This window comes from Triticum urartu, chromosome 1A (assembly GCF_056163025.1).
Source record: "Triticum urartu cultivar PI428250 chromosome 1A, HENAU_Tu73, whole genome shotgun sequence".
Taxonomy (NCBI): domain Eukaryota; kingdom Viridiplantae; phylum Streptophyta; class Magnoliopsida; order Poales; family Poaceae; genus Triticum; species Triticum urartu.
In genome coordinates this window covers 220,219,978-220,292,066 of record NC_141873.1, presented here as the reverse complement: position 1 = coordinate 220,292,066, position 72,089 = coordinate 220,219,978, and positions in this window count along the sequence as shown.

Sequence of the window (72,089 nt, the reverse complement as noted above, 5' to 3'; positions counted from 1 at the left end):
AACTGATGGACAAACTGAAGTAGTCAATAGAACATTGTCTACTATGCTTAGGGCTGTTTTGAAGAATAACAAGACCATGTGGGAAGAATGCTTGCCTCATATTGAATTTGCTTATAATCGTTCATTGCATTCTACTACTAAGATGTGCCCTTTTGAAATTGTGTATGGTTTCCTACCTCATGCACCTATTGATTTGTTGCCTCTTCCATCTTCGGAGAAGGTTAATTTTGATGCTAAAGAACGTTCTAAATTGATTTTAAAAATGCATGAGTTAACTAAGGAAAACATTGAGCATATGAATGCTAAATATAAACTTGCTGGAGATAAGGGTAGAAAACATGTTGTGTTTGCACCTGGAGATCTTGTTTGGTTACATTTGCGTAAGGATAGATTTCCTAATCTGCGCAAATCAAAGCTAATGCCACGTGCTGATGGTCCTTTTAAGGTTTTAGAGAAAATAAATGATAATGCATATAAACTTGAGCTACCTGCAGATTTTGGGGTTAGTCCCACTTTTAATATTGCAGATTTGAAGCCTTATTTGGGTGAGGAAGATGAGCTTCCGTCGAGGACGACTTCATTTCAAGAAGGGGAGGATGATGAGGACATCAATACCATTGTTACACCCACAGCCCCTACTGTTACATATACTGGACCAATTACTAGAGCTCGCGCACGCCAATTAAATTACCAGGTACTTTCGTTTCTTGGTAATGATTCTAAGGTTCATGAGATTATGATGCTGCCTAAATTGGATACATTTGTTTTGCTTTCAAATGAAGGGCCTAGCTTGGAGAAGGATGAACATTGCAGCAAGAACACGCATGAAGTTGATGGCATGCGTAAGGGGATCAATAGCGGAGTTACAAGTGATGATTTCAGGACTTTGAAGCCGCCATAAGGAGTGCATGAAGCCATGGACGTAATATACAAGATGCCACTTCATAATATTCGTCCATAGGCTATTCTAGGTGCTGCGTCACCTTATTAATGGGCCAGGCCCATGTAATTTCGAAATACTTAAGTATAGGCTATTTTTAGAGTCCGTATGTGTGGGGAAACAAGAGTTAGGGTTGGTTTCGGACCCCACCCTCAAGGGCCACGAAATTCCCCTCTCTTCCTCCATATATACAGCCCTTAGGGCGTCGTTTAGACTTGGGTTTTGTTTAGATTAAAAGTTCGCCATAGCTGCAACTTCGCGTACTTCGTTTGTGTCCAACGACCAGACCAGGACGTCACAGAACCCCACCTTGATCAATAAAGCTTTCATCTTATATTCGCAATATCCAGATTGCAATCTCAGTTTCTTGCTTGTTCTTCGTTTGCTCGCAGGAAACAGACCCTCGTGGTCAGGTTGATCGTGCTCCGGCGTGGTCAATAACCCTCGGAAGTTGGTTTAGCGATTGCTAAGGCGTGACGTCTCGCACGTTCGTAGTCGGATCGTCAAGGTCAACTCCCACAGAAAACGATAGCCACCATCTCATCGAAACATCGGGACACCTTAGCCTCTATCAGATTGTTTCTACCATGGTGTACAGAATTTTTATCAAATTGCCATGGTCTACCAAGTAATAAGGAACATGCTTGCATAGGTACCACATCACAATCAACATAATCAGCATATGTAGAGATACTAAAATGCACACGAACAGTACGTGTTACCTTAACCTTGCCGCTGTTGTTGAACCATTGGATGTAGTAAGGATGTGGATGTGGTCTTGTGGTGAGAGATAGCTTCTCCACCATCTCAATGCTAGCCAAGTTATTGCAGCTCCCTCCATCTATGATCACGCGAACAGAACGTTCGTTCACAACTCCCTTTGTATGGAACAAATTATGCCTCTGATTTTGCTCAGCTTGTGTAACCTGCACACTCAAAACACGTTGAGCAACTAAACATTCATACCTGTCAGCATCTTCAGGAGCCATGTATTGTGTCTCATGATCAGAATCGTCTCCACCGTGTTCGTCACGTGTAATAAGAGCCAAAGTCTCCTCATCATAGTCACTAGCGGACTCATACCCACCATCCTCAGTAACAATCATCACACGCTTAGATGGGCATTCTCTCGCATAATGACCTCCACCCTTGCAACGTCGACAAATAAGATCATGTGTTTGCCCTGTTGATGCCATGGATGAAGAAGAGCTCTTTGCAGGCCCAGAAGGTGTGCTCTTGGCAGATAGTGGTGATTGTGCCTGCTTTATTGTATCACGGTTGGAGGTGGCAGCCGACGGAGGCGCCGATGTAGCAGAACGTGTGGAAGTAGATGATGCACGTGGTGTCCATGATGAAGGTCGACCTGCAGAAAAGTTAGTCCGCGCCAATGCCTGTCGATCCTGCACTTCACGTTCAGCTTTACAAGCAAGATGGAATAAACGAGTGATATTAGTATACTCCTTATACTCTAGAATCGTCTGAATCTCTCTATTTAATCCACCCATAAAACGTGCAAGCATAGCTTCATTCTCCTCAGCAATACCACATCTAATCATGCCAGTTTGTAATTCCTGATAATATTCTTCTACAGAATTTTTTCCCTGTCTTAAGCGCTGCAATTTTTGAAGTAATTCACGTTGATAATATGGTGGAACCCAACGAGTACGCATAGCAGTTTTCAAAGCAGCCCAAGTAGCCGGAATAGGATATAATCTACAATGCTCAGACCACCAAACACATGCAAAACTAGTGAAAGCACAAACAGCAGCAGGAACACGTCTCTCCTCGGGATATTGTAAACATGTAAATCGTTGTTCAGTTTCTAACTCCCAAGTAAGATATATATCAGGAACATATCTACTCTCAAATGGTGGAATATTCAATTTTAGTTTAGGGAGATGGTCATGATCTCGTACCTGAGGGTGAGCCCTACCATTGCCATTATTTGCATGTGGACGACCTGGTGGTTGCTGTGCTGGTGGTGGCACGTAGTTCTGATTTTGATCAACCTCATCCTCATAATCTCCCACATAATCAACCTCCTCCACATCAGCAGTAGGAGCCACAAAAGTATCAACAGCAGCACCAGCAGTTTGGCCCGACTGAAGAGGGACACAGCTCGCTCGGCGGAGGGCTGTTTCCCGACGTGGAGGTAGTCGGTGTTGTTGCTGTTGTTGCAGAGGTGCGGCAGGAGCAGCCGGTGGTGGTGGTGGAAAACGCGAAAGCAATTCAGCAAACTTGTTATCGAGCTTTGTTTCAAACGTCTTCTCCATGCCATCTATCTTCTCCATGGCCTCTTCAAATCTGTTTATCACATCTTGCACCTGTCCACTCATCATTTGCTGAAACGTATCATGAAGCTCCTTGTTCGTCAAGTTCTCCCAGTCAGTCTCGTCGGCTTGTGATCCTGGCATGGTTAGCAGGAATAGAAACACACAAGAATATGATCCTACAGACTACTAACAAGTGGTGGTGGTGGCGGGTGTCACAAATCCGTCAAGCAAATCTTAAATTCTTACCAGTTCTTACCCAGTAGCAGGCGGTGATCGGCAACCGTTGTAGTCAAAACTCTCAAAAGCTTGGATAGAGCGATTGCCAGGGAGAGTCAAACGCACGACGTAGATGTATGTGGAGCTGGGAAGGCTTATAGTATGGTAGCAAAAAGGGTCAGCAATAATCAATTCAGAGATGCAAAGTTGAATAAACGCTCAACGACGGTACTGTGCTGGTCCTAGGCTAGACCGTGCTAGAGACGCGAGCCTAGAACACTAACAAAATCACGACGCTGCACGTAAATAAGGGAATAGCACACTCTGGAACTCTCTTTTTTTTCGCTCTTTTTTTTGCGCTCCTTTTTTTTGCGCTCCTTTTTTTTGTGAAAAATCACTATAATGGCGAGTGTCTCAAAACTCTTCCCTCGTCAAACTGATAGGATGGGCACGAAATTTGTTTTCACTTTTTTTCGGAAATCAGGGCAGCGACGACGAAAAAGTGCGACAAAAAATCACTATGATGGCACGTGGCTCAAAAGACTCAGAAAAGCCTAAAAATAGGATAGGGAAAAAAATTTGCCCGTGAAAATTTTGGCCTAAAAATTGCCCGGGGGTCTCCAGACTCTTTTTTTTTCCGAGACCTACGCAGGCAAGGAAACACAAATCGGAATTTAGATTGATCTCAAGAACAAACCTAATATGAGAAGAACTCGGATTGGTGGTGGATATATGGTTGTGGTATATGGCAGCGGTGGTGGTATATGGTAGCGGTGGTGGTATATGGATACAGATTGGTGGTGCTATATGGATACGGATTGGTGGTGGTATATGGCTACGGATTCAGAGCGGTGGCGGATAAGCAATGGTGGTAGATAGCAAGGCGATGATGATGGTGCGGCGGCGGCGTGACAACTTATGACCAGAACTCGAAACTCTAAAAGACTAGACTCTAAGACCAGCAACTTGACACGACAATGCAACCGCAAATTCAACAAATCAAAAACCCTAAAAAGATTATGCAAAGGCTCAGATTGGTTCGGATATGATGAACTAACCCTAATTTTTTTGTGTGGCTTTTTCGTGGACTGTAGGTATAAAGAACAGACTCGATCTAATCTACGAAAAACTGTAAAATCTCACCAAGCAACCTGGAAATCTGATACCACTTGATAGAGGCTAAGGTGTCCCGATGTTTCGATGAGATGGTGGCTATCGTTTTCTGTGGGAGTCGACCTCGACGATCCGACTACGAACGTGCGAGACGTCGCGCCTTAGTGATGAGGACATGACTACCTTGGATACGACCAAAAATATTGCATACATGCATATTTGTCAGGTGATTTCTAATGCAAACTATTCAATAATCTATTTATGTTATCCAGAACAAAAATACTTCACACACTTTTGTGTTTTGTCTAAGTGCAGGTGTATGGGACATTTGTACAATCCATATATGAAGACAAGGGAAAAGGAGAAGTTTAGGTTGTGTTCAAAAAGTCCTCTCACGTCACTTTTGGGCCAAGAGAAGATAGAGTCCAAGTCTCTCACGTTCTGGATTCAGATTCGGACTGCACAGACATACCTGACTCAAAACGCCAACAACTTTTTCATACAGACTCCGAATTGGGTGATTCTTTTTTTGTTGGAAACTAGATTTCGTGCTCTTTCCAACCCAATTGGATTCACCTTCAAATTAGTCCGGAGCGTTGAGTTACGGACGAAACAATCTGACGTTGCAGCAGAATCCGAGTCAAACTACAAGCCCAAAGGTGTTGCATCACCTCCATTTGGGCCCATGAGCCTTGTACGACCTAGGGTTAGTTTTAGGCTGCCTTGGGACGTCCTCCCACCTCCTTGGCCGCCACCCCTTGCTCCTATATAAGTAGATCCATCTAGTAGCTTTTTCCTTGGGATTTGTTTAGTTAAAAGTTAGCCATTGCAACTTCGTGTACTTCGTTTGTGTCCAACGACCAGACCAAGACCGCTTACGGATCCCCACCATTATCAATACCTCATATATATTTGCAATATTCAGATTGCTTTATCATATTCTTGCTCGTTCTTCGATTGCTTGCAGGAATAGACCTTCGTGGTCAGGCTGACCGTGCTTCCGGCATCGTCAGTAACCTCAGGAGATTGGTTTAGCGATTGCTAAGGCGCAACGTCGTGCACGTTTGTAGTCGGATCATCAAAGTCGTCTCCACCAAATCGATAGTTATCATCTCATCGAAAGATCGGGACCCTCTCCTCTATCAAGTGGTATCAGTTTTCAGGTTGCTCGGTGAGAATTTCCAGTTTTCCTAGATTAGATTTATTTTCTTACCTATTGTCCAAGAAAAAGCCACAAAAAAGAGTTAGATCTATTCATCCTTGGTCCAAGCCAGCCTGAGCCTTTGCAATTTTCTTTTCATTGCTTGCATAGTTGAATTATCGGTTGCATCGTCGTGTCGAGTTGCTGGTCTTAGTGTCTAGTTCGTTTAGAGTTTCGAGTTCTGTTCACATTAGTCACGCCACCGCTGCATCATTATCTCTTCCGCTGTCCACCACCCATCCATCAATTTCCACCACGTGCTACCCACCATTCATTGTCATAATAATAGTTGAGATCGTTCACATCTTCACTTGATCCAATCTGCATCTTATCTAATTTGTGTTGGAAAGAGGGAGAAAAAAAAGAGAGAAAAAAAAACGAGAGAAAAAAAGAGAAAAAAGTCAGAGAAAAAAAGGAGAGAAAGAAAAAAAAGTGCGAGAAAAAAAAAGAGAAAAAAAAACAAAATTCGGATCTTTTTAGACTCAATCTCGTAGTTGAATTCGGATTGGAATCTGTTTTGTGCACTGTTCAGTAAAACAGCTTGGCTGTTGTTTCACATCATTATCTTTACTGCCGTTGTGATCTTCACTTATATCTTGCTGTCCAGAGCTACTTAGTATCCTTCATTGATGCTGGTTGTGCTACGACGTGACCTCATTAGTGTTCTAGGCTCGCGTCTCTAGTTCGGTCTAGCCTAGGACCAGCACAGTACCGTCGTTGAGCGTTTATTCAACATTGCATCTCTGAATTGATTATTGCTAATCGTTTGCTACCATATATAGCCAACCCAGCTCCACATATTTCTACACCGTGTATACGCACGTTCCCCTGGCAATCGCTTTACACAATCTTCGGAGTTATTTGACACCGCTGGTTGCCTGTCACCACCTGCCGCATGGTAAGAACTTGTAAGATATTGATATTTGCTTTACTGTGAGCACTTTACAACCACATCCTAGTAGTTCATAGGAACATTATTCTCGAATTTTGGTTCTTGTTTCTACTAATCATGACAGGTTCCAGAGATAGAAGTTCTTGGACAACGGACACATCTTCACCATCACGAGAGTTGGGACAACACACACAAGCATATGGTCAGGTTATCTCTTTACCATCATTTGAGGGTAGATTTAATCCTGCTATTTATCTAGCTTGGGAGCTTGAAGTAGAACAAGTTTTTAGTCACCATGATTTTTCTGAACTTGAGAGAGTACGAGCTACCATTAGAGCATTTACTGATTTTGCTTCTGTTTGGTGGAGTGTACATTGTAAGAAAAACATTGATAACCAACCCACAACTTGGAAAGTTTTGAAAGCTGTAATGAGACAACAATTTTTTCCTCCTTACTATCGTCGTGAATTGCGTTGCAAATTGGAGCAATTAAAACAAGGCAGTAACAATGTTCATGCTTACTACCAAGAGTTCAAATCTTATATGCATCATTGTGACATAGAAGAATCTGAGGATGATACAATGAATAGATTTTTTGGTGGTTTGAACCATGATATTCAGGCAAGATTTCGGTATATTCCTCGTTGCATTACTGGTATGTATGTCCGTGCTTGTACCTTTGAGAGACAGATACAGGAGGATGCATTGGGTGACTACAACAACTACTATTCCAGTTCATGCTCACCATCGCCGGTTGGTTACTCCACTATTGCACCTACTAGAGCAGCCCCACCTCGGATTGTGAGCGCAATATCATCTCAAGAGTATGGTACATTGTCAACGTCCGTACCTACATCAGCTACATCTCTGCGAGGTAACAGTATAGGTATTGATGATATAACTTCACATGAGAATGAAGCATGCCTAGTTAACTTGAATGCATCATGTGTTGAGTTACCTGTTGATTTGAGCACACCACCTATTTTAGAGACTCTTGTTACTGTCATGAATGCGTCATGTGATCAAACAATTGAAATATCAACAATTTTGAGTGCACCCATTGAATTAACTGTTGATGCAAAAGAACCAATGTTTAATCATTTTGATATGACCTCTAATCTTGACGATGATTCTGTGTCCAATGACTTATTGCATGTTTGCTTATTTAAGCATGTTGTAGCATGTAAATTTGATGCAAGTAAGGTTTATTCATCGAAGTTAGGATGGTTTAATGATGAACATTGCCAATCTTTTGAAGAGAATAAGAGCTTCACTTATATGTGCAAACTGAGTTCCAATATTTTCATGCCTTCTACTTCCTGTGATAATTTTTTGGCTTTAGTTTTTATGAACTATGAAAGTTACTCATGTATACATGTGTCATACGTGCGAAAATCAAGGGAAATTAAACTGGATGACATATACATATACAACATGTACACCTTGTCTCTTTTGTTAGCCACATTTCAGATTAAGCAACGCCGAGGACGGCTTTATTTTCAAAAAGGGGAGGATGATGAGGACATGACTACCTTGGATACGACCAAAAATATTGCATACATGCATATTTGTCAGGTGATTTCTAATGCAAACTATTCAATAATCTATTTATGTTATCCAGAACAAAAATACTTCACACACTTTTGTGTTTTGTCTAAGTGCAGGTGTATGGGACATTTGTACAATCCACATATGAAGACAAGGGAAAAGGAGAAGTTTAGGTTGTGTTCAAAAAGTCCTCTCACGTCACTTTTGGGCCAAGAGAAGATAGAGTCCAAGTCTCTCACGTTCTGGATTCAGATTCGGAGTGCACAGACATACCTGACTCAAAACGCCAACAACTTTTTCATACAGACTCCGAATGATGAGGACATGACTACCTTGGATACGACCAAAAATATTGCATACATGCATATTTGTCAGGTGATTTCTAATGCAAACTATTCAATAATCTATTTATGTTATCCGGAACAAAAATACTTCACACACTTTTGTGTTTTGTCTAATTGCAGGTGTATGGGACATTTGTATAATCCACATATGAAGATAAGGGAAAAGGAGAAGTTTATGTTGTGTTCAAAAAGTCCTCTCACGTCACTTTTGGGCCAAGAGAAGATAGAGTCCAAGTCTTTCATGTTCTGAATTCAGATTCGGACTGCACAGACATACCTGACTCAAAACGCCAACAACTTTTTCATACGGACTCCGAATTGGGTGATTCTTTTTTTGTTGGAAACTAGATTTCGTGATCTTTCCAACCCAATTGGATTCACCTTCAAATTCATCCGGAGCGTTGATTTACGGACGAAACAATCTGACGTTGCAGCAGAATCCGAGTCAAACTACAAGCCCAAAGGTGTTGCATCACCTCCACTTGGGCCCATGAGCCTTGTACGACCTAGGGTTAGTTTTAGGCTGCCTTGGGACGTCCTCCCACCTCCTTGACCGCCACCCCTTGCTCCTATATAAGTAGATCCATCTAGTAGCTTTTTCCTGGGGATTTGTTTAGTTAAAAGTTAGCCATTGCAACTTCATGTACTTCGTTTGTGTCCAACGACCAGACCAAGACCGCTTCCGGATCCCCACCATTATCAATACTTCATATTTATTTGCAATATTCAGATTGCTTTATCATATTCTTGCTCGTTCTTCGATTGCTTGTAGGAATAGACCTTCGTGGTCAGGCTGACCGTGCTTCCAGCATCGTCAGTAACCTCAGGAGATTGGTTTAGCGATTGCTAAGGCGCAACGTCGTGCACGTTTGTAGTCGGATCGTCAAAGTCGTCTCCACCAAATTGATAGTTATCATCTCATCGAAAGATCGAGACACCCTCGCCTCTATCAAGTGGTATCAGTTTTCAGGTTGCTCAGTGAGAATTTCCAGTTTTCCTAGGTTAGATTTATTTTCTTACCTATTGTCCAAGAAAAAGCCACAAAAAAGAGTTAGATCTATTCATCCTTGGTCCAAGCCAGTCTGAGCCTTTGCAATTTTCTTTTCATTGCTTGCATAGTTGAATTATCGGTTGCATCGTCGTGTCGAGTTGCTGGTCTTAGTGTCTAGTTCGTTTAGAGTTTCGAGTTCTGTTCACATTAGTCACGCCACCGCTGCATCATTATCTCTTTCGCTGTCCACCACCCATCCATCAATTTCCACCACGTGCTACCCACCATTTGATGAGGACATCAATACCATTGTTACGCCCACAGCCCCTACTGTTACATATACTGGACCAATTACTAGAGCTCGCGCACGCCAATTAAATTACCAGGTACTTTCGTTTCTTGGTAATGATTCTAATGTTCATGAGATTATGATGCTGCCTAAATTGGATACATTTGTTTTGCTTACAAATGAAGGTCCTAGCTTGGAGAAGGATGAACATTGGAGCAAGAACACGAATGGAGTTGATGGCATGCGCAAGGGGATCAAGAGCGGAGTTACAAGTGATGATTTCAGGACTTTGAAGCCGCCATAAGGAGTGCATGAAGCCTTGGACGAAATATACAAGATGCCACTTCATAATATTCGTCCATAGGCTATTCTAGGTGCTGCGTCACCTTATTAATGGGCCAGGCCCATGTAATTTCGAAATACTTAAGTATAGGCTATTTTTAGAGTCCGTATGTGTGGGGAAACAAGAGTTAGGGTTGGTTTCGGACCCCACCCTCAAGGGCCACGAAATTCCCCTCTCTTCCTCCATATATACAGCCCTTAGGGCGTCGTTTAGACTTGGGTTTTGTTTAGATTAAAAGTTCGCCATAGCTGCAACTTCGCGTACTTCGTTTGTGTCCAACGACCAGACCAAGACGTCACAGAACCCCACCTTGATCAATAAAGCTTTCATCTTATATTCGCAATATCCAGATTGCAATCTCAGTTTCTTGCTTGTTCTTCGTTTGCTCGCAGGAAACAGGCCCTCGTGGTCAGGTTGATCGTGCTTCGGCGTGGTCAATAACCCCTCGGAAGTTGGTTTAGCGATTGCTAAGGCGCGACGTCTCGCACGTTCGTAGTCGGATCGTCAAGGTCGACTCCCACAGAAAACGATAGCCACCATCTCATCGAAACATCGGGACACCTTTGCCTCTATCAAGTGGTATCAGATTTCCAGGTTGCTCGGTGAGATTTTACAGTTTTTCGTAGATTAGATTGAGTCTGTTCTTCATACCTACAGTCCACGAAAAAGCCACACAAAAAAAATTAGGGTTAGTTCATCATATCCGAACCAATCTGAGCCTTTGCATAATCTTTTTAGGGTTTTTGCTTTGTTGAATTTGCGGTTGCATCGTCGTGTCAAGTTGCTGGTCTTAGAGTCTAGTCTTTTAGAGTTTCGAGTTCTGGTCATAAGTTGTCACGCCGCCGCCGCACCATCATCATCGCCCATCTACCACTTTTGCTTATCCGCCACCGCTCTGAATCCTTATCCATATACCACTACCAATCCGTATCCATATACCACCATCAATCTCTATCCATATAGCACCACCGCTACCATATACCACCACTGCTGCCATATACCACAACCATATATCCACCACCAATCCGAGTTCTTCTCATATTAGGTTTGTTCTTGAGGTCAATCTCAATTCCGATTCGTGTTTCCTTGCCTGCGTAGGTCTCGGAAAAAAAAAAAAAAAAAAAAAGAGTCTGGAGACCCCCGGGCAGTTTTTAGGCCAAAATTTTCTCGGGCAAAATTTTTTTTCCCTATCCTATTTTTAGGCTTTTCTGAGTCTTTTGAGCCACGTGCCATCATAGTGATTTTTTGTCGCACTTTTTCGTCGTCGCTGCCCTGATTTCCGAAAAAAAAAAAAGTGGAAAAAAAATTTTCGTGCCCATACTATCAGTTTGACGAGGGAAGAGTTTTGAGACACTCGCCGTTATAGTAATTTTTCGCAAAAAAAAAAAAAAAAAAGAGGAGCGCAAAAAAAAAAAAGAGGAGCGCAAAAAAAAAAAAAAGAGGAGCGCAAAAAAAAAGGAGCGCAAAAAAAAAAAAAGCGAAAAAAAAAAAGTTCCAGAGTGTGCTTTTCCCTTATTTACGTGCAGCGCCGTGATTTTGTTAGTGTTCTAGGCTCGCGTCTCTAGCACGGTCTAGCCTAGGACCAGCACAGTACCGTCGTTGAGCGTTTTTTCAACTTTGCATCTCTGAATTGATTATTGCTGACCCTTTTTGCTACCATACTATAAGCCTTCCCAGCTCCACATACCTCTACGTCGTGCGTTTGACTCTCCCTGGCAATCGCTCTATCCAAGCTTTTGAGAGTTTTGACTACAACGGTTGCCGATCACCGCCTGCTGCTGGGTAAGAACTGGTAAGAATTTGAGATTTGATTGACGGATTTGTGACACCCGCCACCACCACCTCTTGTTAGTATTCTGTAGGATCATATTCTTGTGTGTTTTCTATTGTTGCTAACCATGGCAGGATCACAAGCCGACGAGACTGACTGGGAGAACATGACGAATCAGGAGTTGCATGATAAATTTCAGCAAATGATGAATGGACAGGTGCAGGATGTGCTAAACAGATTTGAAGAGGCCATGGAGAAGATAGATGACATGGAGAAGACGTTCGAAACAAAGCTCGATGACAGGTTTAATGAATTGCTCGCGCGTCTTCCACCACCACCACCGGCTGCACCTAACGCACCTCTACAACAACAACAACGACGACTACCTACACATCGTGAAACAGCCCTCCGCCGAGCGAGCCGTCTCCCTCTTGCACCTGGCCAAACTGTTGGTGCTGCTGTTGCTACTTCTGTGGCTCCTGCTGCTGATGCGGAGGAGGGTGATTTTGCTGGCGATTACGAGGATGAGGTTGATCAAAATCAGAACTACGTGCCACCACCAGCACAGCAACCATCAGGTCGTCCACATGCAAATAATGGCAATGGTAGGGCTCACCCTCAGGTACGAGATCATGACCATCTCCCTAAACTAAAATTGAATATTCCACCATTTGAGGGTAGATATGTTCCTGATATATATCTTACTTGGGAGTTAGAAACTGAACAACGATTTACATGTTTACAATATCCCGAGGAGAGACGTGTTCCTGCTGCTGTTTGTGCATTCACTAGTTTTGCATGTGTTTGGTGGTCTGAGCATTGTAGATTATATCCCATTCCTGCTACTTGGGCTGCTTTGAAAACTGCTATGCGTACTCGTTGGGTTCCACCATATTATCAACGTGAATTACTTCAAAAATTGCAGCGCTTAAGACAGGGAAAAAATTCTGTAGAAGAATATTATCAGGAATTACAAACTGGCATGATTAGATGTGGTATTGTTGAGGAGAATGAAGCTATGCTTGCACGTTTTATGGGTGGATTAAATAGAGAGATTCAGACGATTCTAGAGTATAAGGAGTATACTAATATCACTCGTTTATTCCATCTTGCTTGTAAAGCTGAACGTGAAGTGCAGGATCGACAGGCATTGGCGCGGACTAACTTTTCTGCAGGTCGACCTTCTTCATGGACACCACGTGCATCATCTACTTCCACACGTTCTGCTTCACCGGCGCCTCCGTCGGCTGCCACCTCCAACCGTGATACAATTAAGCAGGCACAATCACCACTATCTGCCAAGAGCACACCTTCTGGGCCTGCAAAGAGCTCTTCTTCATCCATGGCATCAACAGGGCAGACACATGATATTATTTGTCGACGTTGCAAGGGTGGAGGTCATTATGCGAGAGAATGCCCATCTAAGCGTGTGATGATTGTTACCGAGGATGGTGGGTATGAGTCCGCTAGTGACTATGATGAGGAGACTTTGGCTCTTATTACACGTGACGAACACGGTGGAGACGATTCTGATCATGAGACGCAATACATGGCTCCTGAAGATGCTGACAGGTATGAATGTTTAGTTGCTCAACGTGTTTTGAGTGTGCAGGTTACACAAGCTGAGCAAAATCAGAGGCATAATTTGTTCCATACAAAGGGAGTTGTGAAGGAACATTCTGTTCGCGTGATCATAGATGGAGGGAGTTGCAACAACTTGGCTAGCATCGAGATGGTGGAGAAGCTATCTCTCACCACAAGACCACATCCACATCCTTACTACATCCAATGGTTCAACAACAGCGGCAAGGTTAAGGTAACACGTACTGTTCGTGTGCATTTTAGTATCTCTACATATGCTGATTATGTTGATTGTGATGTGGTACCTATGCAAGCATGTTCCTTATTACTTGGTAGACCATGGCAATTTGATAAAAATTCTATTCACCATGGTAGAAACAATCAGTATACTCTTGTTCATAAGGATAAAAATATTACTTTGCTTCCTATGACTCCTGATTCCATTTTGAAAGATGATATTAATAGAGCTAATAAAGCAAAACAGGAGAAAACTAAGAGTGAAAATCAGATTGTGGCAAAAGAATTTGAGCAACAAATGCAGCCTAATAATAATAAACAATCTAGTGTTGCTTCTGAAATTAAATTGAAAAGTGCATGTTTACTTGCCACCAAATCTGATATTGATGATCTAGATTTTAGCAAATCTGTTTGCTATGCTTTTGTGTGCAAAGAGGCATTATTTTCATTCGAGGACGCGCCTTCCTCTTTGCCTCCTGCTGTCACTAACATTTTGCAGGAGTTCGCCGACGTCTTTCCACAAGACGTGCCACCGGGATTACCACCTATTCGCGGGATTGAGCATCAAATTGACTTAATTCCCGGTGCATCATTACCCAACCGTGCACCATACCGTACCAATCCAGAGGAGACGAAGGAGATTATGCGTCAAGTACAAGAACTGCTCGACAAAGGTTATATACGCGAATCCCTTAGTCCTTGTGCTGTTCCTATCATTTTAGTGCCGAAAAAGGATGGTACGTCGCGTATGTGCGTTGATTGTAGAGGCATTAATAATATTACTATTCGTTATCGTCATCCTATTCCTAGGCTAGATGATATGCTTGATGAATTGAGTGGCTCTACAATATTCTCCAAAGTTGATTTGCGTAGTGGTTACCATCAAATTCGTATGAAATTGGGAGATGAATGGAAAACAGCATTTAAAACTAAGTTTGGATTATATGAGTGGTTAGTCATGCCTTTTGGGTTAACTAATGCACCTAGTACTTTCATGAGGTTAATGAACGAAGTTTTACGTGCCTTCATTGGACGTTTTGTGGTAGTTTACTTTGATGACATATTGATTTATAGCAAATCTTTGGAGGACCATTTGGAACATTTACGTGCTGTTTTTATTGCTCTACGTGATGCACGTTTGTTTGGTAACCTTGGAAAGTGCACCTTTTGCACCGACCGAGTATCTTTTCTTGGCTATGTTGTTACTCCACAGGGAATTGAAGTTGATAAAGCCAAGATTGAAGCTATTGAGAGTTGGCCGCAGCCCAAAACGGTCACACAAGTGAGGAGTTTCCTTGGCCTCGCTGGTTTCTATAGGCGTTTTGTGAGAGATTTCAGCACCATTGCTGCACCTCTCAACGAGCTTACAAAGAAGGATGTACCTTTTGTTTGGGGTACCGCACAGGAAGAAGCCTTCACGGTATTGAAAGATAAGTTAACACATGCTCCTTTACTCCAACTTCCTAATTTCAATAAGACTTTTGAGCTTGAATGTGATGCTAGTGGAATTGGATTAGGAGGTGTGTTATTACAAGATGGAAAACCTGTTGCATACTTTTCTGAAAAATTGAGTGGGCCTAGTCTGAACTATTCTACTTATGATAAAGAATTATATGCTCTTGTTCGGACCTTAGAAACATGGCAACATTATTTATGGCCCAAGGAATTTGTTATACATTCTGATCATGAATCTTTGAAACACATTAAAAGTCAAGCAAAACTAAACCGTAGACATGCTAAATGGGTTGAATTCATTGAGACTTTTCCTTATGTCATTAAACACAAGAAGGGTAAAGAAAATGTTATTGCTGATGCCTTGTCTCGTCGTTATACTATGCTTTCACAACTTGACTTTAAAATATTTGGTTTGGAGACCATCAAGGATCAATATGTTAATGATGCTGAATTTAAAGATGTATTGCAGAATTGTAAGGAAGGGAGAACTTGGAACAAGTTCGTTCTTAACGATGGATTTGTGTTTCGTGCTAACAAGCTATGCATTCCAGCTAGCTCCGTTCGTCTTTTGTTATTGCAGGAGGCGCATGGAGGAGGATTAATGGGACATTTTGGCGTCAAGAAGACGGAGGATATACTTGCTACACATTTCTTTTGGCCAAAGATGAGACGGGATGTTGAGCGTTTTGTTGCTCGCTGCACTACCTGTCAAAGAGCTAAGTCACGACTCAATCCTCATGGTTTATATATGCCTTTGCCTGTACCTAGTGTTCCTTGGGAGGATATATCTATGGACTTTGTTTTAGGTTTACCTCGAACAAAGAAGGGGAGGGATAGCATATTTGTTGTCGTGGATAGGTTCTCGAAAATGGCACACTTTATACCATGTCATAAAAGCGATGATGCTGTTAATGTTGCTGATTTGTTCTTTCGTGAAATTATTCGCTTACATGGTGTGCCAAATACTATTGTTTCAGATCGTGATACTAAATTTCTTAGCCACTTTTGGAGATGTTTATGGGCTAAGTTGGGGACTAAGCTGCTTTTTAGTACTACTTGTCACCCCCAAACTGATGGACAAACTGAAGTAGTCAATAGAACATTGTCTACTATGCTTAGGGCTGTTTTGAAGAATAACAAGAAAATGTGGGAAGAATGCTTGCCTCATATTGAATTTGCTTATAATCGTTCATTGCATTCTACTACTAAGATGTGCCCTTTTGAAATTGTGTATGGTTTCCTACCTCGTGCACCTATTGATTTGTTGCCTCTTCCATCTTCGGAGAAGGTTAATTTTGATGCTAAAGAACGTTCTGAATTGATTTTAAAAATGCATGAGTTAACTAAGGAAAACATTGAGCGTATGAATGCTAAATATAAACTTGCTGGAGATAAGGGTAGAAAACATGTTGTGTTTGCACCTGGAGATCTTGTTTGGTTACATTTGCGTAAAGATAGATTTCCTAATCTGCGCAAATCAAAGCTAATGCCACGTGCTGATGGTCCTTTTAAGGTTTTAGAGAAAATAAATGATAATGCATATAAACTTGAGCTACCTGCAGATTTTGGGGTTAGTCCCACTTTTAACATTGCAGATTTGAAGCCTTATTTGGGTGAGGAAGATGAGCTTCCGTCGAGGACGACTTCATTTCAAGAAGGGGAGGATGATGAGGACATCAATACCATTGTTACGCCCACAGCCCCTACTGTTACATATACTGGACCAATTACTAGAGCTCGCGCACGCCAATTAAATTACCAGGTACTTTCGTTTCTTGGTAATGATTCTAATGTTCATGAGATTATGATGCTGCCTAAATTGGATACATTTGTTTTGCTTACAAATGAAGGTCCTAGCTTGGAGAAGGATGAATATTGGAGCAAGAACACGAATGGAGTTGATGGCATGCGCAAGGGGATCAAGAGCGGAGTTACAAGTGATGATTTCAGGACTTTGAAGCCGCCATAAGGAGTGCATGAAGCCTTGGACGAAATATACAAGATGCCACTTCATAATATTCGTCCATAGGCTATTCTAGGTGCTGCGTCACCTTATTAATGGGCCAGGCCCATGTAATTTCGAAATACTTAAGTATAGGCTATTTTTAGAGTCCGTATGTGTGGGGAAACAAGAGTTAGGGTTGGTTTCGGACCCCACCCTCAAGGGCCACGAAATTCCCCTCTCTTCCTCCATATATACAGCCCTTAGGGCGTCGTTTAGACTTGGGTTTTGTTTAGATTAAAAGTTCGCCATAGCTGCAACTTCGCGTACTTCGTTTGTGTCCAACGACCAGACCAAGACGTCACAGAACCCCACCTTGATCAATAAAGCTTTCATCTTATATTCGCAATATCCAGATTGCAATCTCAGTTTCTTGCTTGTTCTTCGTTTGCTCGCAGGAAACAGGCCCTCGTGGTCAGGTTGATCGTGCTCCGGCGTGGTCAATAACCCCTCGGAAGTTGGTTTAGCGATTGCTAAGGCGCGACGTCTCGCACGTTCGTAGTCGGATCGTCAAGGTCGACTCCCACAGAAAACGATAGCCACCATCTCATCGAAACATCGGGACACCTTTGCCTCTATCACCATTCATTGTCATAATAATAGTTGAGATCGTTCACATCTTCACTTGATCCAATCTGCATCTTATCTAGTTTGTTTTGGAAAGAGGGAGAAAAAAAGAGAGAAAAAAAGAGAGAAAAAAAGAGAAAAAAAAAGTCAGAGAAAAAAAGGAGAGAAAGAAAAAAAAAGTGTGAGGAAAAAAAAAGAGAAAAAAAGACAAAATTCGGATCTTTTTAGACTCAATCTCGTAGTTGAATTCGGATTGGAATCTGTTTTGTGCACTGTTCAGTAAAACAGCTTGGTTGTTGTTTCACATCATTATCTTTACTGCCATTGTGATCTTCACTTATATCTTGCTGTCCAGAGCTACTTAGTATCCTTCATTGATGCTGGTTGTGCTACGACGTGACCTCAATAGTGTTCTAGGCTCGCGTCTCTAGTTCGGTCTAGCCTAGGACCAGCACAGTACCGTCGTTGAGCGTTTATTCAACATTGCATCTCTGAATTGATTATTGCTAATCTTTTGCTACCATATATAGCCAACCCAGCTCCACATATTTCTACACCGTGTACACGCACGCTCCCCTGGCAATCGCTTTACACAATCTTCGGAGTTATTTGACACCGCTGGTTGCCTGTCACCACCTGCCGCATGGTAAGAACTTGTAAGATATTGATATTTGCTTTACTGTGAGCACTTTACAACCACATCCTAGTAGTTCATAGGAACATTATTCTCGAATTTTGGTTCTTGTTTCTACTAATCATGACAGGTTCCAGAGATAGAAGTTCTTGGACGACGGACACATCTTCACCATCACGAGAGTTGGGACAACACACACAAGCATATGGTCAGGTTATCTCTTTACCATCATTTGAGGGTAGATTTAATCCTGCTATTTATCTAGCTTGGGAGCTTGAAGTAGAACAATTTTTTAGTCACCATGATTTTTCTGAACTTGAGAGAGTACGAGCTACCATTAGAGCATTTACTGGTTTTGCTTCTGTTTGGTGGAGTGTACATTGTAAGAAAAACATTGATAACCAACCCACAACTTGGAAAGTTTTGAAAGCTGTAATGAGACAACAATTTTTCCCTCCTTATTATCGTCGTGAATTGCTTCGCAAATTTGAACAATTTAAACAAGGCAACAACACTGTTCATGCTTACTACCAAGAGTTCAAATCTTATATGCATCATTGTGACATAGAAGAATCCGAGAATGATACAATGAATAGATTTTTTGGTGGTTTGAACCATAATATTCAGGCAAGATTTCAGTATATTCCTCGTTGCATTACTGGTATGTATGTCCGTGCCTGTACCTTTGAGAGACAGATACAGGAGGATGCATTAGGTGACTACGACAACCACTATTCCAGTTCATGCTCACCACCGCCAGTGGGTTCCTCCATCATTGCACCTCGGATTATGAACACGGCATCATCTCAAGGGTATGGTACATTGTCAACGTCCATACCTACATCAGCTACATCTTTGCCACAAGGTAACAGTAAAGGTATTGATGATATAACTTCACATGAGAATGATGCATGTCTAGTTAACTTGAATGCGTCATGTATTGAGTTACCTGTTGATTTGAGCACACCGCCTATTTTAGAGAATCTTGTTACTGTCATGAATGCGTCATGTGATCAAACAACTGAAATATCAATAATTTTGAGTGCACCCATTGAATTAACTGTTGATGCAAAAGAACTAATGTTTAATCATTTTGATATGGCCTCCAATCTTGGTGATGATTCTGTGTCCAATGACTTATTGCATGTTTGCTTATTTAAGCATGTCGTAGCATGTAAATTTGATGCAAGTAAGGTTTATTCACCAAAGTTGGGATGGTTTAATGATGAACATTGCGAATCTTTTGAAATGAATAAGAGCTTCACTTATATGTGCAAACCGAGTTCTAATATTTTCATGCCTTCTACTTCTTGTGATAATGTTTTGGCTTTAGTTTTTATGAACTATGAAAGTTACTCATGTATACATGTGTCATACGTGCAAAAATCAAAGGAAGTTAAACTGGATGACATATACATATACAACATGTACACCTTGTCTCTTTTGTTAGCCACATTTCAGATTAAGCAACGCCGAGGACGGCTTTGTTTTCAAAAAGGGGAGGATGATGAGGACATGACTACCTTGGATACGACCAAAAATATTGCATACATGCATATTTGTCAGGTGATTTCTAATGCAAACTATTCAATAATCTATTTATGTTATCCGAAACAAAAATACTTCACACACTTTTGTGTTTTGTGTAATTGCAGGTGTATGGGATATTTGTATAATCCACATATGAAGATAAGGGAAAAGGAGAAGTTTATGTTGTGTTCAAAAAGTCCTCTCACGTCACTTTTGGGCCAAGAGAAGATAGAGTCCAAGTCTTTCACGTTCTGAATTCAGATTCGGACTGCACAGACATACCTGACTCAAAACGCCAACAACTTTTTCATACGGACTCCGAATTGGGTGATTCTTTTTTTGTTGGAAACTAGATTTCGTGATCTTTCCAACCCAATTGGATTCACCTTCAAATTCATCCGGAGCGTTGATTTACGGACGAAACAATCTGATGTTGCAGCAGAATCCGAGTCAAACTACAAGCCCAAAGGTGTTGCATCACCTCCACTTGGGCCCATGAGCCTTGTACGACCTAGGGTTAGTTTTAGGCTGCCTTGGGACGTCTTTCGAGGCGAGGGTGTCCCGATCTTTCGATGAGATGATAACTATCGATTTGGTGGAGACGACTTTGACGATCCGACTACAAACGTGCACGACGTTGCGCCTTAGCAATCGCTAAACCAATATCCTGAGGTTACTGACGATGCTGGAAGCACGGTCAGCCTGACCACGAAGGTCTATTCCTGCAAGCAATCGAAGAACGAGCAAGAATATGATAAAGCAATCTGAATATTGCAAATAAATATGAAGTATTGATAATGGTGGGGATCCGGAAGCGGTCTTGGTCTGGTCGTTGGACACAAACGAAGTACATGAAGTTGCAATGGCTAACTTTTAACTAAACAAATCCCCAGGAAAAAGCTACTAGATGGATCTACTTATATGGGAGCAAGGGGTGGCGGCCAAGGAGGTGGGAGGACGTCCCAAGGCAGCCTAAAACTAACCCTAGGTCGTACAAGGCTCATGGGCCCAAGTGGAGGTGATGCAACACCTTTGGGCTTGTAGTTTGACTCGGATTCTGCTGCAACGTCAGATTGTTTCGTCCGTAAATCAACGCTCCGGATGAATTTGAAGGTGAATCCAATTGGGTTGGAAAGATCACGAAATATAGTTTCCAACAAAAAAAGAATCACCCAATTCGGAGTCCGTATGAAAAAATTGTTGGCGTTTTGAGTCAGGTATGTCTGTGCAGTCCGAATCTGAATTCAGAACGTGAAAGACTTGGACTCTATCTTCTCTTGGCCCAAAAGTGACGTGAGAGGACTTTTTGAACACAACATAAACTTCTCCTTTTCCCTTATCTTCATATGTGGATTATACAAATGTCCCATACACCTGCAATTAGACAAAACACAAAAGTGTGTGAAGTATTTTTGTTCCGGATAACATAAATAGATTATTGAATAGTTTGCATTAGAAATCACCTGATAAATATGCATGTATGCAATATTTTTGGTCGTATCCAAGGTAGTCATGTCCTCATCACCAAATTGGGTGATTCTTTTTTTGTTGGAAACTAGATTTCGTGCTCTTTCCAACCCAATTGGATTCACCTTCAAATTCGTCCGGAGCGTTGAGTTACGGACGAAACAATCTGACGTTGCAGCAGAATCCGAGTCAAACTACAAGCCCAAAGGTGTTGCATCACCTCCACTTGGGCCCATGAGCCTTGTACGACCTAGGGTTAGTTTTAGGCTGCCTTGGGACGTCCTCCCACCTCCTTGGCCGCCACCCCTTGCTCCTATATAAGTAGATCCATCTAGTAGCTTTTTCCTTGGGATTTGTTTAGTTAAAAGTTAGCCATTGCAACTTCGTGTACTTCGTTTGTGTCCAACGACCAGACCAAGACCGCTTACGGATCCCCACCATTATCAATACCTCATATATATTTGCAATATTCAGATTGCTTTATCATATTCTTGCTCGTTCTTCGATTGCTTGCAGGAATAGACCTTCGTGGTCAGGCTGACCGTGCTTCCGGCATCGTCAGTAACCTCAGGAGATTGGTTTAGCGATTGCTAAGGCGCAACGTCGTGCACGTTTGTAGTCGGATCATCAAAGTCGTCTTCACCAAATCGATAGTTATCATCTCATCGAAAGATCGGGACCCTCTCCTCTATCACTTAGCAATCGCTATACCAACTTCCGAGGGTTATTGACCACGCCGGAGCACGATCAACCTGACCACGAGGGTCTGTTTCCTGCGAGCAAACGAAGAACAAGCAAGAAACTGAGATTGCAATCGGGATATTGCGAATATAAGATGAAAGCTTTATTGATCAAGGTGGGGTTCTGTGACGTCTTGGTCTGGTCGTTGGACACAAACGAAGTACGCGAAGTTGCAGCTATGGTGAACTTTTAATCTAAACAAAACCCAAAGTCTAAACGACGCCCTAAGGGCTGTATATATGGAGGAAGAGGGGGGAATTTCGTGGCCCTTGAGGGTGGGGTCCGAAACCAACCCTAACTCTTGTTTCCCCACACATACGGACTCTAAAAATAGCCTATACTTAAGTATTTCGAAATTTCATGGGCCTGGCCCATTAATAAGGTGACGCAGCACCTAGAATAGCCTATGGACGAATATTATGAAGTGGCATCTTGTATATTTTGTCCAAGGCTTCATGCACTCCTTATGGCGGCTTCAAAGTCCTGAAATCATCACTTGTAAGTCTGTTCTTGATCCCCTTGCACATGCCATCAACTCCATGCGTGTTCTTGCTCCAATGTTCATCCTTCTCCAAGCTAGGCCCTTCATTTGTAAGCGAAACAAATGTATCCAATTTAGGCAGCATCATAATCTCATGAACATTAGAATCATTACCAAGAAACGAAAGTACCTGGTAATTTAATTGGCGTGCGCGAGCTCTAGTAATTGGTCCAGTATATGTAACAGTAGGGGCTGTGGGTGTAACAATGGTATTGATGTCCTCATCACGGTTCTTCTTCGTAAGGAGGTCTTGATGTTCTTCTCCAAAAGGAGGTCTTGAATCCAAAGGGATCTTCTCCAAAGAGGCCGTGGTCTCTCACGAGGAGTAGAACCGATGTGGATGAGAGAAGCTCTATCTCTAAGTATGAGCTAAACCAACGCTAACCCTAGAAAGTTGTACGGGATAGAGTATATATAGTCTATGTGACGAAAGGGTACACTGGCCTCGGCCCAAGTGGTTGCGCGCAAGCAGGGCCGGAAGTTCTGGGCTAGGTCGGAAGTTCCGGGCGCCGGAGGTTCTGGGGAGGGTCTGGCCTAACTATAGAGTTGCCGCAGTGAAGATGTGTTGGCATCCGGTTGCCGGAAGGTCCGGGCAAGCCGGAGGTTCCGTGCGCCGGAAGGTCCGGGACGGGGTCCGGGCTAACCCGAGAGTTGGCACGCCTGGGCTTGTCGAAGTCATCGGCGGCCGGAAGCTCCGGGCCGGCCGAAAGGTCCGAAAGGTCCGGGGGCCGGAAGTTCCGGGCTCTGGCCGGAGGTTCTGGGCTCTGGCCGGAGGTTCCGGGCTGTCCAGAGTGTTGACGCCTATCTCTTCTTCTACAGTCCTCGGCTCCGTGTCTTGAGCGTTGTACCTGATGATACATAGTATCTCAGACTTAGGCAGTAGCCATGTCTCACTTGAAGAGGGGGAAAACTCAAGTAGGAGTGATGTCACCTTGGATTGAATAGCACGTGCCCTAGCCCTTGTCATTGGTCCACTTAGAGCTTGGATAGTTGAGGTGGCGTCCATGGGGATGGTCATGGGATGCTCCGCATCACGGACTTAAGCATCGCTACTGGCGAGAAGGTTTCATCATAGTCAACTCCTTGAACTTGTCGAAAACCTTTTGCAACAAGTCGAGCTTTGTAGACAGTAACATTACCGTCAGCGTCAGTCTTCTTCTTGAAGATCCATTTATTCTCTATGGCTTGCCGATCATCGGGCAAGTCAACCAAAGTCCACACTTTGTTCTCATACATGGATCCCATCTCAGATTTCATGGCCTCCAGCCATTTTGCCGAATCTAGGCTCATCATGGCTTCCTCATAGTTCGTAGGTTCGTCATGGTCAAGTAACATGACCTCCAGAACAGGATTACTGTACCACTCTGGTGCGGATCTTACTCTGGTTGATCTATGAGGTTCAGTAGTAACTTGATCAGAAGTTTCAGGATCATCATCATTAGCTTCCTCACTAATTGGTGTAGGAATCACTGGAACTGATTTCTGTGAGGAACTACTTTCCAACAATGGAGCAGGTACAATTACCTCATCAAGTTCTACTTTCCTCCCACTCACTTCTTTCGAGAGAAACTCCTTCTCTAGAAAGGATCCATTTTTAGCAACGAATATCTTGCCTTCGGATCTGTGATAGAAGGTGTACCCAATAGTCTCCTTTGGGTATCCAATGAAGACACATTTCTTCGATTTGGGTTCGAGCTTATCAGGTTGAAGCTTTTTCACATAAGCATCCCAGCCCCAAACTTTAAGAAACGACAACTTGGGTTTCTTGCCAAACCACAGTTCATATGGCGTCGTCTCAACGGATTTAGATGGTGCCCTATTTAACGTAAATGCAGCCGTCTCTAAAGCATAACCCCAAAACGATAGCGGTAAATCAATAAGAGACATCATAGATCACACCATATACAATAAAGTATGATTACGACGTTCGGACACACCATTATGCTATGGTGTTCCGGGTGGCATGAGTTGCGAAACTATTCCACATTGTTTCAAATGAAGACCAAACTCGTAACTCAAATATTCTCCTCCACGATCAGATCATAGAAACTTTATTTTCTTGTTACGATGATTTTCCACTTCACTATGGAATTCTTTGAACTTTTCAAATGTTTCAGACTTACGTTTCATCAAGTAGACATACCCATATCTGCTCAAATCATCTATGAAGGTCAGAAAATAACAATACCCGCGACGAGCATCAACACTCATCGGACCGCATACATCAATATGTATTATTTTCAATAAGTCTGTTGCTCGTTCCATTATTCCGGAGAACGGAGTCTTAGTCATATTGCCCATGAGGCATGGTTCGCAAGCATCAAGTGATTCATAATCAAGTGATTCCAAAAGCCCATCAACATGGAGTTTCTTCATGCACTTTACACCAATATGACCTAAACGGCAGTGCCACAATTAAGTTGCACTATCATTATTAAACTTATATCTTTTGGCTTCAATACTATGAAAATGTGTATCTCTACTATCAAGATTTAGTAAAAATAGACCACTCATCAAGGGTTCATGACCATAAAAGATATTACTCATATAAATAGAACAACCATTATTCTCTGATTTAAATAAATAACCGTCTCGCATCAAACAAGATCCAGATATAATGTTCATGCTTAATGCTGGCACCAAATAAAAATTATTCAGGTCTAAAACTAATCGCGAAGGTAGATGTAGAGGTAGCGTGCCGACGGCGATCACATCGACTTTGGAACCATTTCCCACATGCATCGTCACCTTGTCCTTGGCCATTCTTCGCTTAATCTGTAGCCCCTGTTTTGAGTTGCAAATATTAGCAACAGAACCAGTATCAAATACCCAGGCGCTACAATAACATGCATAGCAAATATACCTTTCACTTTGCCATCCTTCTTATCCACCAAATACTTGGGGCATTTCCGCTTCCAGTGACCAGTCCCTTTGTAGTAGAAGCACTCAGTCTCAGGCTTAGGTCCAGACTTGGGCTTCTTCACTTGAGCAGCAACTTGCTTGCTGTTCTTCTTGAAGTTCCCCTTCTTCCCTTTGCCCTTCTTCTTGAAACTAGTGGTCTTATTGACCATCAACACTTGATGCTCCTTCTTGATTTCTACCTCCGCAGCTTTTAGCATTGCGAAGAGCTCGGGAATTGGCTTATCCATCCCTTGCATATTATAGTTCATCATGAAGCTTTTGTAGCTTGGTGGCAGTGATTGAAGAACTTTGTCAATGACACTATCAAGTGGAAGATTAACTCCCAGCTGAGTCAAGTGATTGTGGTACCCAGACATTCTGAGTATATGCTCACTGACAAAACTATTCTCCTGCATTTTGCAACTGTAGAACTTACTGGAGACTTCATATCTATCAATCCGGGCATTTGCTTGAAATATTAACTTCAACTCCTGGAACATCTCATATACTCCATGACATTCAAAACGTTGTTGAAGTCCCGTTTCTAAGCCATAAAGCATGGCACACTGAACTATCGAGTAGTCATCAGCTTTGCTCTGCAAGGTGTTCATAACATCTGGAGTTGCTCCTGCAGCGGGTTTGGCACCTAGCGGTGCTTCCAGGATGTAATTCTTTTGTGCAGCAATGAGGATAATCCTCAAGTTACGGACCCAGTCCGTGTAGTCGCTACCATCATATTTCAACTTAGCTTTCTCTAGGAAAGCATTAAAATTCGACGGAACAATAGCACGGGCCATTTATCTATAATAACATAGACATGCAAAATACTATCAGGTACTAAGTTCATGATAAATTAATGTCCAATTAATCATATTACTTAAGAACTCCAACTTAGATAGACATCCCTCTAGTCATCTAAATGATCATGTGATCCATATCAACTAAACCATGTCCGATCACCACGTGAGATGGAGTAGTTTTCAATGGTGAACATCACTATGTTGATCATATCTACAATATGACTCACGCTTGACCTTTCAGTCTCAGTGTTCGAAGGTCATATCTGCATATGCTAGGCTCGTCAAGCTTAACCCGAGTATTCTGCTTGTGCAAAACTTGCTTGCACCCGTTGTATGTGAACGTAGAGCTTATCACACCCGATCATTGATGAGGACATCAATACCATTGTTACACCCACAGCCCCTGCTGCTGTACATACTGGACCAATTACTAGAGCTCGCGCACGCCAATTGAATTATCAGGTACTTTCGTTTCTTGGTAACGATTCTAATGTTCATGTGAATATGATGCTGCCTAAGTTGGATACATTTGTTTTGCTTGAAAATGAAGGGCCTCGCTTGGACAAGAAAGATGAACCTTGGAGCAAGTTCAAGCATGGAGATGATGGCATGCGCAAGGGGAACAAGAACGGAGTTACAAGTGATGATTTCAGGACTTTGAAGCCACCATAATGAGTGCATGAAGCATGGGACGAAATATACAAGATGCCACTTCATAAATTTCGCCCAGAGGCTATTCTAGGTGCTGCGTCACCTTATTATTGGGCCAGGCCCATGTATTTTCGAAATACTTAAGTATAGGCTGTTTTTAGAGTCCGTATGTGTGGGGAAACAAGAGTTAGGGTTGGTTTCGGACCCCTCCATCAAGGGCCACGAAATTCCCCCTCTCTCCTCCATATATACAACCCTTAGGGCATCGTTTAGACTTTGGGTTTTGTTTAGATTAAAAGTTTGCCATAGCTGCAATTTCACGTACTTCGTTTGTGTCCAACGACCAGACCAAGACGTCACAGAACCCCACCTTGATCAATAAAGCTTTCATCTTATATTCGCAATATCCAGATTGCAATCTCAGTTTCTTGCTTGTTCTTCGTTTGCTCGCAGGAAACATGCCGTCGTGGTCAGGTTGATCATGCTCCGGCGTGGTCAATAACCCCTCGGAGTTGGTTTAGCGATTGCTAAGGCGCGACATCCTCGCACGTTCGTAGTCGGATCGTCAAAGTCGACTTCCTCTAAATGATAGCCACCATCTCATCGAAAGACGGGACACCTTTGCCTCTATCAGGTGGTATCAGATTTCCAGGTTGCTCGGTGAGATTTTACAGTTTTTCGTAGTTTAGATCGAGTCTGTTCTTCGTACCTATAGTCCACGAAAAAGCCAAAAAAAATTAGGGTTAGTTCATCCTATCCGAACCAATCTAAGCCTTTGCATAATCTTTTCTGTATTTGCTTTGTTGAATTTGCGGTTGCATCATCGTGTCAAGTTGCTGGTCTTAGCGTCTAGTCCTTTAGAGTTTCAAGTTCTATTCATAGGTTGTCACGTCGCCGCCGCCATATATCACCACCACATCATCATCATCGCTGTTGCCATATACCACCACCACACCAACTTCATCGTCGCTGCCATATTCACCACCAATCCGAGTCCATATACGCCACCACATATCCGCCGCCATCACGCCAATCCGAGTCCACCTGCAACATATATCCGCCACCAGTCCGATTTCCACCAGATTCATCGCCGCCACCAGTCCGAGATTCCACCAGATTCATCTCCGCCACCAGTCCTAGTTCGAGTCCAGTATTTGTTGCTTTGTTTTGGAGTTCTAGGTCACGCGATACTCCGAGTCATGACAGAGTTGGACTCCCCAACTTTCGAGCCATCCGCAGAAGAAAAATAGTTCCAAACTCAAAAAAAACTAAGTCTGGAAAATTCTGGCTAGGCAGTTTTTAGACCATTTGTAGACTTTTTCGAAAAAAATTGTTGCGGAGCAAAAAAGGAAGTGAAAAAAAGAAAAAAAACCAGAGTGTGCTCCTCCCTTGTTTATGTGCAGCGGCGTGATTTTGTTAGTGTTCTAGGCTCGCATCTCTAGCACGGTCTAGCCTAGGACCAGCACAGTAACGTCGTTGAGCGTTTATTCAACTTTGCATCTCTGAATTGATTATTGCTGACCCTTTTTGCTACCATATTATAAGCCTTCCCAGCTCCACATACATCTACGTCGTGTGTTTGACTCTCCCTGGTAATCGCTCTATCCAAGCTTTGAGAGTTTTGACTACGAGGGTTGCCAATCACCGCCTACTGTTGGGTAAGAACTGGTAAGAATTTGAGATTTTCTTGACGGATTTGTGACACCACCACCACCTCTTGTTAGTATTCTATAGGATCATATTCTTGTGTGTTTCTATTGTTGCTAACCATTCCAGTATCACAAGCCGACGAGACTGACTGGGAGAACATGACGAATTAGGAGTTGCATGATAAATTTTAGCAAATGATGAGTGGACAGGTGCAAGATGTGCTAAACAGATTTGAAGAGGCCATGGAGAAGATAGATGGCATGGAGAAGACGTTCGAAACAAAGCTCGATAACAGGTTTAATGAATTGCTCGCGCGTCTTCCACCACCACCACCGGCTGCACCTAACGCACCTCTACAACAACAACAACAACAACAACAACAACAACAACAACAACAACAACGACGACGACGACTACCTCAACATCGCAAAACAGCCCTCCACCGAGCGAGCTGTCTCCCACTTGCACTTGTCCAAACTGTTGGTGCTGCTGTTGATACTTCTGTGGCTCCAGCTGCTGATGTGGAGGAGGACGATTTTGCGGGAGATTACGAGGATGAGGTTGATCAAAATCAGAACTACGTGCCACCACCAGCACCGCAACCACCAAGTCGTCCACAAGCAAATAATGGCAATGGTAGGGCTCACCCTCAGGTACGAGAACATGACCATCTCCCTAAACTAAAATTGAATATTCCACCATTTGAGGGTAGATATGTTCCTGATATATATCTTACTTGGGAGTTAGAAACTGAACAACGATTTACATGTTTACAATATCCTGAGGAGAGACGTGTTCCTGCTGCTGTTTGTGCTTTCACTAGCTTTGCATGTGTTTGGTGGTCTGAACATTGTAGATTATATCCTATTCCAGCTACTTGGGCTGCTTTGAAAACTGCTATGCCTACTCGTTGGGTTCCACCATATTATCAACGTGAATTACTTCAAAAATTGCAGCGCTTAAGACAAGGAAAAAATTCTGTAGAAGAATATTATCAGGAATTACAAACTGGCATGATTAGATGTGGTATTGTTGAGGAGAATGAAGCTATGCTTGCACATTTTATGGGTGGATTAAATAGAGAAATTCAGACCATTCTAGAGTATAAGGAGTATACTAATATCACTCGTTTATTCCATCTTGCTTGTAAAGTTGAACGTGAAGTGCAGGATCGACAGGCATTGGCGCGAACTAACTTTTCTGCAGGTCGATCTTCATCATGGACACCACGTGCATCCTCTACTTCCACTCCACCAGCACCTCCATCAGGTGCCACCTCCAGCCGTGATACAAGAAAGCAGGCACAACCACCACTATCTGCCAAGAGCACACCTGCCGGACCTGCGCAGAGCTCTTCTTCTTCCATGGCATCAACAGGGCACATAAGTGATATTATTTGTCGTCGTTGTAAGGGAAGAGGACATTTTGCGAGAGAATGCCAATCTCAGCGTGTGATGATTGCTACTGAGGATGGTGGGTATGAGTCCGCTAGTGACTATGATGAGGAGACTTTAGCTCTTATTACACGTGAAGAACACGATGGAGATGATTCTGATCATTAGACGCAATACATGGCTCCTGAAGATGCTGACAGGTATGAATGTTTAGTTGCTCAACGTGTTTTGAGTGTGCAGGTCACACAAGCTGAGCAAAATCAGAGGCATAATTTGTTCCATACAAAGGGAGTTGTGAAGGAACGTTCTGTTCGCGTCATCATAGATGGAGGGAGCTGCAATAACTTGGCTAGCATGGAGATGGTGGAGAAGCTATCTCTCACCACAAGACCACATGCACATCCTTACTACATCTAATGGTTCAACAACAGCGGCAAGGTTAAGGTAACACGCACTGTTCTTGTGCATTTTAGTATCTCTACATATGCTGATTATGTTGATTGTGATGTGGTACCTGTGCAAGCATGTTCCTTATTACTTGGTAGACCATGGCAATTTGATAAAAATTCTGTACACCATGGTAGAAACAATCAGTATACTCTTGTTCATAAGGATAAAAATATTACTTTGCTTCCTATGACTCCTGAATCCATTTTGAAAGATGATATTAATAGAGCTAATAAAGCAAAATAGGAGATAAATAAGAGTGAAAATCAGATTGTGGCAAAAGAATTTGAGCAACAAATGAAACCTAATAATAAACCATCTAGTGTTGCTTTTGAAATTAAATTGAAAAGTGCATGTTTACTTGTCACAAAATCTGATATTGATGATCTAGATTTCAGCAAATCTGTTTGCTATGCTTTTGTGTGCAAAGAGGCATTATTTTCATTCGAGGACGTGCCTTCCTCTTTGCCTCCTGCTGTCACTAACATTTTGCAGGAGTTCGCTGACGTCTTTCCACAAGACGTGCCATCGGGATTACCACCTATTCGAGGGATTGAGCATCAAATTGACTTAATTCCCGGTGCATCATTACCCAACCGTGCACCATACCGTACCAATCCAGAGGAGACGAAGGAGATTATGCGTCAAGTACAAGAACTGCTCGATAAAGGTTATATACACGAATCCCTTAGTCCTTGTGTTGTTCCTATCATTTTAGTGCCGAAAAAGGATGGTATGTCGCGTATGTGCGTTGATTGTAGAGGCATTAATAATATTACTATTCGTTATCGTCATCCTTTTCCTAGGCTAGATGATATGCTTGATGAATTGATTGGCTCTACAATATTCTCCAAAGTTGATTTGCATAGTGGATACCATCAAATTCGTATGAAATTGGGAGATGAATGGAAAACAACATTTAAAACTAAGTTTGGATTATATGACTGGTTAGTCATGCCTTTTGGGTTAACTAATGCACCTAGTACTTTCATGAGGTTAATGAACGAAGTTTTACGTGCTTTCATTGGACGATTTGTGGTAGTTTACTTTGATGACATATTGATTTATAGCAAATCTTTGGAGGAACATTTGGAACATTAACGTGCTGTTTTTATTGCTCTACGTGATGCACGTTTGTTTGGTAACCTTGGAAAGTGCACCTTTTGCACCGACCGAGTATCTTTTCTTGGCTATGTTGTTACTCCACAGGGAATTGAAGTTGATAAAGCCAAGATTGAAGCTATTGAGAGTTGGCCGCAGCCCAAAACGGTCACACAAGTGAGGAGTTTCCTTGGCCTTGCTGGTTTCTATAGGCGTTTTGTGAGAGATTTCAGCACCATTGCTGCACCTCTCAACGAGCTTACAAAGAAGGATGTGCCTTTTGTTTGGGGTACCGCACAGGAAGAAGCCTTCACGGTATTGAAAGATAAGTTGACACATGCTCCTTTACTCCAACTTCCTGATTTTAATAAGACTTTTGAGCTTGAATGTGATGCTAGTGGAATTGGATTATGAGGTGTGTTATTACAAGATGGCAAACCTGTTGCATACTTTTCTGAAAAATTGGGTGGGCCTAGTCTGAAATATTCTACTTATGACAAAGAATTATATGCGCTTGTTCAGACCTTAGAAACATGGCAACATTATTTATGGCCCAAGGAATTTGTTATACATTCTGATCATGAATCTTTGAAACACATTAAAAGTCAAGCAAAACTGAACCGTAGACATGCTAAATGGGTTGAATTCATTGAGACTTTTCCTTATGTGATTAAACACAAGACGGGTAAAGAAAATGTTATTGCTGATGCATTGTCTCGTCGTTATACTATGCTTTCACAACTTGACTTTAAAATATTTGGTTTGGAGACCATCAAAGATCAATATGTGCATCATGCTGAATTTAAAGATGTATTGCAGAATTGTAAGGAAGGAGAACTTGGAACAAGTTCGTTCTTAACGATGGATTTGTGTGTCGTGCTAACAAACTATGCATTCCAGCTAGCTCTGTTCGTCTTCTGTTGTTGCAGGAGGTGCATGGAGGAGGATTAATGGGACACTTTGGCGTCAAGAAGGCGGAGGATATACTTGCTACACATTTCTTTTGGCCAAAGATGAGATGGGATGTTGAGCGTTTTGTTGCTCGCTGCACTACATGTCAAAAAGCTAAGTCACGACTCAATCCTCATGGTTTATATATGCCTTTGCCTGTACCTAGTATTCCTTGGGAGGATATATCTATGGACTTTGTTTTAGGTTTACCTCGAACAAAGAAGGGGAGGGATAGCATATTTGTTGTCGTGGATAGGTCCTCGAAATTGGCACACTTTATACCATGTCATAAAAGCGATGATGCTGTTAGTGTTGCTGATTTGTTCTTTCGTGAAATTATTCGCTTGCATGGTGTGCCAAATACTATTGTTTCAGATCGTGATACTAAATTTCTTAGCCACTTTTGGATATGTTTAAGGGATAAGTTGGGGACTAAACTGCTTTTTAGTACTACTTGTCACCCCCAAACTGATGGAGAAACTGAAGTAGTCAATAGAACATTGTCTACTATGCTTAGGGCTGTTTTGAAGAATAACAAGAAAATGTGGGAAGAATGCTTGCCTCATATTGAATTTTCTTATAATCGTTCATTGCATTCTACTACTAAGATGTGCCCTTTTGAAATTGTGTATGGTTTCCTACCTCGTGCACCTATTGATTTGTTGCCTCTTCCATCTTTGGGGAAGGTTAATTTTGATGCTAAAGAACATGCTGAATTGATTTTAAAAATGCATGAGTTAACTAAGGAAAACATTGAGCGTATGAATGCTAAATATAAACTTGCTGGAGATAAGGGTAGAAAACATGTTGTGTTTGCACCTGGATATCTTGTTTGGTTACAATTGCGTAAGGATAGATTTCCTAATTTGCGCAAACCAAAGCTAATGCCACATGCTGATGGTCCTTTTAAGGTGTTAGAGAAAATAAATGATAATGCATATAAACTTGAGCTGCCTGTAGATTTTGGGGTTAGTCCCACTTTTAACATTGCAGATTTGAAGCCTTATTTGGGTGAGGACGATGAACTTTTGTCGAGGACGACTTCATTTGAAGAAGGGGAGGATGACGAGGACATTAATACCATTGTTACACCCACAGCCCCTGCTGATGTACATACTGGACCAATTACTAGAGCTCGCGCATGCCAATTGAATTATCAGGTACTTTCGTTTCTTGGTAACGATTCTAATGTTCATGTGAATATGATGCTGCCTAAGTTGGATACATTTGTTTTGCTTACAAATGATGGGCCTAGCTTGGACAAGAAAGATGAACCTTGGAGCAAGTTCAAGCATGGAGATGATGGCATGCGCAAGGGGAACAAGAACGGAGTTACAAGTGATGATTCCAGGATTCTGAAGTCACCATAATGAGTGCATTAAGCATGGGACGAAATATACAAGATGCCACTTCATAAATTTCGTCCAGAGGCTATTCTAGCTGATGCGTCACCTTATTATTGGGCCAGGCCCATGTATTTTCGAAATACTTAAGTATACGCTGTTTTTAGAGTCCGTATGTGTGGGGAAACAAGAGTTAGGGTTGGTTTCGGACCCCTCCACCAAGGGCCACGAAATTCCCCCTCTCTCCTCCATATATACAACCCTTAGGGCATCGTTTAGACTTTGGGTTTTGTTTAGATTAAAAGTTCACCATAGCTGCAACTTCACGTACTTCGTTTGTGTCCAACGACCAGACCAAGACGTCACAGAACCCCACCTTGATCAATAAAGCTTTCATCTTATATTCGCAATATCCAGATTGCAATCTGAGTTTCTTGCTTGTTCTTCGTTTGCTCGCAGGAAACATGCCCTCGTGGTCAGGTTGATCGTGCTCCAGCATGGTCAATAACCCCTCGGAGTTGGTTTAGCGATTGCTAAGGCGCGACGTCCTCGCACGTTCGTAGTCGGATCGTCAAAGTCGACTTTCTCTAAATGATAGCCACCATCTCATCGAAAGACGGGACACCTTTGCCTCTATCAATCTTCACGTGGTGTCTTGGCACGATGAACTTTAGCAACGGTGCATACTCAGGGAGAACACTTATACCTTGAAATTAGTGATAGATCATCTTATAATGCTACCGTTGTACTAAGCAAAATAAGATGCATAATGGATAAACGTCACATGCAATCAATATAAGTGATACGATATGACCATCATCATCTTGTGCCTTTGATCTCCATCTCCAAAGCACCGTCATGATCACCATCTTCACCGGCTTTACACCTTGGTCTCCATCGTAGCATCATTGTCACTCGCCAACTATTGCTTCCACGACTATCGCTACTGCTTAGTGATAAAGTAAAGCAATTACATGGCGATTGCAATTCATACAATAAAGCGACAATCATATGGCTCCTGCCAGTTGCCGATAATTGTGTTACAAAACATGATCATCTCATAGAACAATTTATATAATCCCGCCTTGACCATATCACATCACAACATACCCTACAAAAACAAGTTAGACGTCCTCTACTTTGTTGTTGCAAGTTTTACGTGGCTGCTACGGGCTTAGCAAGAACCGTTCTTACCTACGGCATAAAAACCACAACGTGGTATAGTGATTGCTTTTTGATCGTCAGGAAGAACCCTGTTCATTGAATCCGATTCAACTAAAGTTGGAGAATGATGAGGAAATCAATAGCATTGTTACACCCACAGCCCCTACTGTTACATATACTGGACCAATTACTAGAGCTCGCGCACGCCAATTAAATTACCAGGTACTTTCGTTTCTTGGTAATGATTCTAATGTTCATGAGATTATGATGCTGCCTAAATTGGATACATTTGTTTTGCTTACAAATGAAGGGCCTAGCTTGGAGAAGGATGAACATTGGAGCAAGAACACGCATGGAGTTGATGGCATGCGCAAGGGGATCAAGAACGGAGTTACAAGTGATGATTTCAGGACTTTGAAGCCGCCATAAGGAGTGCATGAAGCCTTGGACGAAATATACAAGATGCCACTTCATGATATTCGTCCATAGGCTATTCTAGGTGCTGCGTCACCTTATTAATGGGCCAGGCCCATGTAATTTCGAAATACTTAAGTATAGGCTATTTTTAGAGTCCGTATGTGTGGGGAAACAAGAGTTAGGGTTGGTTTCGGACCCCACCCTCAAGGGCCACGAAGTTCCCTCTCTTCCTCCATATATACAGGCCTTAGGGCGTCGTTTAGACTTTGGGTTTTGTTTAGATTAAAAGTTCGCCATAGCTGCAACTTCGCGTACTTCGTTTGTGTCCAACGACCAGACCAAGACGTCACAGAACCCCACCTTGATCAATAAAGCTTTCATCTTATATTCGCAATATCCAGATTGCAATCTCAGTTTCTTGCTTGTTCTTCGTTTGCTCGCAGGAAACAGGCCCTCGTGGTCAGGTTGATCGTGCTCCGGCGTGGTCAATAACCCCTCGGAAGTTGGTTTAGCGATTGCTAAGGCGCGACGTCTCGCACGTTCGTAGTCGGATCGTCAAGGTCGACTCCCACAGAAAACGATAGCCACCATCTCATCGAAACATCGGGACACCTTTGCCTCTATCAAGTGGTATCAGATTTCCAGGTTGCTCGGTGAGATTTTACAGTTTTTCGTAGATTAGATCGAGTCTGTTCTTCATACCTACAGTCCACGAAAAAGCCACACAAAAAAAAATTAGGGTTAGTTCATCATATCCGAACCAATCTGAGCCTTTGCATAATCTTTTTAGGGTTTTTGCTTTGTTGAATTTGCGGTTGCATCGTCGTGTCAAGTTGCTGGTCTTAGAGTCTAGTCTTTTAGAGTTTCGAGTTCTGGTCACAAGTTGTCACGCCGCCGCCGCACCATCATCATCGCCCATCTACCACTTTTGCTTATCCGCCACCGCTCTGAATCCATATCCATATACCACCACCAATCCGTATCCATATACCACCATCAATCTCTATCCATATACCACCACCGCTACCATATACCACCACCACTGCCATATACCACCACCATATATCCACCACCAATCCGAGTTCTTCTCATATTAGGTTTGTTTTTGAGATCAATCTCAATTCCGATTCGTGTTTCCTTGCCTGCGTAGGTCTCGAAAAAAAAAAGAGTCTGGAGACCCCCGGGCAGTTTTTAGGCCAAAATTTTCACGGGCAAAAATATTTTTTCCCTATCCTATTTTTAGGCTTTTCTGAGTCTTTTGAGCCACGTGCCATCATAGTGATTTTTTGTCGCACTTTTTCGTCGTCGCTGCCCTGATTTCCGAAAAAAAAAGTGAAACAAAAAATTTCGTGCCCATCCTATCAGTTTGACGAGGGAAGAGTTTTGAGACACTCGCCATTATAGTAATTTTTCGCAAAAAAAAAAAGAGGAGCGCAAAAAAAAAAAGAGGAGCGCAAAAAAAAAGAGGAGCGCAAAAAAAAAAGAGGAGCGCAAATAAAAAAAGCGAAAAAAAAAAGTTCCAGAGTGTGCTTTTCCCTTATTTACGTGCAGCGCCGTGATTTTGTTAGTGTTCTAGGCTCGCGTCTCTAGCACGGTCTAGCCTAGGACCAGCACAGTACCGTCGTTGAGCGTTTATTCAACTTTGCATCTCTGAATTGATTATTGCTGACCCTTTTTGCTACCATACTATAAGCCTTCCCAGCTCCACATACCTCTACGTCGTGCGTTTGACTCTCCCTGGCAATCGCTCTATCCAAGCTTTTGAGAGTTTTGACTACAACGGTTGCCGATCACCGCCTGCTGTTGGGTAAGAACTGGTAAGAATTTGAGATTTGCTTGACGGATTTGTGACACCCGCCACCACCACCTCTTGTTAGTATTCTATAGGATCATATTCTTGTGTGTTTTCTATTGTTGCTAACCATGGCAGGATCACAAGCCGACGAGACTGACTGGGAGAACATGACGAATCAGGAGTTGCATGATAAATTTCAGCAAATGATGAATGGACAGGTGCAGGATGTGCTACACAGATTTGAAGAGGCCATGGAGAAGATAGATGACATGGAGAAGACGTTCGAAACAAAGCTCGATGACAGGTTTAATGAATTGCTCGCGCGTCTTCCACCACCACCACCGGCTGCACCTAACGCACCTCTACAACAACAACAACGACGACTACCTACACATCATGAAACAGCCCTCCGCCGAGCGAGCCGTATCCCTCTTGCACCTGGCCAAACTGTTGGTGCTGCTGTTGCTACTTCTGTGGCTCCTGCTGCTGATGCGGAGGAGGATGATTTTGCTGGCGATTACGAGGATGAGGTTGATCAAAATCAGAACTACGTGCCACCACCAGCACAGCAACCATCAGGTCGTCCACATGCAAATAATGGCAATGGTAGGGCTCACCCTCAGGTACGAGATCATGACCATCTCCCTAAACTAAAATTGAATATTCCACCATTTGAGGGTAGATATGTTCCTGATATATATCTTACTTGGGAGTTAGAAACTGAACAACGATTTACATGTTTACAATATCCCGAGGAGAGACGTGTTCCTGCTGCTGTTTGTGCATTCACTAGTTTTGCATGTGTTTGGTGGTCTGAGCATTGTAGATTATATCCCATTCCTGCTACTTGGGCTGCTTTGAAAACTGCTATGCGTACTCGTTGGGTTCCACCATATTATCAACGTGAATTACTTCAAAAATTGCAGCGCTTAAGACAGGGAAAAAATTCTGTAGAAGAATATTATCAGGAATTACAAACTGGCATGATTAGATGTGGTATTGTTGAGGAGAATGAAGCTATGCTTGCACGTTTTATGGGTGGATTAAATAGAGAGATTCAGACGATTCTAGAGTATAAGGAGTATACTAATATCACTCGTTTATTCCATCTTGCTTGTAAAGCTGAACGTGAAGTGCAGGATCGACAGGCATTGGCGCGGACTAACTTTTCTGCAGGTCGACCTTCTTCATGGACACCACGTGCATCATCTACTTCCACACGTTCTGCTTCACCGGCGCCTCCGTCGGCTGCCACCTCCAACCGTGATACAATAAAGCAGGCACAATCACCACTATCTGCCAAGAGCACACCTTCTGGGCCTGCAAAGAGCTCTTCTTCATCCATGGCATCAACAGGGCAAACACATGATATTATTTGTCGACGTTGCAAGGGTGGAGGTCATTATGCGAGAGAATGCCCATCTAAGCGTGTGATGATTGTTACTGAGGATGGTGGGTATGAGTCCGCTAGTGACTATGATGAGGAGACTTTGGCTCTTATTACACGTGACGAACACGGTGGAGACGATTCTGATCATGAGACGCAATACATGGCTCCTGAAGATGCTGACAGGTATGAATGTTTAGTTGCTCAACGTGTTTTGAGTGTGCAGGTTACACAAGCTGAGCAAAATCAGAGGCATAATTTGTTCCATACAAAGGGAGTTGTGAAGGAACGTTCTGTTCGCGTGATCATAGATGGAGGGAGTTGCAACAACTTGGCTAGCATCGAGATGGTGGAGAAGCTATCTCTCACCACAAGACCACATCCACATCCTTACTACATCCAATGGTTCAACAACAGCGGCAAGGTTAAGGTAACACGTACTGTTCGTGTGCATTTTAGTATCTCTACATATGCTGATTATGTTGATTGTGATGTGGTACCGATGCAAGCATGTTCCTTATTACTTGGTAGACCATGGCAATTTGATAAAAATTCTATTCACCATGGTAGAAACAATCAGTATACTCTTGTTCATAAGGATAAAAATATTACTTTGCTTCCTATGACTCCTGATTCCATTTTGAAAGATGATATTAATAGAGCTAATAAAGCAAAACAGGAGAAAACTAAGAGTGAAAATCAGATTGTGGCAAAAGAATTTGAGCAACAAATGCAGCCTAATAATAATAAACAATCTAGTGTTGCTTCTGAAATTAAATTGAAAAGTGCATGTTTACTTGCCACCAAATCTGATATTGATGATCTAGATTTTAGCAAATCTGTTTGCTATGCTTTTGTGTGCAAAGAGGCATTATTTTCATTCGAGGACGTGCCTTCCTCTTTGCCTCCTGCTGTCACTAACATTTTGCAGGAGTTCGCCGACATCTTTCCACAAGACGTGCCACCGGGATTACCACCTATTCGCGGGATTGAGCATCAAATTGACTTAATTCCCGGTGCATCATTACCCAACCGGGCACCATACCGTACCAATCCAGAGGAGACGAAGGAGATTATGCGTCAAGTATAAGAACTGCTCGACAAAGGTTATATACGCGAATCCCTTAGTCCTTGTGCTGTTCCTATCATTTTAGTGCCGAAAAAGGATGGTACGTCGCGTATGTGCGTTGATTGTAGAGGCATTAATAATATTACTATTCGTTATCGTCATCCTATTCCTAGGCTAGATGATATGCTTGATGAATTGAGTGGCTCTACAATATTCTCCAAAGTTGATTTGCATAGTGGATACCATCAAATTCATATGAAATTGGGTGATGAATGGAAAACAACATTTAAAACTAAGTTTGGATTATATGAGTGGTTAGTCATGCCTTTTGGGTTAACTAATGCACCTAGTACTTTCATGAGGTTAATGAACGAAGTTTTACGTGCTTTCATTGGACGATTTGTGGTAGTTTACTTTGATGACATATTGATTTATAGCAAATCTTTGGAGGAACATTTGGAACATTTACGTGCTGTTTTTATTGCTCTACGTGATGCACGTTTGTTTGGAAACCTTGGAAAGTGCACCTTTTGCACCGACCGAGTATCTTTTCTTGGCAATGTTGTTACTCCACAGGGAATTGAAGTTGATAAAGCCAAGATTGAAGCTATTGAGAGTTGGCCGCAGCCCAAAACGGTCACACAAGTGAGGAGTTTCCTTGGCCTCGCTGGTGTCTATAGGCGTTTTGTGAGAGATTTCAGCACCATTGCTGCACCTCTCAACGAGCTTACAAAGAAGGATGTGCCTTTTGTTTGGGGTACCGCACAGGAAGAAGCCTTCACGGCATTGAAAGATAAGTTGACACATGCTCCTTTACTCCAACTTCCTAATTTCAATAAGACTTTTGAGCTTGAATGTGATGCTAGTGGAATTGGATTAGGAGGTGTGTTATTACAAGATGGAAAACCTGTTGCATACTTTTCTGAAAAATTGAGTGGGCCTAGTCTGAACTATTCTACTTATGATAAAGAATTATATGCTCTTGTTCGGACCTTAGAAACATGGCAACATTATTTATGGCCCAAGGAATTTGTTATACATTCTGATCATGAATCTTTGAAACACATTAAAGGTCAAGCAAAACTGAACCGTAGACATGCTAAATGGGTTGAATTCATTGAGACTTTCTCTTATGTCATTAAACACAAGAAGGGTAAAGAAAATGTTATTGCTGATGCCTTGTCTCGTCGTTATACTATGCTTTCACAACTTGACTTTAAAATATTTGGTTTGGAGACCATCAAAGATCAATATGTTCATGATGCTGAATTTAAAGATGTATTGCAGAATTGTAAGGAAGGGAGAACTTGGAACAAGTTCGTTCTTAACGATGGATTTGTGTTTCGTGCTAACAAGCTATGCATTCCAGCTAGCTCCGTTCGTCTTTTGTTGTTGCAGGAGGCGCATGGAGGAGGATTAATGGGACACTATGGCTTCAAGAAGACGGAGGATATACTTGCTACACATTTCTTTTGGCCAAAGATGAGACGGGATGTTGAGCGTGTTGTTGCTCGCTGCACTACATGTCAAAGAGCTAAGTCACGACTCAATCCTCATGGTTTATATATGCCTTTGCCAGTACCTAGTGTTCCTTGGGAGGATATATCTATGGACTTTGTTTTAGGTTTACCTCGAACAAAGAAGGGGAGGGATAGCATATTTGTTGTCGTGGATAGGTTCTCGAAAATGGCACACTTTATACCATGTCATAAAAGCGATGATGCTGTTAATGTTGCTGATTTGTTCTTTCGTGAAATTATTCGCTTACATGGTGTGCCAAATACTATTGTTTCAGATCGTGATACTAAATTTCTTAGCCACTTTTGGAGATGTTTATGGGCTAAGTTGGGGACTAAGCTGCTTTTTAGTACTACTTGTCACCCCCAAACTGATGGACAAACTGAAGTAGTCAATAGAACATTGTCTACTATGCTTAGGGCTGTTTTGAAGAATAACAAGAAAATGTGGGAAGAATGCTTGCCTCATATTGAATTTGCTTATAATCGCTCATTGCATTCTACTACTAAGATGTGCCCTTTTGAAATTGTGTATGGTTTCCTACCTCGTGCACCTATTGATTTGTTGCCTCTTCCATCTTCAGAGAAGGTTAATTTTGATGCTAAAGAACGTTCTGAATTGATTTTAAAAATGCATGAGTTAACTAAGGAAAACATTGAGCGTATGAATGCTAAAATATAAACTTGCTGGACATAAGGGTAGAAAACATGTTGTGTTTGCGCCTGGAGATCTTGTTTGGTTACATTTGCGTAAAGATAGATTTCCTAATCTGCGCAAATCAAAGCTAATGCCACGTGCTGATGGTCCTTTTAAGGTGTTAGAGAAAATAAATGATAATGCATATAAACTTGAGCTACCTGTAGATTTTGGGGTTAGTCCCACTTTTAACATTGCAGATTTGAAGCCTTATTTGGGTGAGGAAGATGCGCTTCCGTCGAGGACGACTTCATTTCAAGAAGGGGAGGATGATGAGGACATCAATACCATTGTTACACCCACAGCCCCTACTGTTACATATACTGGACCAATTACTAGAGCTCGCGCACGCCAATTAAATTAACAGGTACTTTCGTTTCTTGGTAATGATTCTAATGTTCATGAGATTATGATGCTGCCTAAATTGGATACATTTGTTTTGCTTACAAATGAAGGGCCTAGCTTGGAGAAGGATGAACATTGGAGCAAGAACACGCATGGAGTTGATGGCATGCGCAAGGGGATCAAGAACGGAGTTACAAGTGATGATTTCAGGACTTTGAAGCCGCCATAAGGAGTGCATGAAGCCTTGGACGAAATATACAAGATGCCACTTCATAATATTCGTCCATAGGCTATTCTAGGTGCTGCATCACCTTATTAATGGGCCAGGCTCATGTAATTTCGAAATACTTAAGTATAGGCTATTTTTAGAGTCCGTATGTGTGGGGAAACAAGAGTTAGGGTTGGTTTCGGACCCCACCCTCAAGGGCCACGAAATTCCCCCCTCTTCCTCCATATATACAGCCCTTAGGGCGTCGTTTAGACTTTGGGTTTTGTTTAGATTAAAAGTTCGCCATAGCTGCAACTTCGCGTACTTCGTTTGTGTCCAACGACCAGACCAAGACGTCACAGAACCCCACCTTAATCAATAAAGCTTTCATCTTATATTCGCAATATCCAGATTGCAATCTCAGTTTCTTGCTTGTTCTTCGTTTGCTCGCAGGAAACAGACCCTCGTGGTCAGGTTGATCGTGCTCCGGCGTGGTCAATAACCCTCGAAAGTTGGTTTAGCGATTGCTAAGGCGCGACGTCTCGCACGTTCGTAGTCGGATCGTCAAGGTCAACTCCCACAGAAAACGATAGCCACCATCTCATCGAAACATCGGGACACCTTAGCTTCTATCAGAACCCGACCCGGACCATCGTCACCGTTGGATCCGGATCATCCCCAAACATCTACAAAATATCTCCATTTTCTTATTTGGGCTACCTAAGCTATTTTCCCGTCCGTCTGATTACGATCGGAGGGACCTTATACCCCCCTAAACCTATCCGGCTTGCTATATATTGTGGGCAACCCTAGTTTCTAGGCACCTTGTCCCATCCATCCCATCATGCGCCGCCACTCCAAAAATCTTTCTCGGATCCAGCGCGCTTTCAGCCACCACCGAACAGAGCATCGGCAAATCATCTCTGTCCCATTCATCCCCTCCTTCCGATTCAACTAGCTCCTCCCGATCCGCCAGTCAGCCACCACCAACTCCTCCTTGCCTCGATCCAGCCCACAAGAGAGGAGCTCCTCCTCTGTTTTCTTCTCGAGGCCGCAGCAACAGCGTAGCTCCCGAGCGCACCTCACCTCGCCGGACTTGCTGGACCCCGCCTCGTCGCGATGTCGCCTCCCCGTTAGCACCACCAGGCCGTCCCTCTCCTTGCCTTCGCGCTTTCATTCATCTCCTCTGGTTTCTCCCTTCTCACATCTCTCTCTCAGGAACCCCATGCCATGGATGGTTGAGCCCCGCGCCGAGCGCCTCGAGTCCTGCTGTAGCAGCAGGAGCTTCCGCCGGCGCACCATGTTGCCCTCCTCCGCTTCTCCTTCGCCGGAACCACACCATCCTCCCGTCCCGCTGTAGTCCTCAGCTCGCCGGGGTAGCGCCAAGCGCCCCTGCATCCCTCGCCGTGCCCCATCTCTCCTGCCTCGCCATCAAGCCCTGCCATCCTCGCCAAGCCACCAAGTCCCTCGCCGCGCCGCATCTTGTCTGCAGCGAGCAGGAGTGGCAGTCGCTGTAGGTCGCTCCGTTGACCATGCCTCCCTCCGCCTCGTCGAGTCCTCGCCCCGTGCTGGGTCTGCACCCTGCCATGGCGCCACCGCTGAGGACGCGCAGCCTTCTTCTGCTCCGCCCGTAAGCCGTCGCTGGACCCGCCTCCATCAGCCTCCGTTCGGCACATCGCCGCCGGGATCTGCTCGCCGCCTCACTGACCCACCGCTTCGCACGCCTACCGGCCTCGCCGCGAGTTCCCAGCGCCATCTCCTTCTGCTTGAGCGAGGGAGACTAGCGACAGATCTTCTGCATCAACACTATCTGAATTGAGCGCTTGTGTTGACCGAACGAAGCAAGCGCCAGGCCCAGCCTGCTTCGTTGCCATGGCCCAGCCGCACCTCATCCACCCACCGACCGGGCCGAGGCCTAGATCTATCAGCTCCCTAAAGGCCCAAAGTGAGCAGCCCCTCTCCACTCCTTCTCCTGTACACTATTGGGCCAGCCAGCAGATTCGGCCCGACTCGTACTTTTTTCCATGGAACGATTTATCTTTTTCCAGGAGTCTGGCAGTTTTGCAGAAAACCCCTTCATGATCATGCATATAATAACTCTCCAACCATGCATCATATGTAAAAACTTTATATATGAAACTTGCTTAGATTTTCATCTAGTTTAATAATATGCAACTTTCATCTATGTTTGAAATGTTTAAAATGATTCTTCTTTAAATTTTGCTCTATGAACATGCTAAAATGCTTTAATTCATAACTAAATAACCGTAACTCGGTTTGTAATAAACTTTATATGTAAATGGGGTAGAAAAATGCCTAGTTTAACATGATGCACTCATCTAGCATGTTTAACAACTATAAAATATGGTTTAGGGCAGAAAAGTACCGAACCTAATATATGCATATGGGGATTTACCGGAATTGTTGTTCGTTGCTTCCGGCCTCATTTAACCTTGCCTAGATAGGTAGTTTTCTTTTGCTTAACCCCTCGTCATGTTAAGAACATTTAATATTGTTGGGTACATAACAAGATCGAACTAAATAATGGAATGTGGTGTTTGTCAATATGCATCCCGATGCATATTGAGCTCCACTTAATTTGTAGGATTGCTTGTGCACTTTGCCATGCCATGCTTCATTAAACCAGACATGCATCATACTTGATTGTGCATCATGACATGCTTATGTGGTGGTTGTTTACTATGTTGTGTGTTTCTTTCCGGTGTTGCTTCTTCGGGTTGGTTCCGATAACGTCGTGTTGTGAGGATTCGTTCGACTTCGTCCGTTTGTCTTCTTCATGGACTCGTTCTTCTTCCTTGCGGGATTTCAGGCAAGATGACCATACCCTGGAAATCACTTCTATCTTTGTTGCTAGTTGCTCGCTCTTTTGCTATGCCTATGCTGCGATACCTACCACTTGCTTATCATGCCTCCCAAATTGCCATGTCAAACCTCTAACCCACCTGGTCCTAGCAAACCGTTGATTGGCTATGTTACCGCTTTGCTCAGCCCCTCTTATAGCGTTGTTAGTTGCAGGTGAAGATGAAGTTTGTTCCTTGTTGGAACATGGAGATGTTGTTCCTTGTTGGAACATGTTTACTTGTTGGGATATCACAATATCTCTTATTTAATTAATGCATCTATATACTTGGTAAAGGGTGGAAGGCTCGGCCTTTTGCCTAGTGTTTTATTCCACTCTTGCCGCCCTAGTTTTCGTCATATCGGTGTTATGTTCCCGGATTTTGCGTTCCTTACGCGGTTGGGTGATAATGGGAACCCCTTGACAGTTCGCCTTGAATAAAACTCTTCCAGCAATGCCCAACATTGGTTTTACCATTTGCCACCTAGCCTCTTTTTCCCTTGGGTTCCGCGGACTCAAGGGTCATCTTATTTAATCCCCCCCGGGCCAGTGCTCCTCTGAGTGTTGGTCCACCTCGTCAGCCGCCGGTGGCCACCAGGAGCAACTCTGGGCTGGCCTACCGGAAGTTTAGACAATCTGAGTGTGTTCTGAGAATGAGATATGTGCAGCTCCTATCGGGATTTGTCGGCACTTTCAGGCGGTGTTGCTGGATTTGTTTTAACTTGTCGAAGTTGTCTTGTAGAACCGGGATACCGAGTCTGATTGGAATGTCTCGGGAGAAGGTATATCCTTCGTTGACCGTGAGACCTTGTCATGGGCTAAGTTGGGACTCCCCTGCAGGGATTTGAACTTTCGAAAGCCGTGCCCACGGTTATGGGCAGATGGGAATTTGTTAATGTCCGATTATAGATAACTTCAACCTTAACTTAATTAAAACGAATCAACTGCGTGTGTAACCGTGATGGTCTCTTCTCGGCGGAGTCCGGGAAGTGAACACGGTGTTGGAGTAATGTTTGCCATAGGTTGTTTCTCTAGTTCTTCGTTCGTGCTTTGCCTTCTCTTCTCGCTCTCTTTTGCGAACAGGTTAGCCACCATATATGCTAGTCGCTTGCTGCAGCTCCGCATATTACCCTGCCTTTCCTATAAGCTTAAATAGTCTTGATCGCGAGGGTGTGAGATTGCTGAGTCCCCGTGGCTCACAGATTACTTCCAAACCAGATGCAGGGCCCGAAGATTCCGTTCCAGATGATGCGCTTGAGCTCAAGTGGGAGTTCGACGAAGACTCACGCCGTTACTATGTGACTTTCCCTGATGATCAGTAGTGGAGCCCAGTTGGGGTCGATCGGGGATCTGTGTAGCATTTGGGGTAGTCTTCTTTTATTTTGGTTCCGTAGGCGGACCTTGATTGTATCTGGTTGATGTAATGCTTTATTCATGTAATTGTGTGAAGTGGCGATTCTAAGCCAACTATGTATCTTTTTCCCTTATGTATTACATGGGTTGTGTGAAGATTACCTTACTTGCGACATTGCTTTCAATGCGGTTATGCCTCTAAGTCGTGCTTCGACACGTGGGAGATATAGCCGCATCGAGGGCGTTACAAGTTGGTATCAGAGCCTTCCCCGACCTTAGGAGCCCCCACTGCTTGATCGAATTAGCGGACGAGTTGAGTCTAGAAAATGTTTTGAGTCATTTAGGAATTATATATCGGAGAGTTTAAGAATTCTTTTTACTCCCCAGTCCCCTCATCGCTCTGGTAAGGCATCCTGACATAGAGTTTTGACTCTTCTCTTCTCAAATTTCACTAAAACTTTTTTAGGATCACGTGGGTATCTTGGAATCGTTCCGATGGTTTTGTGACGAGAACATTGTTCTTGGTGCCTCCTGACATTTAGGGGTTGTGGCAGTGTCCCGGGGAGTTGAGCTCCGAGGTGTTGTCGTCACAATTTTATCATTCCAGTTCTGGAATACCCGAGATTAGTTTCGCCGACATCGAAAATCTCTTTTATGCAGTTGTTGGTGAGATAACCTCGACGCCACACAGTACTGGGGCAGGAGTTCGGGAGTATTGCCATAACTCGTATAACAGATGCTTTTCGAAGGTTGAGGTAGATGATTTCTGAAGGTTTCTCGGTTATGTGTTGAAGGATGGATACAGCTGGATGTAGGATTTGCTAGTTTTGGGTGAGATATTATGCTTCCCCTGTATCCCCAACACCTGATTGCATAACCAGAAAATTTCGGGAGTTTATAAGTGGGAATTCAAGTAGCTCTTAGGATATCTTTCCGACAGATGTATGATATGAAATTGGGGTTCGACGTCTAGTGGTCCGCCTATCCACGGTTGGTTTTACAGTGGTCTCATTGTGTCTTAAAGAGTCCTTGGCTATGCCGACTCGGGGACGCTACGTATGTCATGTGCACTGCCTTGTACATGATGGTGCTGTACGATCGAGCCCGTGTAGGCCCCACCACGAAAACTTCGGACGAATTCTCTATCATATGTTTGTTCCGGCTTATTCTGCAAGCCAATCCTTTGTTTTGTTTTGAGCTGTGGTATTCGAGTTGCTTCAATGGCAAATGTTGATTCCATACCTTTCCCCAAATGGTGTTCTCATACTTCGATGTGAATACTAATCCTTCTCGATCATCGAGTTTGTCATTTCAATTTCTTGTCAACTGGCGTGTTTCTCTTCAAGTGGATCCGATCATTTCAACTTCCGCAAGATCAATTATCACTTCTTCTCAACGGTGTTTGTTTCATCCGTCTCCAAGTTGCCTTTGTTTTCCCACCCTCCCACCCTTGTTTCTTCAAGGACTCATATATCTTAATCAAGTATCCTTTTATTCTTGTGAAGTCTCTCCATCCTTTTCGGTCAATATTTTTATCCGGTGATTCTCATGAAGATCCTAACGGAGCTTCAAGTTATCATTCTTTGTTTCTTCTCTTCTCCGGCGGTTTCAAATCAACCTTTTGGTGTTGATCATATCCCTTTTTCCCTCGTTTCTAATGTTTTTCATGCCGGTGCACCTTATATTTAGTCATTTCTCGCTATTCAATTGTTCCGGAGTGCTCAAGATATCTCAAAGATTCGTGTTTTCCACTCTGCATTCATTCAAGATCTTTCGAGGTTGTTATCTCATTCAAGTCATTTAATTCAACCGGTGCAACCTCTCTTTTTAATCATTTCAATGGTGTTTCTTTTGAGTGGGCCCTAACCCACAAGTCTTTTCCCAGGATCTTACCTGACTCTTCTTATTTTCCAGGAGCTATCCTAAATTCTTGTCAAAGTTTGACATAAGTATGTGATAGAGGCAAAGGTGTCCCGATGTTTCGATGAGATGGTGGCTATCGTTTTCTGTGGGAGTTGACCTTGACGATCCGACTACGAACGTGCGAGACGTCGCGCCTTAGCAATCGCTAAACCAACTTCGGAGGGGTTATTGACCACGCCGGAGCACGATCAACCTGACCACGAGGGCCTGTTTCCTGCGAGCAAACGAAGAACAAGCAAGAAACTGTGATTGCAATCTGGATATTGCGAATATAAGATGAAAGCTTTATTGATCAAGGTGGGGTTCTGTGACGTCTTGGTCTGGTCGTTGGACACAAACGAAATACGCGAAGTTGCAGCTATGGCGAACTTTTAATCTAAACAAAACCCAAAGTCTAAACGACGCCCTAAGGGCTATATATATGGAGGAAGAGAGGGGAACTTCGTGGCCCTTGAGGGTGGGGTCCGAAACCAACCCTAACTCCTTTTTCCCCATACATACGGACTCTAAAAATACCCTATACTTAAGTATTTCGAAATTACATGGGCCTGGCCCATTAATAAGGTGACGCAGCACCTAGAATAGCCTATGGACGAATATTATGAAGTGGCATCTTGTATATTTCGTCCATGGCTTCCTGCACTCCTTATGGCGGCTTCAAAGTCCTGAAATCATCACTTGTAACTCCGTTCTTGATCCCCTTGCGCATGCCATCAACTCCATGCGTGTTCTTGCTCCAATGTTCATCCTTCTCCAAGCTAGGCCCTTCATTTGAAAGCAAAACAAATGTATCCAATTTAGGCAGCATCATAATCTCATGAACATTAGAATCATTACCAAGAAACGAAAGTACCTGGTAATTTAATTGGCGTGCGCGAGCTCTAGTAATTGGTCCAGTATATGTAACAGTAGGGGCTGTGGGTGTAACAATGGTATTGATGTCCTCATCATCCTCCCCTTCTTGAAATGAAGTTGTCCTCGACGGAAGCTCATCTTCCTCACCCAAATAAGGCTTCAAATCTGCAATATTAAAAGTGGGACTAACCCCAAAATCTGCAGGTAGCTCAAGTTTATATGCATTATCATTTATTTTCTCTAAAACCTTAAAAGGACCATCAGCACGTGGCATTAGCTTTGATTTGCGCAGATTAGGAAATCTATCTTTACGCAAATGTAACCAAACAAGATCTCCGGGTGCAAACACAACATGTTTTCTACCCTTATCTCCAGCAAGTTTATATTTAGCATTCATACGCTCAATGTTTTCCTTAGTTAACTCATGCATTTTTAAAATCAATTCAGAACGTTCTTTAGCATCAAAACTAAGCTTCTCCGAAGATGGAAGAGGCAACAAATCAATAGGTGCACGAGGTAGGAAACCATACACAATTTCAAAAGGGCACATCTTAGTAGTAGAATGCAATGAACGATTATAAGCAAATTCAATATGAGGCAAGCATTCTTCCCACATTTTCTTGTTATTCTTCAAAACAGCCCTAAGCATAGTAGACAATGTTCTATTGACTACTTCAGTTTGTCCATCAGTTTGGGGGTGACAAGTAGTACTAAAAAGCAGCTTAGTCCCCAACTTAGCCCATAAACATCTCCAAAAGTGGCAAAGAAATTTAGTATCACGATCTGAAACAATAGTATTTGGCACACCATGTAAGCGAATAATTTCACGAAAGAACAAATCAGCAACATTAACAGCATCATCGCTTTTATGACATGGTATAAAGTGTGCCATTTTCGAGAACCTATCCACGACAACAAATATGCTATCCCTCCCCTTCTTTGTTCTAGGTAAACCTAAAACAAAGTCCATAGATATATCCTCCCAAGGAACACTAGGTACAGGCAAAGGCATATATAAACCATGAGGATTGAGTCGTGACTTAGCTCTTTGACATGTAGTGCAGCGAGCAACAAAACGCTCAACATCCCGTCTCATATTTGGCCAAAAGAAATGTGTAGCAAGTATATCCTCCGTCTTCTTGACGCCAAAGTGCCCCATTAATCCTCCTCCATGCGCCTCCTGCAACAACAAAAGACGAACGGAGCTAGCTGGAATGCATAGCTTGTTAGCACAAAACACAAATCCATCGTTAAGAACGAACTTGTTCCAAGTTCTCCCTTCCTTACAATTCTGCAATACATCTTTAAATTCAGCATCATTAACATATTGATCTTTGATGGTCTCCAAACCAAATATTTTAAAGTCAAGTTGTGAAAGCATAGTATAACGACGAGACAAGGCATCAGCAATAACATTTTCTTTACCCTTCTTGTGTTTAATCACATAAGGGAAAGTCTCAATGAATTCAACCCATTTAGCATGTCGACGGTTCAGTTTTGCTTGACTTTTAATGTGTTTCAAAGATTCATGATCAGAATGTATAACAAATTCCTTGGGCCATAAATAATGTTGCCACGTTTCTAAGGTCCGAACAAGAGCATATAATTCTTTATCATAAGTAGAATAGTTCAGACTAGGCCCACTCAATTTTTCAGAAAAGTATGCAACAAGTTTTCCATCTTGTAATAACACACCTCCTAATCCAATTCCACTAGCATCACATTCAAGCTCAAAAATCTTATTGAAATTAGGAAGTTGGAGTAAAGGAGCATGTGTCAACTTATCTTTCAATACCGTGAAGGCTTCTTCCTGTGCGGTACCCCAAACAAAAGGTACATCCTTCTTTGTAAGCTCGTTGAGAGGTGTAGCAATGGTGCTGAAATCTCTCACAAAACGCCTATAAAAACCAGCGAGGCCAAGGAAACTCCTCACTTGTGTGACCGTTTTGGGCTGCGGCCAACTCTCAATAGCTTCAATCTTGGCTTTATCAACTTCAATTCCCTGTGGAGTAACAACATAGCCAAGAAAAGATACTCGGTCGGTGAAAAGGTGCACTTTCCAAGGTTACCAAACAAACGTGCATCATGTAGAGCAATAAAAACAGCACGTAAATATTCCAAATGTTCCTCCAAAGATTTGCTATAAATCAATATGTCATCAAAGTAAACTACCACAAATCGTCGAATGAAAGCACGTAAAACTTCGTTCATTAACCTCATGAAAGTACTAGGTGCATTAGTTAACCCAAAAGGCATGACTAACCACTCATATAATCCAAACTTAGTTTTAAATGCTGTTTTCCATTCATCTCCCAATTTCCTACGAATTTGATGGTAACCACTACGCAAATCAACTTTGGAGAATATTGTAGAGCCACTCAGTTCATCAAGCATATCATCTAGCCAAGGAATAGGATGACGATAACGAATAGTAATATTATTAATGCCTCTACAATCAACGCACATACGCGACGTACCATCCTTTTTCGGCACTAAAATGATAGGAACAGCACAAGGACTAAGGGATTCGCGTATATAACCTTTGTCGAGCAGTTCTTGTACTTGACGCATAATCTCCTTCGTCTCCTCTGGATTGGTACGGTATGGTGCCCGGTTGGGTAATGATGCACCGGGAATTAAGTCAATTTGATGCTCAATCTCGCGAATAGGTGGTAATCCCGGTGGCACGTCTTGTGGAAAGACGTCGGCAAACTCCTGCAAAATGTTAGTGACAGCAGGAGGCAAAGAGGAAGGCACGTCCTCGAATGAAAATAATGCCTCTTTGCACACAAAAGCATAGCAAACAGATTTGCTAAAATCTAGATCATCAATATCAGATTTGGTGGCAAGTAAACATGCACTTTTCAATTTAATTTCAGAAGCAACACTAGATTGTTTATTATTATTAGGCTGCATTTGTTGCTCAAATTCTTTTGCCACAATCTGATTTTCACTCTTAGTTTTCTCCTGTTTTGCTTTATTAGCTCTATTAATATCATCTTTCAAAATGGAATCAGGAGTCATAGGAAGCAAAGTAATATTTTTATCCTTATGAACAAGAGTATACTGATTGTTTCTACCATGGTGAATAGAATTTTTATCAAATTTCCATGGTCTACCAAGTAATAAGGAACATGCTTGCATCGGTACCACATCACAATCAACATAATCAGCATATGTAGAGATACTAAAATGCACACGAACAGTACGTGTTACCTTAACCTTGCCGCTGTTGTTGAACCATTGGATGTAGTAAGGATGTGGATTTGGTCTTGTGGTGAGAGATAGCTTCTCCACCATCTCGATGCTAGCCAAGTTGTTGCAACTCCCTCCATCTATGATCACGCGAACAGAACGTTCCTTCACAACTCCCTTTGTATGGAACAAATTATGCCTCTGATTTTGCTCAGCTTGTGTAACCTGCACACTCAAAACACGTTGAGCAACTAAACATTCATACCTGTCAGCATCTTCAGGAGCCATGTATTGCGTCTGATGATCAGAATCGTCTCCACCGTGTTCGTCACGTGTAACAAGAACCAAAGTCTCCTCATCATAGTCACTAGCGGACTCATACCCACCATCCTCAGTAACAATCATCACACGCTTAGATGGGCATTCTCTCGCATAATGACCTCCACCCTTGCAACATCGACAAATAATATCATGTGTTTGCCCTGTTGATGCCATGGATGAAGAAGAGCTCTTTGCAGGCCCAGAAGGTGTGCTCTTGGCAGATAGTGGTGATTGTGCCTGCTTTATTGTATCACGGTTGGAGGTGGCAGCCGACGGAGGCGCCGGTGAAGCAGAACGTGTGGAAGTAGATGATGCACGTGGTGTCCATGAAGAAGGTCGACCTGCAGAAAAGTTAGTCCGCGCCAATGCCTGTCGATCCTGCACTTCACGTTCAGCTTTACAAGCAAGATGGAATAAACGAGTGATATTAGTATACTCCTTATACTCTAGAATCGTCTGAATCTCTCTATTTAATCCACCCATAAAACGTGCAAGCATAGCTTCATTCTCCTCAACAATACCACATCTAATCATGCCAGTTTGTAATTCCTGATAATATTCTTCTACAGAATTTTTTCCCTGTCTTAAGCGCTGCAATTTTTGAAGTAATTCACGTTGATAATATGGTGGAACCCAACGAGTACGCATAGCAGTTTTCAAAGCAGCCCAAGTAGCAGGAACGGGATATAATCTACAATGCTCAGACCACCAAACACATGCAAAACTAGTGAATGCACAAACAGCAGCAGGAACACGTCTCTCCTCGGGATATTGTAAACATGTAAATCGTTGTTCAGTTTCTAACTCCCAAGTAAGATATATATCAGGAACATATCTACCCTCAAATGGTGGAATATTCAATTTTAGTTTAGGGACATGGTCATGATCTCGTACCTGAGGGTGAGCCCTACCATTGCCATTATTTGCATGTGGACGACCTGATGGTTGCTGTGCTGGTGGTGGCACGTAGTTCTGATTTTGATCAACCTCATCCTCGTAATCGCCAGCAAAATCATCCTCCTCCGCATCAGCAGCAGGAGCCACAGAAGTAGCAACAACAGCACCAACAGTTTGGCCAGGTGCAAGAGGGAGACGGCTCGCTCGGCGGAGGGCTGTTTCACGATGTGTAGGTAGTCGTCGTTGTTGTTGTTGTAGAGGTGCGTTAGGTGCAGCCGGTGGTGGTGGTGGAAGACGCGCGAGCAATTCATTAAACCTGTCATCGAGCTTTGTTTCGAACGTCTTCTCCATGTCATCTATCTTCTCCATGGCCTCTTCAAATCTGTTTAGCACATCCTGCACCTGTCCATTCATCATTTGCTGAAATTTATCATGCAACTCCTGATTCGTCATGTTCTCCCAGTCAGTCTCGTCGGCTTGTGATCCTGCCATGGTTACAAACAATAGAAAACACACAAGAATATGATCCTACAGAATACTAACAAGAGGTGGTGGTGGCGGGTGTCACAAATCCGTCAAGCCAATCTCAAATTCTTACCAGTTCTTACCCAGCAGCAGGCGGTGATCGGCAACCGTTGTAGTCAAAACTCTCAAAAGCTTGGATAGAGCGATTGCCAGGGAGAGTCAAACGCACGACGTAGAGGTATGTGGAGCTGGGAAGGCTTATAGTATGGTAGCAAAAAGGGTCAGCAATAATCAATTCAGAGATGCAAAGTTGAATAAACGCTCAACGACGGTACTGTGCTGGTCCTAGGCTAGACCGTGCTAGAGACGCGAGCCTAGAACACTAACAAAATCACGGCGCTGCACGTAAATAAGGGAAAAGCACACTCTGGAATTTTTTTTTCGCTTTTTTTTTGCGCTCCTCTTATTTTTTTGCGCTCCTCTTTTTTTTTGCGAAAAATTACTATAATGGCGAGTGTCTCAAAACTCTTCCCTCGTCAAACTGATAGGATGGGCACGAAAATTTTTTGTTTCACTTTTTTTTTCGGAAATCAGGGTAGCGACGACGAAAAAGTGCGACAAAAAATCACTATGATGGCACGTGGCTCAAAAGACTCAGAAAAGCCTAAAAATAGGATAGGGAAAAAATATTTTTGCCCGTGAAAATTTTGGCCTAAAAACTGCCTGGGGGTCTCCAGACTCTTTTTTTTTTCCGAGACCTACGCAGGCAAGGAAACACGAATCGGAATTGAGATTGATTTCAAGAACAAACCTAATATGAGAAGAACTCAGATTGGTGGTGGATATATGGTTGTCGTATATGGCAGCGGTGGTGGTATATGGTAGCGGTGGTGGTATATGGATAGAGATTGATGGTGGTATATGGATACGGATTGGTAGTGGTATATGGATAAGGATTCAGAGCGGTGGCGGATAAGCAAAAGTGGTAGATGGGCGATGATGATGGTGCGGCGGCGACGTGACAACTTATGACCAGAACTCGAAACTCTAAAAGACTAGACTCTAAGACCAGCAACTTGACACGACGATGCAACCGCAAATTCAACAAAGCAAAACCATAAAAAGATTATGCAAAGGCTCAGATTGGTTCGGATATGATGAACTAACCCTAATTTTTTTGTGTGGCTTTTTCGTGGACTGTAGGTATGAAGAACAGACTCGATCTAATCTACGAAAAACTGTAAAATCTCACCGAGCAACCTGGAAATCTGATACCACTTGATAGAGGCAAAGGTGTCCCGATGTTTCGATGAGATGGTGGCTATCGTTTTCTGTGGGAGTCGACCTTGACGATCCGACTACGAACGTGCGAGACGTCGCGCCTTAGCAATCGCTAAACCAACTTCCGAGGGGTTATTGACCACGCCGGAGCACGATCAACCTGACCACGAGGGCCTGTTTCCTGCGAGCAAACGAAGAACAAGCAAGAAACTGAGATTGCAATCTGGATATTGCGAATATAAGATGAAAGCTTTATTGATCAAGGTGGGGTTCTGTGACGTCTTGGTCTGGTCGTTGGACACAAACGAAGTACGCGAAGTTGCAGCTATGGCGAACTTTTAATCTAAACAAAACCCAAAGTCTAAACGACGCCCTAAGGACTGTATATATGGAGGAAGAGAGGGGAATTTCGTGGCCCTTGAGGGTGGGGTCCAAAACCAACCCTAACTCCTGTTTCCCCACACATACGGACTCTAAAAATAGCCTATACTTAAGTATTTCGAAATTACATGGGCCTGGCCCATTAATAAGGTGACGCAGCACCTAGAATAGCCTATGGACGAATATTATGAAGTGGCATCTTGTATATTTCGTCCATGGCTTCATGCACTCCTTATGGCGGCTTCAAAGTCCTGAAATCATCACTTGTAACTCCGTTCTTGATCCCCTTGCGCATGCCATCAACTTCATGCGTGTTCTTGCTCCAATGTTCATCCTTCTCCAAGCTAGGCCCTTCATTTGAAAGCAAAACAAATGTATCCAATTTAGGCAGCATCATAATCTCATGAACATTAGAATCATTACCAAGAAACGAAAGTACCTGGTAATTTAATTGGCGTGCGCGAGCTCTAGTAATTGGTCCAGTATATGTAACAGTAGGGGCTGTGGGTGTAACAATGGTATTGATGTCCTCATCAGTATGATTTATCATCGGTCAAATGTGTTTTCCTCCAAAATCTCTCAAATTCTTTTCATCGTTGTTTCAACATTTCTATTTTTTCATCCCGAAGTGTCTCAACATTTCATGGTGGTGTTTCTCGTCGCCATTCTCTGTACTTGAAGACCGAAGAAGATTTTCTCTCAATCTTGTTCTTGTCTCTTCAAGATTCATGGTGCTAGCTTTATGCCATTCTCTCATAATTATTTTTGGTTGTGAGAATTCTTTTCACCCTTCCAGAGCAATTCAAGAGTCTTCTAAGTTTGTTTATCCGGAGCCCATCATCTAAGATTTATTAATTCCAGCTTTCAGCTCTCATACTCTAAATCATACCGGTGTCTAAATCAAGGATTCTCTAATCAGCTCGTAATCTCATCGTTCTCATGGGTCTAAATCCTCTCAAGTATCTTCGTGTTTTTTTATAATTCTTCCCAGTGATTCATCCCTTTACATCGTTCATTTCCAATTCTTATGGTGGTTCGTTCAAGAGTTCCTCTTCCTTCGGTTATCATATCAATTTATTCGTTGTTTTCAATCCTACCGGTGGTTCGTTGAAGACCTTTTCCAAGTCGACTCTATATCTATCTTAATTCTTCCTACAAGAATAAGTAGTATGCCAAAGCCATCGATTGTCATCAAGTTAATTGGTGAAGGATAAAGCATAATGTAATTCTTATTCTTGTTTCATCAAGTTTATTCAATTTCTTTTTCGGAGTGGTTCATCGTATCACATTCTCAGTTCGGGATGCTTATCTTTTCTTTTCCGGAGTTCCATGTTTTCCGCATTATATCATCACGAAGATCCATCTAAATCATTGCAAGGATTCACCTTGTTCTTTCAATTTCTCCTTCTTTTTATTCTTTTGTTACCGGAGTTTCTTCATGGAGGCTATACATGATGGTTCATCAAAGAAATAATTCCTTCTCCTAGCGTTCATTGAGATTCTTTTCAAAGGAGCTCAAGCTTTCTTCATCTTGCTATCCGGAGTGCAATTCTTTCTTCCATATTATTGGAGGTGGTATTATGTCATTTTTGATAATTTGAGTTCATGTTTTCGTGATTCACATGTTGTCAAGAATGAGATATTTTAAATCCATCAATCTCGTCATTGGAATTATCTGGGGTTATATTTCACCTAAAGCTTTCCCTAAGGATTAATGCTATTAATGGTGATAATATATAACCCAAATTCTTCATTTATCCTCCTGGTGAAATAAGTTTCTCATCTACTCATTCATATCAATCCAATTCTTTTCCCGTCAGTGGCAGGTGGTCACCTCATAATTTGAGATGTATTCCATAAGACCATATCAAGCTTATTCTTTTCGTTGTTGGTTTCCAACAACTCCGTTCTAGCATTTGTTGTAACCATGCTCTCTCAAGATCTTGTTTCCCTTCGTTCCGGAGGCATTGTGATGTTCCTCTCTGCAACCCATCTTCTTGTTTTGTCAGGATCGTGTTCTTTTCGTCCTTATCCTTTTAACCGGAGTGTCGTGCCCGCTTTTCGAGTTCTTCCCATCCTGTCAAGTTTTGCCTCCCTTCTCAAACGGAGTGCCGCCTAAAATCGTTCTTACCAATTGTGTCATTCTTTCAATAGTTCCGGAGGCAGTGTATTGTTGTTTTCATCAAGTATCCCCTCATCTTGTCAAATTCATGTTCAATTCCTTCCATTTACAGCCGGAATGCTGTCCAAATTATATCATTCTTATTCCTTCTCTATCTTGTTTTAACCGGAGTTGTTTCAATATATATCTTGCCCTTCAACCTCAAGGTTTTTCGCAATGTTCTTTGTCCCTCTTTTCTAACGGAGTGTTTTCGACTTTGTTCACCTTCCTTGTATTCTTTTCTCGAATTTGTTCAACCTCGCAAGGTTCTTTGGTTTCACTCGTTTGTCAAAGGAGCAACTTAGTTTTTACCTCTTCTCTTTCCCTTCCGTTTTCCCTCCGGTGCCATTCTAGATCTCGGGACGAGATCCTCTCGTAGTGGTGGAGTGTTGTGACGCCCCGAGACCGATGCGCCAGGTGTCTTCCAGTTATTTGTTGTTGTTGCCATGTCATTCGCTTGCGTGTTGCATCTTGTCATTGCATCATATGCATTGCATCATCGTGTTTTCAAAACATGCATCCATCCGGGTGTCCCTAGTTTCGTCCGTTGTCCGTTCTAAGCCCAGACACACTTGCACGCGCCCGCGGCATGTCCGAAATAGTATTTTATAAGTGGCTGGAAGATGTTCTCGGAATGGGATGAGAGTTGACATGTGGTCTTATTATAGTGTAGATAGACCGCCTGTCAAGTTTCATCGCATTCAGAGATCGTTTGATGCCCCAACGGATAACTATAGCGGTAGTATAGCCGGTCTAACGTCGGACGTTTTCGGTCTCCGGAAACCCTGCCGGGCTGCATCTCTCCCCTCTTCTCTCAGATCAACCCGCTCTTCACAATCCGCCAGACCCAACCTAACCTCTCTCGTCAGCCCGCGGCCCTCCTCGCGCGCGCATCCGAAAGTTGTCCCGAACCCGACCCGGACCGTCGTCACCGTTGGATCCGGATCATCCCCAAACATCTACAAAATATCTCCATTTTCTTATTTGGGCTACCTAAGCTATTTTCCCGTCCGTCTGATTACGATCGGAGGGACCTTATACCCCCCTAAACCTATCCGGCTTGCTATATATTGTGGGCAACCCTAGTTTCTAGGCACCTTTTCCCATCCATCCCATCATGCACCGCCACTCCAAAAATCTTCCTCGGATCCAGCGCGCTTTCAGCCACCACCAAACAGAGCATCGACAAATCATCTCTGTCCCATTCATCCCCTCCTTCTGATTCAACTAGCTCCTCCCGATCCACCAGTCAGCCACCACCAACTCCTCCTTGCCTCGATCCAGCCCACAAGAGAGGAGCTCCTCCTTTGTTTTATTCTCGAGGCCACAGCAACAACGTAGCTCCCGAGCGCACCTCACCTCGCCGGACTTGCTGGACCCCGCCTCCTCGTGATTTCGCCTCCCTGTTAGCACCACCAGGCCGTCCCTCTCCTTGCCTTCGCGCTTTCATCCATCTCCTCTGGTTTCTCCCTTCTCACATCTCTCTCTCTCTCTCAGGAACCCCACGCCATGGATGGGTGAGCCCCGCGCCGAGCGCCTCGAGTCCTGCTGCAGCAGCAGGAGCTTCCGCCGTCGCGCCATGTTGCCCTCCTCTGCTTCTCCTTCGCCGGAACCACACCATCCTGCCGTCCCGCCAGAGTCCTCAGCTCGCCGGGGTAGCGCCAAGCGCCCCTGCATCCCTCGCCGTGCCCCGTTTCACCTGCCTCGCCATCAAGCCCCGCCATCGTCGCCAAGCCACCAAGTCCCTCGCCGCGCTGCATCTTGTCTGCAGCGAGCAGGAGTTGCAGTCGCTGCAGGTCGCTCCGTTGACCATGCCTCCCTTCGCCTCGTCGAGTCCTCGCCCCGCGCTGGGTCTGCGCCGAGGACGCGCATCCTTCTTCTGCTCCGCCCGCAAGCCGTCGCTGGACCCGCCTCCATCAGTCTCCGTTCGACACATCGCCACCGGGATCTGCTCGCCGCCTCACTGACCCACCACTTCGCACGCCTGCCGGCCTCGCCGCGAGTTCCCAGCGTCGTCTCCTTCTGCTTGAGCGAGGGAGACAAGCGACAGATCTTCTGCATCGACACTATCTGAATTGAGCGCTCGCATTGACCGAACAAAGCAAGCGCTAGGCCCAGCCTGCTTCGTTGCCATGGCCCAGCCGCACCTCATCCACCCACCGACCGGGCCGAGGCCCAGATCTGTCAGGTCCTAAAGGCCCAAAGTGAGCAGCCCCTCTCCACTCCTTCTCCTGTACACTATTGGGCCAGCCAGCAGATTCGGCCCGACTCGTATTTTTTCCGTGGAACGATTTATCTTTTTCCAGAAGTCTGGCAGTTTTGCAGAAAACCCCTTCATGATCATGCATATAATAACTCTCCAACCATGCATCATATGTAAAAACTTTATATATGAAACTTGCTTAGATTTTCATCTAGTTTAATAATATGCAACTTTCATCTATGTTTGAAATGTTTAAAATGATGCTTGTTTAAATTTTTCTCTATGAACATGCTAAAATGCTTTAATTCATAACTAAATAACCGTAACTCGGTTTGTAATAAACTTTATATGTAAATGCGGTAGAAAAATGCCTAGTTTAACATGATGCACTCATCTAGCATGTTTAACAACTATAAAATATGGTTTAGGGCAGAACAGTACCAAACATAATATATGCATATGGGGATTTACCGGAATTGTTGTTCATTGCTTCCGGCCTCATTTAACCTTGCCTAGATAGGTAGTTTTCTTTTGCTTAACCCCTCATCATGTTAAGAACATTTAATATTGTTGGGTACATAACAAGATCGAACTAAATAATGGAATGTGGTGTTTGTCAATATGCATCCCGATGCATATTGAGCTCCACTTAATTTGTAGGATTGCTTGTGCACTTTGCCATGCCATGCTTCATTAAACCAGACATGCATCATACTTGATTGTGCATCATGACATGCTTATGTGGTGGTTGTTTACTATGTTGCGTGTCTTTCCGGTGTTGCTTCTTCGGGTTGGTTCCGATAACTTCGTGTTGTGAGGATTCGTTCGACTTCGTCCGTTTGTCTTCTTCATGGACTCGTTCTTCTTCCTTGCGGGATTTCAGGCAAGATGACCATACCCTCGAAATCACTTCTATCTTTGCTTGCTAGTTGCTCGCTCTTTTGCTATGCCTATGCTGCGATACCTACCACTTGCTTATCATGCCTCCCAAATTGCCATGTCAAACCTCTAACCCACCTGGTCCTAGCAAACCGTTGATTGGCTATGTTACCGCTTTGCTCAGCCCCTCTTATAGCGTTGTTAGTTGCAGGTGAAGATGAAGTTTGTTCCTTGTTGGAACATGGAGATGTTGTTCCTTGTTGGAACATGTTTACTTGTTGGGATATCACAATATCTCTTATTTAATTAATGCATCTATATACTTGGTAAAGGGTGGAAGGCTCGGCCTTTTGCCTAGTGTTTTGTTCCACTCTTGCCGCCCTAGTTTCCGTCATATCGGTGTTATGTTCCCGGATTTTGCGTTCCTTACGCGGTTGGGTGATAATGGGAACCCCTTGACAGTTCGCCTTGAATAAAACTCTTCCAGCAATGCCCAACATTGGTTTTACCATTTGCCACCTAGCCTCTTTTTCCCTTGGGTTCCGCGGACTCAAGGGTCATCTTATTTAAACCCCCCGGGCCAGTGCTCCTCTGAGTGTTGGTCCACCTCGTCAGCCGCCGGTGGTCACCAGGGGCAACTCTGGGCTGGCCTACCGGAAGTTTAGACAATCCGAGTGTGCCCTGAGAACGAGATATGTGCAGCTCCTATCGGGATTTGTCGGCACATTCGGGCGGTGTTGCTGGATTTGTTTTAACTTGTCGAAGTTGTCTTGTAGAACCGGGATACCGAGTCTGATCAGAATGTCTCGGGAGAAGGTATATCCTTCGTTGACCGTGAGAGCTTGTCATGGGCTAAGTTGGGACTCCCCTGCAGGGATTTGAACTTTCGAAAGCCATGCCCGTGGTTATGGGCAGATGGGAATTTGTTAATGTCCGGTTGTAGATAACTTGAACCTTAACTTAATTAAAATGAGTCAACTGCGTGTGTAACCGTGATGGTCTCTTCTCGGCGGAGTCCGGGAAGTGAACACGGTGTTGGAGTAATGTTTGCCGTAGGTTGTTTCTCTAGTTCTTCGTTCGTGCTTTGCCTTCTCTTCTTGCTCTCTTTTGCGAACAGGTTAGCCACCATATATGCTAGTCGCTTGCTGCAGCTCCACATATTACCCTGCCTTTCCTATAAGCTTAAATAGTCTTGATCGCGAGGGTGCGAGATTGCTGAGTCCCCGTGGCTCACAGATTACTTCCAAACCAGATGCAGGGCCCGAAGATTCCGTTCCAGATGATGCGCTTGAGCTTAAGCGGGAGTTCGACGAAGACTCACACTGTTACTATGTGACTTTCCCTGATGATCAGTAGTGAAGCCCAGTTGGGGTCGATCGGGGATCTGTGTAGCATTTGGGGTAGTCTTCTTTTATTTTGGTTCCGTAGTCGGACCTTGATTGTATCTGGTTGATGTAATGCTTTATTCATGTAATTGTGTGAAGTGGCGATTGTAAGCCAACTATGTATCTTTTTCCCTTATGTATTACATGGGTTGTGTGAAGATTACCTCACTTGCGACATTGCTTTCAATGCGGTTATGCCTCTAAGTTGTGCTCCGACAAGTGGGAGATATAGCCGCATTGAGGGCGTTACATCACCCAAGCAATCAAGCATATAAGCATTACATTTCAATTATGTACTAACATAAGCATTGAAGTTTTCTTTTTTAACAATAAAGTTATCAAATTCATCCAAGCATTGACTAGCAGACTAATTATGAGGAATATCATCTTCATCAAATCTATAGAGAAAATTTACCTCTACTGCCTGTGTCGGGGTATCTAGACCATGTATTTCTTTGATAGGTGGTTAATTCTTAACGTCTTCAGCTTTTATACCTTTATCTTTCATAGATTTCTTTACTTCTTGCATATCTTTAGGACTGAGAAATAGAATACCTCTTTTCTTCAGAGTTGGCTTAAGAGGTGGTTCAGGAAGAGTCCAATCATTATCATTACTCAATATATTATTCAATAGTACTTCTGCTTGCTCAATAGTTCATTCCCTGAAAACACAACCAGCACAACTATCTAGGTGGTCCCTAGAAGCATCGGTTAGTCCATTATAAAAGATGTCAAGTATTTCATTTTTCTTGAGAGGATGATCAGGCAAAGCATTAAGTAATGGAGAAGCCTCCCCCAAGCTTGTCGGAAACTCTCTTCTTCAATTTGCACATAGTTAAATATTTCCTATAAGGTAGCTTGTTTCTTATGAGAAGGAAAATATTTTCCAGAGAAGTACGAGCAAGAGAATTAAACCATATCTTAGCATCACCCTTTAATGAGAAAGGAAACAACTTCAGAATATAGTAATAGATAATTTTTTCCTCATGAGCAAATCAGGTGGCTATATCATTCAGTTTAGTAAGATGTGCCACAACAGTTTTAGATTCATAACCATGGAAAGCATCAGATTCAACCAAAGTAATTAACTCATGATCAACAGAGAATTTATAATCCTTATCAGTAACAAAGATAGGTGAAGTAGCAAACTTAGGATCATATTGCATTCTAGCATTCAAAGATTTTTCTTTCCACATGCATATTAATTTCTTGAGATCACCTCTATCCTTACAAGCAAGAAAGTCCCTAGCTACCTCTCCACCCATAACATAATCCTCTGGTAAAATAGGAAGTTCATATCTAGGAGAGCTAGTGTTATCAGGTGTTTCAAAGTTTTTAGTTTGAATAATTTCATCAGTTTCAGAAATATCATCACTTTCAGCATTCTCAATATCATTAACTCTAGCAATTTGTTCATCAAGAAATTCACCCAGTGGGGCAACATTATCAACCCAAGTAGTAGTATCATCATAAGCATCATGCATACCAGAAGTAGCATCATCAATAGCATGCGACATATCAGAATCAATAGCAGGTGTAGGTGTCGCAAGCTTACTCAAAACAGAAGGTGAATCAAGTGCAGAGCTAGATGACACTTCCTTACCTCCCCTCATAGTGGAGGGAAAAATCTTGGTTCTGGTATCCTTCAGATTCCTCGTAGTGATCAACAGATATAAATCTCAAGTGACTCAGAGAATATAGCTATGCTCCCCGGCAATGGCGCCAGAAAAAGGTCTTGATAACCCACAAGTATAGGGGATCGTAACAATTTTCGAGGGTAGAGTATTCAACCCAAATTTATTGATTCGACACAAGGGGAGCCAAAGAATATTCACGAGTATTAGAAGCTGAGTTGTCAATTCAACCACACCTGAAAGACTTAATATCTGCAGCAAAGTATTTAGTAGCTAAGTAGTATGGAAGTAACGGTAATGGTGACAAACTAACAGCAGCAGTTTTGTAGTGATTGTAACAGCAGCAGCGACGAAAGTAACTTAGTGAAAGTGCTATTTATCAACTAGAGGGGGGGTGAATAGGCGATTTTTATGAACGTCTTCAAAACACGGGGGCTTTGAAGACAAACAGTAGAAATGAACCTATTGATATGCAGCGGAAGGTAGCCTACACTAGACAAGCCATTGTCAAGTAAGCAATGAAGTGAAAGCACGAAGACTATCAACAGCTAGGTAGTATGGACCAGGATGGAAGATAGTATGAAGCCAAACAACAACAGTCTTTACACAATGAAGTCAATCAGATCATGCAAGCAGGCAATGACTTCACCAAGACAAACTGTAAATAAAGAGAGGTAAAGGATAGAACCAGTTGCTTGGTGAGGACAGGAATTTGTTGGACCAGTTCCAGTTGCTGTGAAAACTGTACGTCTGGTTAGGGAGGCTGAGATTCAACTCAGAAGACAGCGTCTTCACCTTATTCCCTTGAGCTAAGGACACACAGTCCTCGCCCAATCACTTTGGTAAGTCTTCAAGGTAGACTTCCAAACCTTCACAGACTTCGTTCACCGGCGATCCACAATGACTCTTGGATGCTTAGAACGCAACGCCTAACCAGCTGGAGGATTCACAGTCCTCAAGTGTAACAAGTCTTCAGATCACGCAGATAGAAATATTTCAGTGATGCTTAACACTATTTGGCTCTGGGTGTTTAGGGCTTTGTCCTCGCAAGGATTTCTCTCTCAAAAGCTTCGGAGGTGGGTTGCTCTCAAACGACAAAAGCCGTGCACTAACTCTGAGCAGCCACCAATTTATAGTGTAGGGGGTGGGATATTTATAGCCAGGAGGCAACCCGACCTGATTTCTCCGAAATGACCCTGGGTCAGTAAGGAACTGACACGTGTCCAATGTCAGATTTCAAACACACACGGCAGCTTGACTTGGACTACAAGTAAAGGTGACTTATCCAGCTCTGGATAAGATTTGCTCTCATTGTCTTCGCTCGAAGACATAGGATTTGGTTGAGCATCACTTCAGTCACTCTGACTTTGTTCACTTGGATCCCACTTAACAGTACGGTGGTTCCTATGACTCAACAAAGAAGAAAAGGAAACTACGAAACAACTATGTCTTCGCAATCCATAGTCTTCATGCGATTTTTTCTCATGTCATAGTCTTCAATGTGAATCTTCTTCACAGACCACCATTGTCTTCAATGTCTTCACAGATTTTTAGGGGTCATCTCTGGTAGGTAAATCAAATCAATGAGGGACTACTACCTGTGTTATCCTGCAATTCTCACAAACACATTAGTCCCTCAACCAAGTTTGGCATCAATACTCCAAAACCAACTAGGGGTGGCACTAGATGCACTTACAATCTTCCCCTTTTTGGTGATTGATGACAAACTGGCTGAAGTTTTCAACATGGATAAAAGTATGTGAAATTGTAAGGGTAAAGGTATTGTCTTCATAAGTAGCAAAAGGCTCCGCCTGAAGATGTGCATAAAGTAGTTTGCTCTTGAATGCAAATGCACATGGCAGGTTTTAATTGTGGAGATCCTCTTCAACTGATGGAGAGAATTCATTATGCATATAAAGATATAACAAAGATAATGACATGCATAATGAAAAATGGACGTCTGCGGAATGACTTCATGCGAAATTTATCATCGCATCACAAAGTGGCAGACAAAGTGGCAGACGACCATCAAGTTTAAGTGTTACAACCCAAAGAACCAAATATATCAAAAACGAGAGTTGTAACCACTTAGGAAAAAAAATAGCAACCACCCATATGGACCCGCTTGAAGACTATCTACTCATATGCTTCTCCCCCTTTTGTCAGTAAGGACCAAAAAGGTTTGAAGACATAGAGCATCTACGTGTTCCCATCAGGAGTAGATGAAGGTGCAGGGTCGACATTGGAGTTCGGTGGTGCAGAGGGGCCTGGTGCAGTGTCGAGACTCAGTGAAGCCATGGCTGGTGGAGTGGCATCGTCTTCTTCTTCGACGACTCTCACAACAACAGTTGCAGCCGAAGATGAATACTCAGAATCTTCAATGGGCGGAGTTCGACACCAGCTTGCATTGCGAGGAGGAGTGGAGTCAAATTTGAAACCCTCAGTGAAGCCATCTTCGCGAAGATCCTCTTCAGAGCAAAGAAGTGTGAGACTCCTACAGGCTTCATGGGAAACAAATGAGTTCTTGGTGGCCAGGTTTCTGATGTGATTGACGTCCACCAAGATGCTCTACATCTGACGCTTTAGCCAGTCATGGTGCCTATCTTGTTTCTGATGCAAGGCCACAAGAAGCTCTCGGTCATTGAGCACACGAGATCGCTTCTGAGGCCTTTGAGCAATGGTGCTTTCAGTGGCTTCAGTAGTTGCACGATGAGGTGCACGTGTATTGCCAGCCAGAGGATAGATACGAGTTGCAGCAAGAACTCCCTCAATTGGTTGCGAGAAGCTTTGGCGATCAACATTATGAAGATAAATTGGCTCCTTGGCAGGCTCAGGGTGATAGAGGCTAAGGTGTCCCGATGTTTCGATGAGATGGTGGCTATCGTTTTCTGTGGGAGTCGACCTTGACGATCCGACTACGAACGTGCGAGACGTCGCGCCATAGCAATCGCTAAACCAACTTCCGAGGGTTATTGACCACGCCGGAGCACGATCAACCTGACCACGAGGGTCTGTTTCCTACGAACAAACGAAGAACAAGCAAGAAACTGAGATTGCAATCGGGATATTGCGAATATAAGATGAAAGCTTTATTGATCAAGGTGGGGTTCTGTGATGATAGAGGCGAGGGTGTCCCGATCTTTCGATGAGATGATAACTATCGATTTGGTGGAGACGATTTTGACGATCCGACTACAAACGTGCACGACGTTGCGCCTTAGCAATCGCTAAACCAATCTCCTGAGGTTACTGACGATGCCGGAAGCACGGTCAGCCTGACCACGAAGGTCTATTCCTGCAAGCAATCGAAGAACGAGCAAGAATATGATAAAGCAATCTGAATATTGCAAATATATATGAGGTATTGATAATGGTGGGGATCCGTAAGCGGTCTTGGTCTGGTCGTTGGACACAAACGAAGTACACGAAGTTGCAATGGCTAACTTTTAACTAAACAAATCCCAAGGAAAAAGCTACTAGATGGATCTACTTATATAGGAGCATGGGATGGCGGCCAAGGAGGTGGGAGGACGTCCCAAGGCAGCCTAAAACTAACCCTAGGTCGTACAAGGCTCATGGGCCCAAGTGGAGGTGATGCAACACCTTTGGGCTTGTAGTTTGACTCGGATTCTGCTGCAACGTCAGATTGTTTCGTCCGTAACTCAACGCTCCGGACGAATTTGAAGGTGAATCCAATTGGGTTGTAAAGAGCACGAAATCTAGTTTCCAACAAAAAAAGAATCACCCAATTCGGAGTCCGTATGAAAAGGTTGTTGGCGTTTTTGAGTCAGGTATGTCTGTGCAGTCCGAATCTGAATCCAGAACGTGAAAGACTTGGACTCTATCTTCTCTTGGCCCAAAAGTGACGTGAGAGGACTTGTTGAACACAACATAAACTTCTCCTTTTCCCTTATCTTCATATGTGGATTGTACAAATGTCCCATACACCTGCAATTAGACAAAACACAAAAGTGTGTGAAGTATTTTTGTTCTGGATAACATAAATAGATTATTGAATAGTTTGCATTAGAAATCACCTGACAAATATGCATGTATGCAATATTTTTGGTCGTATCCAAGGTAGTCATGTTCTCATCATGCTCCCCTTTTTGAAAACAAAGCCGTCCTCGGCGTTGCTTAATCTGAAATGTGGCCAACAAAAGAGACAAGGTGTACATGTTGTATATGTATATGTCATCCAGTTTAACTTCCCTTGATTTTTGCACGTATGACACATGTATACATGAGTAACTTTCATAGTTCATAAAAATTAAAGCCAAAAAATTATCACAAGAAGTAGAAGGCATGAAAATATTAGAACTCAGTTTGCACATATAAGTGAAGCTCTTATTCATTTCAAAAGATTCGCAATGTTCATCATTAAACCATCCCAACTTTGGTGAATAAACCTTACTTGCATCAAATTTACATGCTACAACATGCTTAAATAAGCAAACATGCAATAAGTCATTGGACACAGAATCATCACCAAGATTGGAGGCCATATCAAAATGATTAAACATTAGTTCTTTTGCATCAACAGTTAATTCAATGGGTGCACTCAAAATTATTGATATTTCAGTTGTTTGATCACATGACGCATTCATGACAGTAACAAGATTCTCTAAAATAGGTGGTGTGCTCAAGTCAACAGGTAACTCAATACATGACGCATTCAAGTTAACTAGGCATGCATCATTCTCATGTGAAGTTATATCATCAATACCTTTACTGTTACCTTGTGGCAAAGATGTAGCTGATGTAGGTACGGACGTTGATAATGTACCATACCCTTGAGATGATGCCGCGCTCATAATCCGAGGTGCAATGATGGAGGAACCCACCGGCGGTGGCGAGCATGAACTGGAATAGTAGTTGTTGTAGTCACCTAATGCATCCTCCTTTATCTGTCTCTCAAAGGTACAAGCACGGACATACATACCAGTAATGCAACGAGGAATATACTAAAATCTTGCCTGAATATCATGGCTCAAACCACCAAAAAATCTATTCATTGTATCATTCTCAGATTCTTCTATGTCACAATGATGCATATAAGATTTGAACTCTTGGTAGTAAGAATGAACAGTGTTGTTGCCTTGTTTAAATTGTTCAAATTTGCGAAGCAATTCACGACGATAATAAGGAGGGAAAAATTGTTGTCTCATTACAGCTTTCAAAACTTTCCAAGTTGTGGGTTGGTTATCAATCTTTTTCTTACAATGTACACTCCACCAAACAGAAGCAAAATCAGTAAATGCTCTAGTGGCTGCTCGCACTCGCTCAAGTTCAGAAAAGTCATGGTGACTAAAAACTTGTTCTACTTCAAGCTCCCAAGCTAGATATGTAGTAGGATTAAATCTACCCTCAAATGACGGTAAAAAGATAACCTGACCATGTGCTTGTGTGTGTTGTCCCAACTCTCGTGATGGTGAAGATGTGTCCGTCGTCCAAGAACTTCTATCTTCGGAACCTGTCATGATTAGTAGAAACAAGAAACAAGAAACAAAATTCAAGAATAATGTTCCTATGAACTACTAGGGTGTGGTGGTAAAGCGCTCACAGTAAAGCAAATATCAATATCTTACAAGTTCTTACCAAGCAACAGGTGGTGACCGGCAACCAACGGTGTCAAATAACTCTGAAGATTGTGTAAAGCGATTGCCAGGGGAACGTACGTATACACGGTGTAGAAATATGTGGAGCTGGGTTGGCTATATATGGTAGCAAAAGATTAGCAATAATCAATTCAGAGATGCAATGTTGAATAAACGCTCAATGACGGTATTGTGCTGGTCCTAGGCTAGACCGAACCAGAGAGCGAGCCTAGAACACTAATGAGGTCACGTCGTAGCACAACTAGCATCAATGAAGGATACTAAGTAGCTCTGGACAGCAAGATATAAGTGAAGATCACAACGGAAGTAAAGATAATGATGTGAAACAACAGCCAAGCAGGATATATCAACAACTTTGTCTCCAACTTTCCTCTGAAAAAGTTTGTGCCGATTTTTTTGATTTTTTTCTGACTTTTTTTCTCTTTTTTTCTCGTTTTTTTCTCTCTTTTTTTTCTCCCTCTTTCCAAAACAAACTAGATAAGACGCAGATTGGATCAAGCGAAGATGTGAACGATCTCAACTATTATTATGACAATGAATGGTGGGTAGCACGTGGTGGAAATTGATGGATGGGTGGTGGACAGCGGAAGAGATAATGATGCAGTGGTGGCGTGACTAATGTGAACAGAACTCGAAACTCTAAACAAACTAGACACTAAGACTAGCAACTCGACACGACGATGCAACCGATAATTCAACTATGCAAGCAATGAAAAGAAAATTGCAAAGGCTCAGACTGGCTTGGACCAAGGATGAATAGATCTAACTCTTTTTTGTGGCTTTTTCTTGGACAATAGGTAAGAAAATAAATCTAATCTAGGAAATTGGAAATTCTCACCGAGCAACCTGAAAACTGATACCACTTGATAGAGGCGAGGGTGTCCCGATCTTTCGATGAGATGATAACTATCGATTTGGTGGAGACGACTTTGACGATCCGACTACAAACGTGCACGACGTTGCGCCTTAGCAATCGCTAAACCAATCTCCTGAGGTTACTGACGATGCCGGAAGCACGGTCAGCCTGACCACGAAGGTCTATTCCTGCAAGCAATCGAAGAACGAGCAAGAATATGATAAAGCAATCTGAATATTGCAAATATATATGAGGTATTGATAATGGTGGGGATCCGTAAGCGGTCTTGGTCTGGTCGTTGGACACAAACGAAGTACACGAAGTTGCAATGGCTAACTTTTAACTAAACAAATCCCAAGGAAAAAGCTACTAGATGGATCTACTTATATAGGAGCAAGGGGTGGCGGCCAAGGAGGTGGGAGGACGTCCCAAGGCAGCCTAAAACTAACCCTAGGTCGTACAAGGCTCATGGGCCCAAGTGGAGGTGATGCAACACCTTTGGGCTTGTAGTTTGACTCGGATTCTGCTGCAACGTCAGATTGTTTCGTCCGTAACTCAACGCTCTGGACGAATTTGAAGGTGAATCCAATTGGGTTGTAAAGAGCACGAAATCTAGTTTCCAACAAAAAAAGAATCACCCAATTCGGAGTCCGTATGAAAAAGTTGTTGGCGTTTTGAGTCAGGTATGTCTGTGCAGTCCGAATCTGAATTTAGAACGTGAAAGACTTGGACTCTATCTTCTCTTGGCCCAAAAGTGACGTGAGAGGACTTTTTGAACACAACATAAAGTTCTCCTTTTCCCTTATCTTCATATGTGGATTGTACAAATGTCCCATACACCTGCAATTAGACAAAACACAAAAGTATGTGAAGTATTTTTGTTCTGGATAACATAAATAGATTATTGAATAGTTTGCATTAGAAATCACCTGACAAATATGCATGTATGCAATATTTTTGGTCGTATCCAAGGTAGTCATGTTCTCATCATGTGACGTCTTGGTCTGGTCGTTGGACACAAACGAAGTATGCAAAGTTGCAGCTATGGCGAACTTTTAATCTAAACAAAACCCAAAGTCTAAACGATGCCCTAAGGGCTGTATATATGGAGGAAGAGGGGGGAATTTCGTGGCCCTTGAGGGTGGGGTCTGAAACCAACCCTAACTCTTGTTTCCCCACACATACGGACTCTAAAAAGAGCCTATACTTAAGTATTTCGAAATTACATGGGCCTGGCCCATTAATAAGGTGACGCAGCACCTAGAATAGCCTATGGACGAATATTATGAAGTGGCATCTTGTATATTTT